Genomic DNA, 60948 nt, shown 5'->3' on the forward strand with positions numbered 1-60948 from the left:
ATCAGAGGGCGTATGCGACGCTCTGTGCAAAAGCCCTTGAGATCACATTAAATAAGAACAACAGCTGTCTGTTTGCATGTCCACAAGGGAGTGTGATTGAGGGCCCTGTGGTACTTTGAGTGAGAAGCTGTGCGGCTGTAAGACTGCCAGTTTGGACAGTAATAATTTTTGCAGTGATCACAGTGATACCTGTAGCCGTACCACGCGCCAGTATTAAACGCTAAGCCCTGAATTAGTCAATTGATCACACTGCAGTGCAGGAAACTTTGTGTAAAATGTTTTGCTTACTCCACACTCTCTCAATGGAAATGCTGATTATTTAAAACCAGCTGTTGTAACCCTGCTGCATTCATGGGTGGTGCTGAGATGAATGAAGAAGACATCAAGTTGGGGTTTTTTTTAAGAAGACATTTTGACATGCAACAGCATAGCAAATAAATAGTAAATAATAAAGTTTAGCCGCTTCAGTTTCAGGGTTCTAGTATTGTGCATGACTTACTAGGATACTTGAATAGAGTGCGCCTGTAGATAAAGGACAACTTAAACCCTGAAACACCCTCATGAGAGCAGTTGCTACTTGCAAAAAAAAAAAAAACAACAACAATGTAAATGTCTATGTAAATTTGACAATCTTCTATTTCAATTCAAAATGTAGCTGGAATTCTTTTGAAATAGATGTGACTTTGCAAAATTATCTGACCACTTACCATTACTTCTCTCTTTGTTTGGTTTATTTTTAACCACATTTTCTCATGAATGCATGACCATAGTCCAATTCAGCTATCCTGTGAGCTCTCTATCATTTTATTGACCATGTCAGCATATTGTAAAATGTAAGACAGTAAGGTAAACATAAGTGGGATAATCTAAAATCTGATATTTAAAATCTAGTGGCACTGGCTAATGCTTTGAGAATTTTGGAATTTTTGTCAAGCTAAAAAGGGCTTAAATCTAATTTTCAACAAGTTAGGACTTGTAGGACTTGTACTTTGTGGTGCTAGTATCAAGAAATCTCATACCCGACTGTCAAATGTTTCTACTTGTTACCAGTGATTTCAACAGATTACAGAGTATTTATCTTGGAAGGGGACTTTTTCTTTTTCAAGTCAGTTTGGAGATACTGGAGTCCACAAAATCCCACATCTTCCTTGTAATTATTTCAGAGAGGTTGACATGAATGGATTTCCCCAGTCAGTAAATTGTAGTTATGATGAATTCAACATGACGTTAGGCGCTTCATTGCACCATAATATGTCACTTCCACTAAATTCAGGGACATTATTCTCAGGAACAAATCTAATAAACCCATTATCTCATTTTTGTACAAACCATTATACTGCTAAGACTGATTTAAAAGTAAAACGCCAGCATAATATTGAGACAATATTTAATCTGGCAGATTAAAAAGATCATTATTACATAATTAATAAGAACTGTCTCCAGTCTGGCAAGATAAAGTAGAAAAGTGGTCATTTGAATGAGAACGCTATCCAGAAACACTTTTTCAGGTTACATGAAGCACGAGAACTATATTTTGTACAAAGTAACACAGAGGCAATCATTCGTAACACATTTAAATTTGATAAAGTGACCTTAATTACATAAAACATTCCCTACTTTAAGCAATACTAATGCACAGCACAGTAAAAAAGTACATTGCTTGTGTACTTTCCTCATAAATGTACAATCAGAACAGACATACTACCTACTTTATGGTGTTTCTATCACACATAGGCAGTCTTTAAACAAGTGTTCCAAAGAAAAAGGAAAATAAGCACAGAATAAAAAAGGTTGCTCGAGAAATTTTATGATGTCCCCTTTATCAGTTCTTTGTTTTGTGTCAGCTGTGTGGCAGGTGTGAGTACAGTTATGGAGGAGTTACGGGCTCTTCTTCAGAAAAACCTGATGTGGGAGCTGTACTGGTTTCATATTGTTCAGCGGCTGGGGGAGTAGCTACGATGACAAAAGTTCTCTAGAATCACATGACCAGGCACTACCAGAGAATTTCTCCTGAGCGTCGCACCAAGCATGCAAGCTTTTAATAGTTCACCACTTAAGGTCAGATTGACTTCAGCTGTCAGTTAGGCCTTAGAGGTGTTTCACATATAAATAGCTTTGAATGCTTTTGAAATGTTCTTGAGAATTCACATTAAATGTCTAATAAAGTTAAATAAAGCCCTGACAGATGTTCCAAACTATTGGAACTGCTTACTTTTATTCAGCAAGATTTACACTTACATAAAATCTGTGTAGAATGCAGACAGTCACATGAAAGACTCATCATACAGTAAACATCTTTTTTTTTTCTGTCCCCATCTAACTGCACTTCTATGCCTTGTGTATTGTGTATACATGAAGCTCAGGCTTAAGGCTTACTGGGAACAGGGACGGTGTGATAATGTTTTTTTTTTTTTTTTTTATGCTCAGCAATTTTGCAGCAGCCAGCCGGTACTTATTTGGTATCATCACACACAAAGGGTGTATTTAATACTCTCGGCCTAATCTTTTACTCACCTCCTTAAAAAGAATTCAACTAGAAAAAATGATTCAGAATGTTGCCCAAATCCTCTGATTACTCAGTTCTCAGTAAAGGCTTTTAGGGTCTTTTTTCCTGGAATATTGTATTTCTTACTGGGAAAGCAAAGACTTTTCCAAAACAGTCTAGTGGCTATAAATACAGATAGAAATAACGTTCATAAAGAGGCATCTGAATGTGCATTTTAACAAAATATGTATCTCATATCAACATATTACTAGAAAAAGAGACATTGTTCTGAACCACTCACAGACTCACAGAGCACAAATAACCTCAGAGACCCTTTATTGTATTGAAACCTCTGCACTGAGCCCCACTGGCTGAGAGGAAACAGTAAAGTGCTGCAGAGGCAGGTAAAGCCGGAGCGCCTTCCCGCAATTATGTTGGATATAAAGGTTATTGCAGATTCCAGTTCATCCATCATTTTAGCAGTTTGCAGTAAATGTGCACGTATTCCTGGCTGTACTCTCTCTTAATATTACTGCACACAGTGCTGGTAATAAAGAAGCCACAGTGCATCTGGGATTAAGAAGCTATTAACTGATTAATAAGTCATTGTAGAAATCATAATCATTAGATTGAGAATTGTTTAACCCTTCGGTTTGTTGACATTATGCTTTACTTATTAAAACCCAGTGTGTAGAAATGTTTTGACCCAGCCTAGACTTTCACCTTGGATGAAGGTGACGCGTTCGAGAAAAGACCATAAAGCATTGTTATTACACCTTAAATATTACACCAACTCAACAGATATGTTTTTTTTCACTCTCACATACAGATGGAAGCCAAACCATCACCAGGAAAGACAGTCATGGAGCACAGGATGCGTTGTTCTAAAAATAATCCTAACAATAATTCACACTGCAGGAGAAGTTCAATGTAATTCATTGTGCAGCTGGTTGGAGAGGAACTGACATCTTTCCTGACCAGAGGTTTTATCTACTTGCACTTTGTTTTAAATACACTTATAGTATTTTATTGCTGGCTGAAGTCAGACTGTTGTCTCACAGCCCATTGTGCAGCTAGACAGACATCACGTCAGGCGTGTTGTTGTTAAACTTAAGAACACGTTGTTCCAAAGAGTTGGCAGCACTACTCTTGATTGCTGGATAGGTTACACGTCTAAATACCCGTCTTTCCATGTGCTTAAGTACACATGGTGACATATTTTTACCTGAGTATTTACTTGTGTACAGGAAGGTGGGGAGGGCACATTTCTTAGAATCTGCATGCATTTAAGAGTCCAATCATGTCATAAGCAGACTGCTGCATCATTATGTATCTGCATGTGAGAGCATGTTAGGTCACGGTAACACCCACAGAGAATTCAGTGTGTCACACCAGAACAAAAGAGTCACTACTTCTCTAGAAGACTGGATTGTTATTTCACAGTTCTCGTATATTTTGTCTGAAGCAGCTGCTCAACTTCTTTGTAAGAGGAAGAAGTTGCCATCTCAGAAAATAAGACTGAGACACTGTTTTGCTCTGCTTGAAGGAGAAACTAAGCTTGTAGCATTTTCTAAGAAACCAATCTTTAATAGAGAAACTTCAAAGCTCTTGATAAATGATATAGTGATAACATATTGAAATGTGTTTGTGATCAGTGTATCTATAAAAATGCCTCAATAAGTAGAGCAGATGGTTCCTGCCTTGAACCCAGATGGTTCAAGGCAGGAGCTTGTGCTTAGTAAACTTTAAGAGAAGATTATTAAAAAAAAGAAAAAAATGAACTCCTGACCTCAGGACCCCCCCACCACACACACACACACACACACACACACACACACACACACACACACACACACAAAAAAAAAAAACACTGTACTAGTCAGTTTTCTCTACCTGTGGAAACAAAGTTTTAGTCATCACAAAGCAAATCAAACAATGAGATCTCATTTCATAGAAAAATAGTGCTCTTTATTATAAATTAATGAAATGTTCTTACGAATATAAATAAGTGCAAAGTTGTATCAGTCTGCTTGCTTCGTCAAACATCTTCAAGCATCCACAGCCACAGTGGTTTGGCTGGCAAAGTTACATCTTTACAAAAGACAGCACAATAACAGATTTACCATTTCATTTTCACTCATGTAAACATCATTTTTAAGGAAAAGATACATCTTTACTCTTCTCCTTGTTTGGAAAAGAGTGATAACATATTTAATACATTCATTTGCAAGCAGTAACAATCCTGTTTGTGCCACAGATACTACCACATCTTTTGGTAGGCATTTCCTCACTGACATCGTACAAAATATTGACTCTGAGGCTTAATAACTGTAGGATTCAGTCATGTTGGTCTTCCAACAAGCTGTTGTCTAGTTCAGGCAAGTTTGGCATAAACACTTCCTCTAAACAGAATTTCAGAAACATATCCTTCTTTCCACTTTTTATGGTCTTAAACTATCTTACAAGATTCAGTTCAAAAGTTAAGCCCTTTCCCATCGTTGCTGGCACAAATATGCACCCAGACGGAGACCAGGGTCCACTCATTAGTACAATAAGTTTCCACTGTCTGTTAACTTCCAGCGTACACTTGGTCAGAGATCCCAGGTTGCTGGATGGACATGTCTAATACATTGAAGAGGGTTAGCATCCAATGTCAGCACAAAAGCCACTCTGATCATCAAAGCCAATCCAGCTTTAATGGATGGATGATTTTCTGAGGCTGATGTGTGTGAGCTTGACAGCCTTCACGGCACATTGGTTAGCAGCAGCAGCAGAAGGAACCTGTGTTTCATCAGACTGTAGACAGCTGACTGTGAACCTCACTTCAGTTTTCAGTAAGTTGTACGTCATCAGTGAGGCAGAGGAGGACGACAGGGTTATCTCTCTTTCATACCACGAGATTACAGCAGAGCTTTCTCTCTTCCCTTTGTGGATTAGTCCTCATCAATCCAGTGTCTCTTCCTGAAATGTGGACCTTAAAAGGCTGATGTCCACTTTTCTCTGAGAACTACACAAATCTCGCCAGATATTCTGCTCCTTTTCACAAGCTCAGTCCTGGGGCTTGACTCTCTTGTCTCTGCTTAATCCTCACTCCTCTGACACAGCACATGTCGTCAACTGAAACCATCCAGTTTCGTTGTTACACTCTTAAGTGTTTGCTCCTTCGAGAGCATCAGTTCAACACCTCTAGATAGGAGAGTCATAATCATTGAGGAACTTCTGAAGAGTAGGAGGAAGTTTGTCTGTTTTAGAAGAAATGTCCAAATGCCCATTGACGGTTTTCCTGCACAAATGCTGCAAGGTGGACAAGCTGCAGGAGAGAGGTTTGATGAGCTCCAGAGGGATCTTCTCTTTTCCACAGTGAATGTAGTATATATTCCCACCACGAGTGTTCCCCTTGCTCTGAGGCATGTAGTAATAGATTAGCTTCAGGACACAGTCAAAGTGGGGAACAGAGCTAATGTTCTTAGGGTCTGTCTGAAGGTAAAAAGAACTTGCGTCATACTGGATGCGCAGATTCTTGGTGCCTAACTCTGTCTTGACGCAGAGGGTGAACAAGTGTCGGTTGTCGGAGCTGTCCCGAATGAGGAAGGTGCCGGTGGTCTCGGCTGCCAGCATGGCGTTGGCCTCCTTCCCGGTGACAGGGCCCAAGTAGAAGCCACTCTCCTGGAGCTTTTGGAGTGTGGCAACTACCATCGGGAACTGAGTCTTGGTGAAAGTCTTGTAACGCTGAGGCAGCCGCATGTTGGAGTCCAAGAGGCTGCTGCTCATTGCGGAGTCAAACTTGCTGTAAGTTACCATGGCGCTGTGCCCACTCTCTAGGTAGCCTGGGTAGCACCGGGCGCCACACAGACAAGAGAAGAAGAGGTGGAGTCAAGCAGAGGTTCAGAGGGTTGTCTGTGAGGGCATGAAGAGGTCAGCTCTCAGTTCGTCTGGAAATGAAACACCTGATGAGAAAAAAGAGGTGAGTGAGTTAGAGCTCAGTGTGGAAAAGATAAATCTCAACTTTAAAATTTGGCTTTAACGTTTAACCCACACATTGACATAATATCCCACATCTGTTTTATTCATGTTGAGCTTTACTAATACTCTTCTACTCCTGCAGCTCTACTGGAAACTATCTTTCCAGATGTGGAAGGTCTGTACATCATGCCTTTAAACATCCCTGGTGATGAGTGGGAAGTTGCCAAGTTTTGTTTTTTTTTTTTTTTTTCAGTTTTTTTCTCATGTAAAAACCAAAAACCGCTCGAATGACTCTTATTCTCCTCTGTTGGAGATGAACTGTGGTTTTCACAATGTGTTTAACTAAAATGCTTCCATTTAAGTTCTAGCCATTTCGGGGAAACTTTTGTGTGTAATCTGCCCTCGGGACTCATGCACCATGGTCAATTCCTGTAAAACAGCGTAATCCTGATTGCGCAATTTACTTGCCACGACCGGCATCGCTTAACAAACTACCCCGCTTAGACAAATGCCCAAGACATTTTTAAGCACTTTTAAATCCTGGCAATATAGAGATTTAAAAAAATATGAAAAAAAACTGTTCTTACCTTCAATGTTTCTCCAGACTCGCTCTAATAAAATAAATCCAAATGCTCAGTCGCTGGATAGGTGACTGTTCACAGTTGTCTTGAGTGTGTCAGGAGGGTGAAAACGCTTTAAAGTTCTTTGGCAGCAAACTTCAGACTCGTAGAGTAGATTTCTCCCTGCTGCCGTGGTGAGCTGAGAGTTATAAGTGGAGAGGGAGGTGGAGAATAGTCCTCCTTAATGTGAGGAGACTCCGCCTCCTCTTTCCAGTAAAGCCTCTCTCTCCTGGCAGATTGACAGGAAGCTTTATTTATTTATTTGTTTTAAAGGATTCCTGCTATGAGACGCGCCTCACCCTACAGTTCCTTCGTTTAGAAGGAACAGTAGGGTGAGGCGTGTTAGGAAGGAAGGATTCCAAGCAATACATGTTTACCTTTGGTAACATAGTGTTTGTCTCGTTATTGTTTTATAAACACTAATCACATTTATTATTATTATTATTATTATTAGTTTTTTAAGATTTTTAAGAACAAGCTGAAAAAGTCAAAAATCATACATCATACATAGTGTGCTTTTCTTTTTTGGTTAAAAAAAAAAAAATTCCGCTTTAGTTTCATGTGTGAGGTAATGATTCAGTCTTAGGTGAGGCACTTTGTGTAATCGGTTTCTGAGAAATTCACCAGCAGTGGCTTGCAAATACCAGTTACCCATAGAGGGCGCCAGATTTTGGGGAACTTCATTGAGACTTTATTTCCCAATAGCCGCAGCTGGTATCCAGGGGCAACAAGTTATTATTTGTTTGTTTCCCATGCAGTATTTATGACCATGATTTTAATGATCGTTTGAGTTCCCAATATTTAGGCTTGTATTAACCTCTCCAAATACACATCATTAAATATTAAAGTGCATACTTTAACATTTTACTATTTTACTTAGATAATAAGTTATTTTGTCTTGCACATACAGCTACAGAGCCCACATGAACTAGATTAGACACGTTGTAACGTGGAAACATCTGTCAGACAAGAGTACAGCTTCTCACATATAACCTTGCAATGCAAACAAATCATTTGTTTATCTCCAGTCCTGTGCTCGCTAATAAAATTTGCCACAACACAACTCAAGTGTTTTTTACATTGAAAAAGTAGCATTTGTAACCAGTATATTTAAACACTTTATGAAACGCACATTATATAGCTGTAAGCAGACATGAGCGTTTGTAAATGTATTTATCAACAGTAACACAAGTGGAGGCTGGTGTAGAAACTGATTATGTATGACAACATAATAAAACACAGCTGTGACAATTTCAAATATGTCTCTACATGAGAAATTAAATTTGCTGATAAGTACTGTTTGAATAAAACAGCTAAAAATGTCCTTATATCTGCTTAAAACTATGCTATAGTGTGTTTTATACCATTTATTTATCATACAGGCTTAAGATCTAAAAGGAAAACTAAAAAGTATTATTGACTGTCCAAACAATCTTATTGGCCCTAAGCCTTGTCGAAGATCTTTTAACACTTAATTTGGATAGTCCAGTGTTGAGTCTTAACATTATGGTGACAAAAAGTGGATTTTTTTTATTTTTTTATTTTGATCTCCCCACCCATTGTGGTGACCCTCCCCCTACCATAAGACTTTCTTTATCATCACTTTAATAATTTTTATATCAGCTTAGGGCTGTCTAAAGGAAGTGTGACTCCAGATCCTCACGTAAAGACTGTCTAATCTTTGGCAACATGTGTGTGACTGATAGAGTGCTCATACTATCCACATCAGTGCCCTCCCTGCTGACTCAGCTATGACCACCACAAGCTTCAGGTGGTGATAACATTTATTGTAGATTAACTCCAGGCTACAGTGTCATGTCTTCCTTTTGTCTTCCTTCAACCAACTTACTCATTTTACTCAGTACTTACAGTAAAAGGCAGTGTTTTACGATGCTGCAACCTGTAAGTAAAATCAGACAAATCAGGAACCTAAAAAAAAAAAAAAAAAAAAAACAGCACTGAAACTTCTCAGCACAGACCGGTTCAGTCCTTTAAAAGATACACCGCATCTGTTTTGGTGTTAGTTTTAACAAAACTTGACAGGGGGCGGGGACTTGTGGGCAACAGATTGACTCCACAAAGCCGGATGGTATTTGGTAAAAGCCAGCTGTGTCCACAGAGGTGAGTCAGGTGTTGTCTGATTCAGACCATCATTAGGATAGGAGGGGGAAGGGAAATCGCTAGGATAGCCTCGTAACAGTACACATCAGTTGTTTCCAGAAAATCTATTGTGTCATCATTGTGAGACATGTATTTAGCATTCAAAGCCTCCCCTGGGATCCTAATGGGAGTCAATGGAAGGAAAAGGAGCAGTGCGTTGGCTCGAGCTGGGAAGGAGAAACCCCCATGCTATGTTTTATCTCACTGCGTTTTCATGGAAATCGCTATGCACATTATTATGGCATGCTGACTTGGCTTTTTAGCATGTCTACTGTAATTTCCCAGATCAATTCTTCTTTAGAGTGTAGAAGGACCTTTAAGTGTAGTGAGGAGGAGGACTTTAAAGAAGACTTGCAAGTGTCCCTGGGGACAATAAAATAAGATAAAGGAAAATAAACAAACCAAAAACAGTGTGTACTTAACCAGAGGTCACTCCTCAAGTGATCAGCAGAGGTGAACCAAGTGACCTGGAGCTGAGAAGGCTTTCTACTGTGCTGCTGTAGCGCACTGTGGGACCCTGGCCAAACATCTGAGGCTCAGGGTGTTAGGCTTGGCAGTGACAGATTTGGCCCCTTTAGGCTGTGCATGTATAGGCATTTCTATGTCTCTCAATTCTAGTAGCTTTACATAATCTAAACAGTAAAGCAGAAACACTATATTGTCCATGTTTTTATGTATCTCTACGAATGTCATTAAAAATGAATAAGTTTAAATTCAAGTGCAAAGTCTGTGAATTGGTCCTTGGTTTAGCGTATGAGACAAGGCCTTGCACGATAGCTTGTTGGTCTAAACCACTGTTTAGTGGAAAAGGCAGCTGTTTAGGTTTTCCCACACTGACTCAGAAATTTACCCTAACCTACCTCATGGTTCCCGTAAAACCCGCTGGGTACGAGGGGGGAAAGAGCAGGCCTTTCGACTGGAAGGAGAGAAAAGCAGAAAAATGTTATTCAACAAAATATTTTGGATCTGCTCGGTCTTGCAGAATTTCACTGAACAGGGAGATCTTTTAAAAGCTTTGCGTTATTTGTGGTTTTGGCATTTACAAAGGCGCCTCTTATTGTTTGTACAGCTGAATTTAGTGACCTCTGAATTCAGGTTGAGTCAACAACATTGGCAGTGTCTTTTTTAATTTTTTCTTTTAAAACATCCTCTGCCATCCTGGAGAGTTTAATTTAGAATAAAGTCTGGGTTTTTTTTCTACAATTCAATTTAACCGAAACTTGATGAAAAATGATACTACATGAAAGAAAGGGTTGGAAGAGGAAGCAGTGTCGTTGCTGTGGCATGTAAACTATAGTGTGTGATTCAAATCAGGTGAACTACTGTGGAACTCTCTGTCACTGAGATATGCAGGGTGGTTCCTGGTATAGGTATAGTCAGTCTAATTCCTGTTAGCTCTGTATCAGGTTGTGTAGAGTAGCTGCACTTTGTGCCTCAACCTGCATGTCTCCCCAGTTTCAGTGTCACTGTTGGTCTGCTATAGCATTGTCATTTACAGCTGTATTACTATAAAACATCCTTGTTGGTTGGGCAAGACCAATTCTGTGTGATTAACAATCATCCAGTAATAATTTCCTGGTAACTCTCTCTCTTTCTCGCTTTCTCACTGTGTTGCTGTCAATGTCGTTCTTTGTGTGTTTCTGTGAATTATGGGAAGTGTCAAGTGTGACCACCACGGCTGAGAATGAACAACACACCACAAAACCCTGAGTGGCAACACTGTTTTTCACAATTCATGTTTCAAAAAATATTCGTGAACTCAAACTACGTCCTTATGGTGTCGGTTTGACATATATGTATGTATTCTGTGATGACTACAAACATCTCATCAGTAGACTTCCATGGTATGTGGAATGATGCCAGGAACAGAACATTTTGTTCATGAGTGTCAGACATGCTTGTCTTCACGCTGATTGCGCAACTGCACAGAGCATTACTGTAAACTCACAGGGAAGAAAACTTTATTATTGTGTATTTTGCATTTACCCCTTGGTGGGAAGTGACAGCACTATGTGAGCAATGCCGTCAAGTGTAAAAAGTTCAAAACTAAAAAAAAAAAACATTAGATCAGACTTTGCAGTTAAATCCTATGCATATATTAACATGCAGAAAAAGTGAGATCCTATTTGTGCACCCAATTTTTTTTTATTTTATATATCTTGCAGAGTATGAACTATGAACTCTGCTGTATCTTTGTCTGCATGGCCATTTAAATCAATCTCCACTGTTCTGAACAAGACATGAGTGTTTGTTTTTATTTAAATTAGCCAGTGAACTTATAAATGAAAGATTGGCACTTGATCTGAAAAGGGGTGAAAGCTGAAAGTGAAATCTGGCACAACATGCTGGGCACATGCAGCTTTTTGCATTCCCCCCCACCCCCCACCCCACCCCACCCCACCCCCTGCATATCACATGGAGTCTATTTACGGCCATGAGTATCATCACTGTCACAGCTGCCTTCTGGGAAGAGCTAAAAGCAGAACACAGAGCCATTAACTTGTACCTTTCACAAACAGAAATTATCCACAATGATACTTGACAATCACAACTATTCCATGTCATGCCTTGCACTTCATCTGTTTAACAGTAACCTATTACACTGCCAAGTATGCTTTTTGAATAAATGACCTTATTCCTTGCTGTATGACGTTCTTTTCTGGCATTGTTTGACGTTGGCCTTGCCAGAAAATGACCAGCAGCCCTTTCAGCTCCAGACATTGCTCCAATATTTACATTACACCACACTGACTGGGTCAGTGCCAGTTCTGCTCTTCTCAAGGGTAAGATGAAGACAGGGAAAGAAAAGCTCTTGATGTGACAACAGGAAAGATGTTGTCATTCACTGTTGGCTTAATGGGTGGTTATCTAGATCCTGATTTCTTCTCTTAGCCTTTATTTTCCTGGCATTGGCCAATGAGAGAGTAACAGGAATGTCTAGTGCTGTTGTGATAAGTTGCAACTGGTAGAGCACGTGGGTCAGTTACCAACATTTTAGTCATGTGACCATGAACGGGCAGCTTCAGTGGGGGCTATTATTGAGACCAGCCTCACAGGGTCGACTCCTGAGAGACCTGTACTGGGATTTCAAAACCCTTTCTTTCCAAATCACAAATAGCTGACACAATGTGGCAATGACTATTTAGACATTCAGTGCTAACTTGTGAAAATGGATACAGGAAATGCACACTGTGATTCGGTCAGTTTGACGGTACAGTCAGGGTGTTGAGGAAGCAGCTAAAGAAAGAAGCAAATGTCACAAACGTCATCAGACCCCAGATTCCAGTGTGTCATTATTTTCCACAGTAAGCAACATTGTGTTAGTTCTGGTTACTAAACTCTTGGCACCTCAACACTTACTGGAAAGATGAAGCTCAAATATTTGACATTATAGAGTATAAGTCAGCTGATGAACAGTGAACCACATCTCACTCTTTATTTTTAGAGGATTACCGACATGAGGAAGACAGAAAAGCCAGCTGTAAGCACGAAATTATCTTATTAATTGTGGAGATACTAATGTGTACAAATACAATTTACTTTTGAAGTAATAGTCTGACGTTTTGGTAAAAAGACTTCACTTTCATGCCAAGAGTTAGATGAAAAGACTGATACCACTCTCATGTCTGTATAGTAAATATGAACCGACTGTCTGCGAGACTGTCCTGTAAAATCAAGCCAGTAGGTCATCTGTGCTAGCAGCTTATTACAACCCATAGTTGTGTTTTATTGTTTGATTACCTCTAGTGGCTGTAGTAATTATGACAGGAGCAAAGGAGGTAGTCAGGTGATGTTGTTGTGTGGCAACAAAGTCAGCGTTAGGAGGAGGCTGGGGGTGAAGGGGTGGGCCAACAAAACACAGATGTTTACTTAGGAAAGCGCTCTTCATTTCCCATGACTGTCCCATTAACCTTAACTGTGTTTAACATTGTGATCATGATCACAAAGGTCCTCTAACCTTAAGGTTTTACTTATTTAACCCAAACCACAAGTTTTTCCTCAACCTAATCAAGTAGTTTTTGTGCCTAAACCAAACCAAACTGGGACCTTTCCACGACCTTAACAGTGTGTTTATTTTTGTAACCATGACAACAAAGATGTCGTACACCTTTCCCTGGTATATTCCTACGAGCCACATCCAAGGGCAGGGACAGACAAACTGGGGGCGTATAAGTTGGAGGACTTCTTGCGTTAGCAGCCAGCCAGCTTAGTTTAGCATAAAGATGGTAAACAAGGGGAAACAGCTAGCCTGGCTCTGTTCACAAAATAAGGTAACAAAATCTGCCCTCCAGCACCTCTGAAGCTCACTAATTGAAATTGCCAAAAAAAAATTCAAAAGTGTAACACTGACAGTTTGTCATTTTACAGGAGGGGTTAGTATAGTCTGCAACATAACCCCCGATAAAACAACAAATTACCAATTTTACATTTCAGTTTTTGTACTTGAGCTTTACAAGTTCCTGGAGTGTGGATTTTGGGGAAAGCCAAGCCTGAGTCATGTGCAAACCAGTGAAAACTGGTGGAAAAACACCCTGAAGGAATCCTTCTTATCTAGGATGAGAATCAGCACCTCTTTGATCTCTGCACTTTTCATCTAAAATAACAGTGTGAGGTCATACCACTATGATGGTGCGACTTGCTTCTGAAGAATGCACACGTGCCATGTTCCCCCGAAGCAACCGCTGTCCAGATCATGATCAACTGCTGCCCCAAACTTTCAGACTGCATCAGGGCAAATAATATCATTGATCTGACGCTGCCTGCCTATCTTAGCTCGCTCGCCACTGCCGCCACCATCAGTTTATCAGTATCAAATGTTTGGAGACGAAGGGAGCCAGTGACATAATCGAGATCTTCAGAATGGACTTTGATTCCCACAAACCTCAGAAATAGCTTGCTGATGTCATTGGGCAGATGGTGATAAATCTGTCTACACTGTAATAGCAGGTTAGCTAAGAGATGCTGTTAACTGAGAACACCTTGTTGAATGCTCTCAAGTGAGGGAGCGTGCAGCCAAAACATACGCATGAGCTGAGTCTGTGCATGCAAATAGAATAATGTTCTGGCTATCCATGTGCATCTACACACATGAACACATGCAAACACAGACACACGCACTTCCTCTGTTGTAGTAACTTGATCCTGAGATGTGCCAGTAAGTCTGACAGTTCCGGATAGATATAGTGTGTATGTGCAACGTTCACACACCAGTTTTGTGGTTGCTGTTCAGATAAGAGTGCTGATAGCAGCCTGTGATATGTGTCAGGCAGAGGAAAGGACATTTTGGTGGATTGGGGGGGGTTTACCCGGGTTTCACTCTACAGCCAATGGACCTTTATTGCTCATTTCCCCCTCACTGACAAGTCGCCTTTTCCTTCATACTGCACAATGGTCTAAAGGGCCTGACTCAGTCACAGATGTTTGAGGATAATACCCAAAATGCATCAGTCATCCAGAGGAAAGCTTTGATCCCAGCTATTCCCTAAATCGGTAAATGAGTCCATATGTGTGTTTGACAAGGCCTTCGATGACCTTGCACGAAATCTTTTCATGGCACACACAATGAGGTCATATCTGGGGACTATGAACTGACTACGCCATTGATTGTGTTGAATGGAGCCTACTGTTACTGGTGCAGGTGTGTTCCTGTTCTGCTAGAGTGAGTTACGGGAGCACACCTGCACCAGTAATCATCAGTGAGCGTTTGTTTCTGTGTTTAAGCTTCTTACAAAATTGAAACCGCATCATGGATCATTATCTATGCATTTTTTTTTCTTCTTTTACAGCCCTGGTGTCCTTGATTTACAGACAGACGGCTGATATAATTCCATTTTTTTTCCCTCTCTTGGCTCTGCATTATGGATGTGCAGCTCCTACACTTTGAGGCTTGTGAAAAGAGCAACTCAGTGTGCCTGAGAGGCCTAACAGAGGGAACTCCTGTCTGCAAGGCCTCCTGCGCATATTTCAGATGTGTGTTCTGATTACATGCTTCACACAGAAGACCTCAATGGGCCTTTTCACTTTGACTCTAACCCTCAAATGCTGCAAGTTTTCATTATTTTCCATGAGTAACAAAGGCGTCATCATCAGAATGTCTGATTCTGATCACAAATAAGAGTACTGCAGCAAACTGGTTCTGCATTAGAGATCAGGAAGGAGCTCTACAGGCCCCTCTCTCTCTCTCTCTCTTTTCAAGGCATTTCCTTTTGTCCCCTTCTCACTGGGCACTCCCTGTAGACAGGAAATTCTACTGGAGCTGCTCCAAACCACGGCCTCCTTTTGCCTCTTTTTCCCGTTCTTCGCTAGAAATCTTGGAAGGAGGGTACACTTTGTCCCAACCTTCGACCTGCATGTAAACAAACAATCTGCCTGTTCCAGAAATTGCTAGAGCTTATCCAACAGTTCTCATCTGAGATTTCTGCAATGCTATGCGCCTGTGATTACTGAACTGCATAATAAGCTGCAATCAGCATGAGATACATAATATACAGGATGCTCCATTAAGACATGAGAGAAATCACAAAAATCCCACAGTAAAAAAAATGTGCTTCTTCTCACACCGCATTAAAAAAAAGTTTCCTAGAATTAGAGCCACCCACAGTTCAATGAATGTGCAGAAAAATCCCACATTACCATTTTCCCACTGGGACAAACAAGACTCTGTCCTATTCACACAGTTTTTCTGCAGCAGCAAGATCACTAACACAAAAAAAATGTATACAAGAAAAAAAGTTGATTCCTCTTTCCAGTAAATCTAATCAATGTGGCACACAGACAGCGTCTATCTCTCAACTCAGTTCTGTTCAAATTCAATTCCTTGAACTGATTACATTCAGGAACAAATACTTAGATTTAGACTTAAGGTGGCTGCATCATTTCTCGGTTGTAATCCAAGAATGCCCGTAACTGCTGTTAGTATACTGCCTTTTGGTTGAATCATTTAGAGATCGTTTTATTAGCTACATGTGACCATATATTGCTTACAACTGAGTCACAAATTCAAGCATGTCTCAGTTTCAGCCAGGTGGATTGTAGCAGTAGACGTGATAAAACCTGATTAGAATTTCCTTAACACTCTCATATGTAGGTCACTATGTCACCGGTGAACAACACCTCCTGGCAATAAGTGTAGCTTCCAGGACAATTCCATTCACTAAGAATATATTTTAAGGGCATCTGATTTCAAACACAGGCCTAAGACGATCAATTCACTCAAACAACAGCTAGCAGGTTTTCACCATTTTAAAGTTTAGCTGTAAGGTTCAGTTACTTAAGCTCAACTCAAAATGAGGGCCATAGAGCTTTGTTTTATTTTTCTGCTCCAGCTAGTTGTAATAAGATGTTTTGTAAGATTTTGTACCCTGGCAATTTTCAAACTTACACAACGGCATGTTTTTGGAAAAACACTTTGAACTAAATCAGTACATCATCCCCCCTCTGTATTTTACTCTCTACACTGAACACAGGCCAAAGTTTTACTGATTTTCACTATCACAGATATGACCTTCACTATCAACAGCTGGCTTACGCACAACACTGAGATGCTGTGATATACTGTAAACGGTTTGAACGGTTATATAAATGCGTGTAAAGCAGAGAGCACGAGAGAGAGAGAGAGAGAGAGAGAGAGAGAGAGAGAGAGAGAGAGAGAGAGAGAGAGAGAGAGAGAGAGAGAGAGATAGTGGATGAGGGCAAGGGGAGGGAGAGACTTTGTTGTGGCTGCTTTTTAACTCCCTTTCTCAGAAATCCTGCCCCGAGGATGAATTCAGTGTCTCTCAGCAGAGCAGGAGATTCCTAAAGTGATTTGAGCAGGATTTATCCTTCCAGTAAAGCAACAATGCATCTGTCAGCAGAGCACCTTAAGTATACATGCGCCTAAATCACTGCAATATGTAGTCTCTAAAAACATTTCTGAGTATGAGCTGCAAAGGGCTCCAGTCTGTCTCTGTGTAATTTTTTTTTTCCTTGTATTTGCATAAACATAACAGGAGTGTTACGGGAGATCTGATGAAGTACTGTTTTCTGAATTGGCCTTGACAGCTCATTTTCTTGTTATTGTTCAACAAAAATGATTCACATGATTTATAGCTTTTAATAAAAATTTTGTTAAAATACCAACTTCACAGCAACACCCCTGTTACATTAACTTAGTGATTGTATGCAAAGCTGAAAACCGAGAGACCTGTTAAAGCAAATTCTACACTGCTGTGAACTGGTTTGCGTGAAAACGTCCACCAGGCTGTGTTGAATTTATGTTTGCGTGACAGTGTTTGTGTGTGCATGCCTGTCTGTGTGTAACATTCTTTGCCTGCATGAGCCCATACAAGAAAGAGCCCTTCTCATGCCAGCTGAGGTCAGGTCCGGACACCATGGGGTGCACCCTTCTCTCGCCACGGTGGGCCGAGAGGCAGGGGGAGGCCTCCAGCGCTTCTGGGAAACAGTCTGGGCCTAATTGGAGCCTGACTGGTCTCACATGTCTCCACTTACCGGAGGAGACGGAGGATCCCACTGCCTGGCCTATGAGAGCCGCAACAGGCCCAGGCCTTTCCCCCTTCATCAGCATAACCACAGAGAAGCGAATTCTCCAGGCAGACCTGACATGGCAGCATGACTGAGTGGTGTGGTCGAGTGTGTTTCAGTGCAGTGAGGTCAGGTATGCTTTACTGAGCTGTACCATTCTTTACTTTGTTTTTAAAAGGATATCTAACTCTGGGTACATTTTGTTCCAAGGATCTCCTTTCTGTATACTATGTGGGCCCTCCTCCTATTGTTCCCTCTTAACTCATTCCGGGGAAGGACTGATGAAACCTCACCTCCTACTGTACAGTATATCATGTTCCATTTCTCACGCACAGAAACCTCAAGCTCACAAAAAAAGATGTACAAGCACACTGTCTTTTCATGTGCCTGCTTATCCACACTGCAGTGAGAAATACGAGAAGTGAATAACAGCGCAGATGGTAAAAAAAACAGACTTCTCTGCTGCTGCTGTTGCTGCTGCTTCCCCACCAGAACCACACATTCTCTAACTTTTTTTTTCTCACTTTTTTTTTCTTGCCGTGGCAACATGCCTCTCATTTCCCATCAGTCACGGTCACCTCGTTGGCCCCGTCTGTAATTCTCAAAATTATCTCTATCATCACGTTTTACAACATTGGTGCAAAAATATTGCTTGACTGCAGTTGAGAAAAAAAACAGAGGCAAATTCTTATCCACTTTGTTTTTTCAGTAAAAAGCCATTCATTTAATATCTAAAAGCACAGATGCAAAGCAGGAAAATCGTTTTGAAAACATCTCGCTATTATGTCTTTTAAATGCACACCTGGAACAAATTGTTTCAGAATTTGTTACCATGTGCTCCCAAAGCACCGCAGGCAATTGCTCGGAGGACAATATCATACAAATAAGCACCTTCATTCATTTTGCCCTGATTTTGGAAATAATTTGGTTTTGCTGGGGGAAAAAAAAATAGATTTAATCTTTCACAGATAAAGGGGCTTTTGAAAGCAATTCCCTATTTTTCTTGCCTTTTACTGCTCAGATAAACATGTGTCAACTCAAACAAACTCAGGCATTCAGAAACATTTAAATCCCATAACTGTTGTAAGTTTTATCACTGTGCAACAACTTGCTGAACACATACGGGTTGCTGCAACTCTATGCCTGCAATATATGTGTCTGTACAATATAGCCTATTCTGTGAATGTTCAACTAGGACAGAAGCTTTGTTTTTAAGGTTAACCGGAAATGCTGAAAAGCAGATTTGTGTTTGTCAGTAAATTTGTGCACTATTGAACTTTTGATAGAAAATATTCAGTTCAGTGTAGAAAATGAAAACTCTTGAGTCACACGAAAGGGCAGCTGCTGCAGCCTGGTAGGCAATCCATCAGGTATTTTTGTAACGTTACAACAATGTGAATGCTCGCTCCATTCAGAAAAAAGTCATTTCTATTGATTGCTTTTCCAGGCATCTTTTAATATGATACATATTCACTTGTAAATATCGACCTTTCCTTCTCATGGCCCAACATTTGCTCCATAAATATTTTAATAGCAAGCTTGTGAAAAGATATGAAAAGTTAAGAAGTTGTAAATAAAGGGTAGATATAAACCATAAAAGAAGCTTGGGGGTTTTTTAATAGAAGCTACAGTAAATGTGGTTGGAAGAATGCTTTGGAAGTTGTGCAGTCAAAACAGAGAAGGAATGATTCAATGTAAAAGTCGCCTTCAAGAGGAATGAGCATTCAGTGTTCATGAAAATACAGAAGGTTGATTTCAATTAACCCTTGATTTAATTAGTTTTTGATTTGCAGACCTGACTATAATTCAGCTGTAATTAGTACTTAGTGTAAAAATCCATGTAAAACCTCGTTTGCTGCAATACTGTTAGACTTGTCTTTTGCAGAGGAGTACCTCTACAGTGCTTGTCACATACTGCCACCTGCTGGAGCAAGCTATAACATGAGTTCTTTGACTTTCGGTGCTGCAAAAGCCATTCACAGCCAGTATTTGTGACAAATCTTTATTTCAGCTTGATTAAATGGCAATGATAGAAACCTCAAATCAAACATTACTGAACTGAAAAAGAAAAGAAAATGGCACAACTAAGAAACAAAATGAAGACAAAATACCCACTATACATATAAGTATGTACAACTTTGATAAATAAACCAATACTGTCTAGAATTATGATTGTTTAGCAGTTTTCCTTATTTCTCTAGGATTAGTGCGCTGAAAGGAGCCGAGAAGAAGAGAACCGGAAAACGGAACAGGTGAGGACAAAGGATAATGACCAGCAGGCACAGACGAGAGAGGAGACAACTGTAGACAAAAGTAGAAAAGACAACTGCTTGACGCACAACTCAGACTGTATTTGCAAAATTGTACCTCAACGCAGTTTTTGCTATTGGACAAGATGACATGTCACTGCCGTGGCATGACCAATCACACATCCTGCCCTCCATCTTTTGGTTCACCACAGTACATTCCTGATACAAGCAGTAGTTTTGTATTGTTTCACATCACGCTTCCTGAGACGGGGATAACCCATTCCTTTACAGGCATAGCTTCACCACACATTTATCTGTGCTGCTTTAAAGCTTCTGCAACAATACGTCATTTATAATGTCTTATACATAAACAACCTGAAGCACATAATATTGTACAACGATCGTGAGGTTGGGCTGAGGGCTAAAATGTAATGTGATTCATTTTACCATTAAATAGGTAACCCTCCACAAAGAAAAAGTATGATAAAGGTAGGAAACAAAGATTAAATGTTGTTCGAGTGGGAAAAGAAAACTGTGAATTACTGTCGCTAACCAGCAGCATTTCTCATCACGTTTCGTCTAGAGCGCCAGGCACTGTGCAGCAGTAACGTAACTTTTCTAACAAATAAATTGCTTTTTCTATTTTTTAATGATACAGAAACAGAAAGTGGTCTTGCGTTTGAGACGAGAGGTGATGGCAAGAAAAAAAAAATGTACGTGGAGCAAAAGCAAAACGGGGTCGACATGTCTGTTTTCCAGACAACCTAAGACCTCAAAAAGAGGCAAAGGGTGATGGACAATCGTCCCTTTAAAAGACTCTAATCCCCAGGATGAATCTCCAGGACCTTCAGGAAATGAACAGTGAGAGCCAGATCCAACACTGAGACCCTGTCCAGACAAGCAGACACCCTCACCTGCAGTGGTACCTCCCCACACTACAGCTTCACATTTACAAAAACAGTTCAGTCTGGGACACAGACGAGGTTTTCAGTTCCTTGCATGGTTGTCGTGTCGTGAACAGGATCCACGTTAGCGCTGACACAGAAAGTTTCAGAACATCGCAACAATCTCCTGAGTGGCAACTTTTTTTTTTTAAACAGACATGTTTTTGTTTTCCATTTTTTTCTATAAAATCACTAACAGCAAATTATACACCCCACCCTCCCACATCTGCCCCCCACCCCCCACCCCCCACCGCAGTTTCTCTTGCAAGACCATTTTATTTTACAAAAGCAAACAAACAAAAAAGACTCAAGAGGAATTGACAGTAAAAGCTGTAAAAATAGACACATATTACCCAAATATTAAAGCACATTAGAAAAGGTCTTCACTTTTCTTTCATAAAGCGAGGAATATTTTGGTTGGGGCGCCACACTCGGTCAGACCTGCTGAGTTAAAACGACGTGTGCTACAGGGAACTGCATGAGTGTATGCATGTCGCGTACATTTGCAATGTATATGGGAACTGTGTTCTTATTTTAAAGCATCTTCGAGAAGGATTTTGCTGCAGCAAGATTCCCTTTCGGCTTCCTAGACAGAGAGCACACACAAAGCTGAGAGAGAAAGAGAGACATTCAGACAGGAGGTTAGAGGAGGCTTTGGCCCTGACTCTTATCTAGAAACCCCAGCATGCTTCCTGCTTTTCAGGCCAGTAGAGTCCCAAAGCCAGAGCTATTATGTATCCTAGTAAAAATCCCCTGGAGAGGTCTGAGGTAGACCTCAACCGTGGCCTCTGCACTAGCCCTGACAGGGTGAAGAGAAACCTGGACCCAGTGCTCTGTCAAGTGCAATATCGGGAACGCTGAGTGGCTCTAGTGCCTCTTCATGGATGACACCTTCTTTTTCCTGGCTGCCAGCATCTCGTAAAAAGGGTCCCTGCTGATGGCAGCTCTGTGGGCACAGACGCAGAGGAAAATGTCAGAGAGAAGCATAAAGGCGTAAGTGTGCAAATTGCTGCACTCTTCCGGTCCTGTAATGGTACATTTACAAGTAGTGCTCATTTTATTCATGCTTTGTTTTAAAATTTCTTCGAATTTAACTCTGGATCTGTGTTAAAGTCAACACTGAAATAAAATTGTTAAAATAGTATTTGAACGGCCAGTGCTGCTCAGCATAATCAGCATTTGTATTGTTTTCTTTATATTCTGTCATATTACATTCTCAACTGTGATGATCACATGAAGACCTTATTGTCTATACACTACACTGATCAGCTTCTAAGTCAAAAGCAGTATAAAACAATCTGCTCCAACTGAAAACAGGCAGACATTTCTGGGTGGGAATCAGTAAAACCCTACAGCAGAGGTTTTCAAAGCGTAGGCGTGGAGGGAGAAATGTCAAACTGCGCACGCACGCATACACACACACACACACACTTCTAGATTCAGTGTGACTTGCACTTTCTGAACATCTCAAATAAATGCCCATAAATCTGTTTCAGGGTCATAGAAAAAGGATGGTCATTATAACTCAGGAACTTGCTTGAAAATCTTGACATTTTTTGGTGTTCTCTTGTATTAAAATAATCCACTGATAGTTGTCTGTACATCCATGGACACATTGCAAACAGGAGCTGCTTATAGCTAATTCTGCATACCTTCAATGGTTCCAAAATGCCAAAATGAAAACAAACACAGGCTAAAATATGTTAAGTTGTAGCCATAGCTAATTAACTGACTCAGTGGCATTACACTTACTCCACCAAAGCCCCCAAATTATATGAGCTGTATTTCGAAAATTTAGAACACAATTACTCTCCAAAACAAAATAAGACAAAGAATTATAATAGGAGTGACAAAACCCATTAATATTAGCTTTTTGTATGTTTGATTTTGTCTGAGGTGCTGCCCACACTTTCAAACCTACAGTGAAAATAAATAAATAGGAAACATAAATCATCTACTTGATGCTGTTCATCCATTCTTCTTTTTCCTCAGCAGTGGGCGCAGAGATACGGTAGAAGGTGTGGTTGCCCTCCACGACGCGTCCGTCAGCCTCGGTTTTGCACGCTTTTATCACTTGGTCTTTGTTGTCAGGAATGAAAAGCTCAAAACAGTTCTACAGAGGTAAAGTGGATGGAAGTTAGAAATTATAGAAAGTAAGATGCCTCAAAGACATATTTAAAAGATAATTATACTTCATATGCTATGCAACCCCATGTCAGTCATTTTGAATATCAAAGCAATGGGCAGCACTGGAGCGAGTCCTTCTTTATTGACAATTAGATATTAGTATTAGTAAATTAGGTAAAATGTGTGACCACAGAATAAACCAGTAGAGGGAGCTGCACATACTGGCTTCTTATCCTCCACCTCCTTGATGCTCAAGTTCTCCAGCGGGATGATTCCTCTGGGCTCTTTGTCCTGCACAAATTTAAAATATGTAAATGCACACAGGGAACAGCAGGGACATTGCAGGCAGCTTTTTCACTGTGACTGAGAAACTCAGCTGTACTCACTGTGGTGTACTCAAAGTAGTACAGACAGTTGTCTGTGAGGATGAACCACCTCCTCTTCCAGGTTTTTACTCGTCCCCCTGTGGAGCAAACAGCCAGCATAAGAAAGGCTTAACAAGAAAACAGAGAGAGAGAGAGAGAGAGAGAGAGAGAGAGAGAGAGAGAGAGAGAGAGAGAGAGAGAGAGAGAAACGAGCACCGAAGCACCGGGTCGAGCAGCAGACAGGCAGACAGATGTATGGGCAGACAGACAGATGACGGTTCCAGAGGACTCCTTTTACCCAGAACACCCTGCTATGCACCCTGATCCACCACTGTACCACACTGCACCATGCACCCACCATCATCTGGACTGAACAGCCTTAAAAAATGTGAAGGTGCTATATGATAAAGCTACATGTCTCCATAAATGTCGTTTTGTGCCTCTCCTTACTTGGCCCTGTTTCTCTTTCCTTGTTTGCTGACACAGAGGAATAGGTCTGGCAAGGCAGGATCAATAGACAGGATACAGATCTATGTCCTCACTGAATTTAATGAGCTATCATCCAAATTAAGTTACCAGAAGAAATTTGGAAAGCACTCAAATGACTAAATGAGGGCTGAAATGGAAAATAAGGAGTTACTGAGGATTAAGTTCTCGCCTCTTTCACGCTCAGTGGGGGCTCTTTGGTTAACTCTGTGCTCGCTGATCTGAAGCTGACCTCTGACTCCCTTTGTCACCCATACTTCCTGTGAGGGGAAACCTGATCACAGTGCACTGCACAGTAGCAGATGGCAGCCTTGCTGTGGGAGGATGGGATGCCAACAAACTAAGAGGGGAAGGAAGCTCAAAGCCTGGAGCTATGCTCAGCTACTCTACAGGCATCTCAGACTTGAATTTCCTGTCTCTGTTTTGTTAAGTAACTTCTCAGTTATATAGGAGCAGGGCTCAGTGAGTGAGGGGACCAAGGTTCTTTCTAATCATGACATAAAGACCTCAGCTTTAACTAGACTAAGCTATCCCACCACCAGTGTTAGTAAGAAGCTGCATTGTGAAACCCATCTACCAGGATAGGAGGCTTTGAGGATGTTTATATACAGACATATAGAACACACTTTTATTATCATATAACAGCATTACCACTGTATATGATTTTCCATCATTTCACAGACGTCATGATAGGTCAAACACTTCAGTCTACACTTGTTATTATCTACAGGCGTCATCGACACACTTCAGTTGACAGGCAGAGATGGAGAGTCCCTCGCCACATCTCGACTCATCAGCGTTGCAACAAAGAAGCAGACAAACAGAAAACACAGACGTGATGGCAGAATCACACAGCTGACGGCCTGAAAGTTGATTGGGTTGGTCGGAGATTTGCGATCGGTTTGATGGTCATGTCAGTTCCTGTCACACTGAGAAAGAGAGATGACCTCCTCCCGTGCAAGAATGTCTGGGACGAGGCGGGACATCCCAGCAGATTGTTGCTGGGTGTGTGTGGAACGGTGCTGGGCTGGAGTGGAGCTGAGTGGAGGGAGTCACCCATGCCAGACGAAACTGAGGGAGGCTGGGCAAGTGGAGGTTAAGAGGGAACACATCTCCTTGTAAACCATTGTTGTTGTTCATGTTGTTTGGAAATGATTTATCTCAAAAGGATGAAGTTGAAATTGTCTCTCTTCTTGCTTAATGGGTACATTTTGGTTTTAATTTTTTGTACAAAAAAAAACAAACAAAAAAAAACACTACTCAAGTTCACTTACCAATATTTACCAATCTGCACCGATTAAATGACCCTGTATTTTAATTAATACACAAGCTGCACTAATTAAAAATATGCACAGTCAAACTATAAACCATGCACACTTCATCTATGAATCCCCTTTTCAGCACACTCCTCTACCGTCCATGCTTCTCTCCCTCAGTTTGGTCCAGTCCAGTCCAGCACCACACCGGGCCATAGCCACTCTGTTACCCTTTAGATTCATTTACAGCATGAGATAAGGAGAGCAGAGCCACATTACTGAAAAGGTGCAGTATTCCCTTTCCATGCAAACAGAGAGCAAACAACAATAAGCCAATGGGTAAATAGGTTCATGATCAATCTGGAGAGTTAGGCAAAAGTCCTTTGTTGTGCTCGCTTTATGGAAAACGGGTATAATGCAGTTTCCAAAAAAAAACCAAGATCAAAGAGAGTGACCACCACAGCATACAGAGAAAAGAGGGTCAAACTGCTCAGTAGAGTGGTCACAAAGCATCAGCTCCCCGAGCCAAGCCCACAGGGTGGCAAATGCACCCGGTGACCGCTTGGCAACCACCCACAGAGATAAAAGAGTGTGGACAAACCACCAGCTCAATGAGAGACTAAACAAACATCTGAAGTTCAAATGAGTCAGTGAAGAGACAAACAATAAAAATAAAAAATCTACTGACAAAAAAAAAACTGAAAAAAAAAAAAAACCAAAACCTGTGTGTGGAAAAAAAATGAGAAGAACGAAAGCATGGCAGACCACCAAAAGCACCTGAAAGCTGAGAGATGGTTTAGCATTTTGGAAGAGCAGGTGTACATACCTCCTGAGGAAAGACAACAGCCAAAATCATGGGAACAAACGAACAAACGAAGAGGAAAAGGAAACAAAAAAAATCAAATTAAATGATAAAGAATTATAGAACAACAGTCCTGTTAATTTTGGTTCCAAAGAGGCTTTGATGCACTGCTTCACAGCTTTTCACAGCTTTAGTAATGAGGGTCAACAGATTTTTACAAATCTGCTGTTACTATATCACTCCACAAGGGGGAGTTTAACTCAATGTGAACTTGTCAGAGCTACTGCAAAGCACTACATGGAATATCACCTCCACTTGGGCCCATTTCTGCTATATCCAGGAATTTACCTTCCACCCTGATTGTTTTATTGAAATCTGTCAATTTATAGTCATTGGAAAAAGAATAAGTCTTCACTCCCTCAGAGTAGTTGGTTGTAAAGATTCACAGCGATTGGACGATTCAGTTTCACACATTCATGCTTTTTTATCAAAATGTATTGTGAATCTCTACAAGAGAGAGAGATCTCAGAGGAAACGGAGGATGAAAAGTTCAGGGATCCATGGCTGTGCTTTTCTGAGTGTAGAGTGACTGTGACCATTAAAAGTAGCAGGTGACATCCAGTGAAACATTTGTCATTATACAAGCGTCTGTGTCTCCATGGCTGAGAGTCCGAGCGTATGGTTGAGTCAGATGTCAGGAAAAGAGCCAGGACAAACAAGGCCCTTGGAAGTTCACCAGAAACTCATAAACATTTATTCAGGATAAGAAATAATTATAAATACCAAGACACGCCCTTTAATTTTAAAAAGGCCTGCTGTGAGTTTCCACAATGGGACTAAGTATGCTTTTCAAATCCCCAGAAAAAAAAATCCCCTGAGGATCAAAATGTCCCACAGGAAAAAGGGAAAAAAACTCAGATTAAGGGGGAAAAAATTCTAAACTTAGTGTATTTACAGTAAATGCAAGCTTGTGTACGTGCACACACTTGTAACCTTTAACGTCATTATTTGTGCGTGTGAATGTCAGTGTAGGAATATGCCCTGTCTTAAATAACTTAAAAGGCCTCCGCATGTGGTGGTCTGATCTCAAGGCCACATTCATAATACATTAAAGCAGACAGACTTCAGATGTCTTGGGTCAAGAGCAAATGCACCAATTCACACATGCTCACAGGGACCTTCACTCTCACACACTCTCAGGTTATTGACCTCAGGAGTGATACTGGTTATCACTTTATGCAGACTGATTTTCAACCTTGGGATAATCCAACAATATGTGCTGCTATGAAAACACAATGTAAAGTTATCTGTCATAGTAATGAGAACCATCATTTTAGCAGTTTATAATGTGGCCAAATAACTGTGTGCATACATTGCCAGTGTCACTCACCCAGTTTTAGCAGCCAGCCCTCTCTGTCTGGGTTGAAGAAAGTGTGTGTGAGATCGTTGCCGTCGTCCTCTGGGATTTTGAAAGGCTCATTTTTGATGCTGTCATACAGATTCTACAACAAAGAGAGTAGACCATGAATACAGATCACGTTACGATCAGAGAAAGGTACAAGGTCACGGTGGAGAAATCACAGATCAGTTGGGAAGTCCTACTCACCCTGAGCAGGTCTTCAGGTAAGTCTCCTCCATCGTTGATGCCTCTGTTCATGGAGATGAAACGTTCCACAGAAGGTTTGTCCTTCACATTGGGATTATGGAGGCTGGTGTTTAGCATGATGATGGCAAATGACAGGATGTAACAGGTGTCTGTAACACACACACACAAACAGAATGATCACGCTATGAGAGAGAGATGAGCTTTACATGATAGCGAAAGGTTGCTGTTTACCATAAAACTGCTGCCAGTGTTTAATGTGATGTTTAAATATGAATGTAAATTAGCTGAGCTGAAAGGACTGCACTTTGGGGACCGCCGTCAGACAAAGACGAACAGACAGGAGAAGCTTCGTTAGCGAGGGGAGTGGGTGGGAGTGAAAGGCTGCACGTGGGTAGCTTAAGTATGCATGTGTGTATCTGAAAGTGCACGTCAGTGTGTGTGTGTGTGTACGCAAAAAGATAATGTGGCCAGCACATGGCTGACGCAGCGGCGCTTTATCTGGCCTGTTAGGCTGTTGAGAAGTCACATACATTATTCACATCCATCTGCATCCATGTAAGAGGCAGTCGACTGTCTGCTAGGGGCATTATTTCCCAAAAGCTAGACACTCTTCCATCACACAGTTCACCTCAGCAGACTTTGTGCTTGCTAAATAAAGAAGCTCAGATTCAGTTCAGTTCCACTGACATGACATTAGATCTCAGTGCAATAACAAATTAAAATGAATTGTCATCTTTATTCTGGGTGGGGAATTTAACTGTTTTTCTGTAAGATTTTGGACTTGTTCATTCGACAAAAAAGACTACAGTGGTTGATAAAACCCTCATTGAACCCTTAAATGTAGTTCACATCTGCATTTGCCATTATTTTTTCAAGTCACAAGAACTGAAGTTATTGTGTTCTTTGTTTCACTGCTCACACATTTACAGCTCTTCATGAGAGCACTGAAAGCCAGGCTGTAAAGCATGGCGGAGCTACCTGTGGACTGGAAAACGCCAGAGTTGCACTGGCAGTAACGCTGAGCGAAGGCCTCCATCATGCGGTCGATCTTCTGAGCTTCTCCCGGTAGTCGAAAACTCCACAGGAACTGTCTGTCAGGGGACACAGCTCAGTGGTCAGCAACAGATTCACTTCCACTGTGAAAAAGCTGAATTTATTCTGTTTGGGGAATGAGACTGAAACTAACAGCTGCATCTTTACAAAATGCAAATAAAGTGACTCTAATAAAAATGGACTTCATCACAAATTACTGACATAAAATGGTGGGGAAAGCTGCGACTCAGGGAACATGTTGTCTTACCTTAGGGCCTGAACCAGGTTGAGGTCTGTGAACTCATGAAGCTCCACAAAGGCGTGGAGGACTTGGATATTGAATTCATCTCTATAGGAGACAAAACACAATACATTTTCATACTGATAAACATTTCAAAATTGATTTTCTGCATTAGCAAAACAAAATAAATACACAAAATATTAACAATTCTTTTCAACTGACAACTGTCAATTAATTTGACGATCATGTTTAAGGTGTGATTTCATAAACTCTAAAAAGATTTAAACTAAACAGTTTGCTTATTGGAGTGGTTAGCTCAAAGCTCTTTGTAAAAGTGTGACTGCCTGCCTCATTTGAAAAGTAGGTCCCATAAGGAACGTGTCTGAGGACTCAGCTCAGGGTGTGATCTGGCTCACACGAGCTTCGGAGCTCAGAGCTCAGTGATCTATTGCATACTGTAATCAAACCCAATGGAAAAGGAAGAACGCCCTGCACCCTCTTTCATTTATCATCTAATCTTGATCATGACATCATTCCTGACCTTCCTGACCTTCAGAGTAAATGATCTGCCCTGGGATGGCTCTAAGGAGCTCTCGCTGACAAAGTCATATCCACTCACTGCTATTCCCAGGGGACAAGTGACCAATCGTATCTGAGGCCTCCCACGCCTCTCGTGCCCCTCCTTACAGAATCAGAAACCCTCAGAGATCTTGATAACATATCAAACAGGGAGCATCCATCTAAGGCCTGCACTCCATTTCCTGGTTTGACTGCACAGACCACACCCTGACTGTAACACTGCCTGCCCTATAGTCCCAGAGCAGTGTATACATCAGGCCCATCACTATTTCCCGTATTATGTGCTTACTCTAACAAGGAAGCTCTCGAGTGAAAACATGAATTGCCTTCAAACACGCATTCCCAAGTTGTGCTTTCACCGTTACTTATGAATGAGTAAGATAATCAAAGACAGATGGAGGCTATTGAGCAACGGACACCGTCTTGACAGGACGGTCAAAATGTGGGACCAATAAACTGTGTTTGGGAAAGGATGGGTGTGTGCCTGACCAAGAGGAAGCGGAGCAATACGGAAAATATGCACATGCTATTCGATGCTTTTATCAACCACATGGATGAGTGCTTGAGAATGATGATGGAGAGTATAAGAGAGGCAGGGGGTTAGATAGAGGATAAGAAACACTAAGTCAGTCTTAATCCTGACCTCTCTCCGAGGTAATCGCCAATGGCCGTTTTGTTGAGACCCTCGCCCTTGTAGAGGAATTGAGCGATGTCGTCGCTGGTATTCTTCAGCAAGTCATTCTCAATCAGGAACTGGATCCCCTGAAAAGAGACCCCAGGCCCCAGGTTACTTCACGCTTATGAAAACGTGGGACAAATCATATTTCTTCTGAATCACGACAGTTGTTTCCACCTACCTTTTTGGGGTCCATGTTGAATTTTTTACGGCCCATGGCCACCTGTTTATTCCTCTGCATGTTTTTCCTGAAACAACAGAAAGTCGGATGTTAGTTGTTCTTGATGTGAACATAATGTTGCATATGAAAAAACCTAATTCAGTTCAGGGCCACAACTGACAAATATTTGATATTTCATTATCAATTAATTAATTAAGCATCTGGCCTATAAAATATTAGAAAATGGAAACTAAAAACTCTTTTAACAGCTTCACAGAATCTGTGGTAATTTCTTCAAACTGCTTGTTTAATATGACCATCAGTCCAAAACCCAAAGATATGAAATTTAATATCATCAAAGACTAAGAAAACCAAAAAAATATTGTCATTTGAGAAGCTGGAACCTGTGATTTTTGGACTTTTTGCTTGATAAATGACTCAATCACTGTTTATTGTGCATACATTTAGATTTTTTCTCCTTTTCAATATCACTCACACAAATCAAACTGCATGTAAATTCAGCAAATTGGTGCTCCATCATCATGCTTATTTCGTCATGGCTTAGAACATTACAATAAATGTATTCACTTCATTTCCTGAAAGTGTCTTTCCCATTAACATTTTTCATGTGTTTGGCAGGGAGCAGCTTTTCTTCCCCCTCGACCGCGATGACAAAGCGTTGATAAAGCGTTCAACATCATGCATATGGGAAAGTCTCAATTCTCAACCCTTGAGTTATTCAGGGGTCAAAGTGCGCTCCAAGAGTCCGCCGTCTCCATGGTTACATCTCCATCCCCAGCTGGTGAGAGGTCACCACATCTTCCCACTGATTCACTCACAGCAGCATTCCTTTGGCTTTTGTCTGCCAAAGTCCAACACTCATCTAAACAGTTGTTGAACAAAGGTGCCAGCACAGGCTGACTATCATGTACTGTACTTTAAGTGAATCATAGGAAACTTCGATCACGAGAACGGGCTGTAACCCTTAATGGGTTTTAGATCCAAGTGAGAGTGCTTCAGGAATATTTGGTAGCTGATGGGATCTCTATCCACTTGAGTAGGCCAAACCCAAGCACTCCCTCCCCTGAGACCATCCATTGTGTGCTTCTGCCCGTACACCCACTGCATTATTCAATGAGGCCTCCCATCATGGGGGTGTGCCTGATGAAACATTTAAACTGCCTTAAAAGCATGGCCAATTTGGGGAAGGTATTTGGCGTGATGGGGTGGCCCGACTGGGCCATCAAACATGAATAATTGACACCTTCATTTGCTAAGTTAATAGAAGGCAAACAACAAGCTAATTTAGGCATAACAGAGATGGAAATGTGTGTGGAGGGAAGTAAGGCCCCCAGTTTCTTACCTCTCCTCAGTGGAACCCAGGTTCTCAATCTCACTCGTCACTTCTGCTATCTCATCCTTCAGCCGCTACAGAAAAAAATAACAGGAGGGTTAAATGTGATGAGTATGACAAGAGAATTAATTCATCATTTGTCCACCAAGGAGGCCTGGAAGGGTGTGACCAACACAAATTACATGAAAACTATATGTAGAAAAAAAAACATGAGGGCTCCATTAAACAGGGTTGAGAGGCTATCATCTCTGAATCACCTTTTGTTTGTCTCTAAGCCAGGTGCCCTTTTATCACATAAATAATCCCATCAGAGCGATCAGCTACACAAAGAGAGTAGAGTCAGTTTTCAGCCTGCTGATCAGCTGAAACATCACACACAGCTGCACATTCAGCTGTCATCGGTTCTCTTAAACTAAAAACTGATAGTAACTATATATGTGTCAAATCAGAGAGCGTGTGTTTGCTTGTGTCTGCTCTCCCAAACAATCCTCTCATGCTGAATTTGATTAGGTGGAGAACATTCGGGGATAACCTCAATACAAATGGAGTAAGAAAGCATAAAAGTGGATTATAGTTTGTGTGGTGTTTTGGTAATTAATGGCCTTAGAGGCAGATTTAGTCGATCAAGCCAGGCCTGCTGGTGCCAGACTGGCTCGGTAAGGCCATTGCAGAGGGTAGAAGGATGGAGAGGGTGACGTAAGGTTGATGCAAGTCAGGATTAATAGACTGTAGCATAAGAGAAGTCCTGTATGCAGTCAGAGCTTAGTTACTATTGATCGTAAGAGGCTTCAACGCTCCAAGTAAAGGTTACAATCATAGAGGTTCTCCATACATATGATATACTAACACCAGTGTTAGTATATCATTTCTCATGCATAATACCAACTCACTATAGGCCAAACCACAAAGGGAACATCTGTGTTTAAGGCCTGCGCAATCACAACACATTCCTCAGATGCTTGGCTCCACAAACAAAGGCAGTGCTCATACAGGAAAGCGTCTGGTTGTGGTGGGGGGTTCTGGCATGGTGGACCTGCGTGTGGGAGTTGGGGGGAGGAGAGGGGTCAGTGTGAAGACCACGGAGAAGGAGAGGATGGGGGCAGCAGTGGCAACCAGAAAGGGGGGGAAGGGCAGCAATGGTGGCCCAGGCTCATAAAAGAGGGGGGGGGGGATTGTGCCTCCAATATTTGTCTGTCAGGGTCAGCGGAAGTCGAGTCACCCACTGGGACATCTGGAGTCCAACACTCTGCCAGGGCATGACAGCCTGTGTGTCATTTGCTTGTGGAGCTGGTTACTGAGTGACTGACCTGAACGAGAATAATCAGCTGTGCTGGGTTAAGGCAACAGCCAAAAAATCACCATGGGCCATGGACAGAAATCAAACAAACCACTTCAGGGAAATTCAGCTGAGCTGATTTGAATCATGGATCTCTCTGGAAATCAGTGAGTGCATGAGATTATTCTACAGGCTGCATGAGCTCATTCCTCTTAAGAGCATAATGCTATTTTATCTGCAAAATCATTTGCTTATCTCATTTTTTTACTCACATTATATCCAAACCCACATTTCAATAAAAACACCCAAAAGATGACAAAAAAGAAACGACTAAACAAGAACCAGAAACAGTTTGTTGAGGATATGAGAACTTAGAAGGAAATATCTCGCATTCCACTTGAGGTGAAATGTTCGAAGGGCTCCTTGGAAAAGAGGAATTTGTATGAAGGCAGTAAAAACTGGATATGAGGTAAATGTTTAATCAAAGCAGTTGAGGTGTCTAGACCTTGTAGGTTAAAAAGGGGTAGAAAGTGAACTTAAATAATTTATTATGGTAACGTCTGTGATATACAGTATAAGTATCAATATATTTTGAATTAGACATAGAAGCTCAAGTTAAAACACCCTCACATGTGTTTCAGATGGGTAAAATACTTACTACTACTGTTGAAGTATGACATTTTTTTACACCTTTATCAAATTACTGACATTTTTGCATTACAAACTTCTAAAACAGGTCAAATTATATTTCAAAAATGTGATTGTCTCACTTTTTATACTAGTACACATGAAAATACATGTTTGTCTTTTGAACCTATCTACTGTTTATGAGTTTTAAGATCTGTACATGCAAATTTATGTCAACCCGCATATCCTGTTCCAGATTTACCTGAATGTCCTCCAGCAGCTCCTGCTTGCGCCGGCGGATATTCTCCAGCTCCTGCTTCTCCTCTGGGGTGAGGTCGTCCGGCACTGTGGAGAGATGAGAAAGAAGATGAAGGGTTAGGACAGTGATGCCCAAAATATAGGCAACTTTTATCCTTTTCTATGCACACCTATCCCTTGAGGCATATCCTTGAGGGTACATTATTACTCTCTAATATTTCTTGATAAGACAAGGTGACTGAATGCCCACAGCAAGAGGTGTGGAGCCACAGAGAAGACACAATGACAGTCATATAAGACACATGGTCAGAAAACGGGAGAGAAGAGGAGTTTTCATGCATTGTTCCAGCATCAGTGTTGAATCAGACGAGTCTCTACAATCAGAAAAAATACTACAAGCGTACAAAACACCTACACCAACACTGCAGCAACCAGGTGCACTTTGAAGGGGCTATAACTTTTGTGCGACTAAATGAACCAGCTCAAGTCAGGCAGGCAGCGCCGAGCATCAGTGCCAGAGTAGCACAAACGTGACAGGTCTCAAAGCAATGCCAGTCCTCCTGTCACTCACACTATAGGCTGCTATAATTAGCTTTGTCTGCACCAAGGACCGAGGGCCGAGCAATGTGTCCTGATTGATGGAGAATGTGTTTGTGTGTCTGTCTGAGCGCAAACCCCACCTGCACTCAAAGCATAAAAGGGACAAAACTAGTATCAGCACTCCACTCATAACAGCAGTCCAAGCACAAGCTCGAGCTAAAGCACTGCAATGGAAGCATTTCCTCTTTCCTCTTTATATTTCAGAATTAAATTAAAAAACAGGTGATTCTTGTACCAGATGTCCTTGGTAAACAAGTGTCTTAAGACCACATATAATCTTAAAATAAGGCAATAATTGTTTGGTTGCATGTAATCTTTTTTATCAACAAACAACACTGAAATAATCTAGTAAATATGCAACTTTCTGTGCATATCTAAAAAACCCCTGTGATGCCTGGAGGGAACAGATCATTTTGATGCCTACAACGTGTTTTCACTTGCTGAACAACACTTGCAATAACACTGATCTCATTTAATGAAGAGACCTCATTAGATGTCTGCATTTAAACAAGGCAACATATGATAGTGGGTCCACTGTTTGAAACATGGTGATACTGAAATAAAAATTCAAATAATACAGTTCTGATATTGGTGTTTCTAGCCATAGACATTTTTTTGCATAATTGTAGTTATTAGCTGAACTTCCTGTGAAATGAAACAAAAGCCTGTGTCCTCTGAGGTGTGAGACACCAACCGTTTGGCCACTGCTGCAAAATAACTCCTGCAAAGACATTTTCACTGCAAGACTCCTGCAGTATCACAAGACTAGAGATATTTAGCATGTGTGAGCTAAGTGGATGTGGTTAGGCCCCCTAAACCTCAACAGTGTCATGAGCTGTTCAAGTCACAGCGACTGTTATGTTAGAACATCATCTCTGTCACTCAGAGACTCTTTCTCTGATTCCCCCAGTGGCCAAGCACAAGCCCCTTCCTGTGACCTCTCCTCCTCCCCTCATTACCTCAGAAGCAAGGTTTAAAGGTTAAAGGGGTCGAGGCTGGGGCAGATTCTGTGAGTGTCTGCAAACGGTTAACAAGGTAATGGTTATAGAGTGATGGAAGCTGAGGACAGAGGAATCTTCAACACAAGGTCTTATATTACTCATTCCACAACTTTACATGACCCAAAAAACCCCCAAGATCCTTTCTTCTCAAACTTTTTCTTTAGTCTCCAACATGAAAACGTTAATTCAACTCTGGTCCCACAAAATCCACATAAAACCATATACCTGCAGCCAAGGGTCAGCATGAAATGAAGGTTACTAAAGCAAAAAAAAAAATGTAGCACAGCAATCAAAACAAGGACACAACCAGTCATCCAGAAATTATGAGCTTCACGGTACTTTGAAAAACATACACAAACACACTATCATAATTATAAAATGCAAAGATCAGCTAATTTTAATTTACTAACAAGGAAGATTTAATCCAGTATTTAAGGCATATCACAAAGATAAAATACATATTGCAAAATGGAGACCACTTATTTTAATAACAAAAGGCATGCTAGCCTAAACATCTTGAGGCAAATACCCACGACATTCACTGGAATGTCTGCTAATATTTAACACAGGGATAACCGACAATGGACGTATAAAACAGGAGCATTATAGCCGGCTATTAAGGAGCTCCATAACAAAGCAATGTTGTCCTCCCGTCTTGTTTTCAGACAGCTGGGGGAGCAAAGCAGTCCATTCAAGATTGACCTTTCACACATCATACCTCACTGCCTACAGTATCCCTGGCGAACCAGCCGCATCCATCTCAAATGTTCTGGGTATCCATGGAAACCACGCTTAATTCTGTTCTCATGAGGGTGAGCTGACAGTATGGTGCACAGCAAAGACAGACACCAAAATAAACAGTTGTACAACCTTTTTCTTTTTTACACATGGTCAGACAGGTCCTTCGAGAGCATCTCATTTCAAGAAAGACATGAAACAGACTGGGAAGCACAAAAAGGCACAACCGCATTCACACACACAAAAGTGCTGATAGGCCTGAAAATGCATGGCTCTTCTTTCATTTACTGACCCTGTCTCCCAATTGACTGGTCGAGTTAATGTCACGCTGAGGAAACCCAGGGCTGGGCCGTGTGCTCAGCAGCACAAACGAGAGCAAAAGATAAAATGAGCTTAAAGCAATAAGTTCCTTTCCTCTTTCTGGAAGCATGATGTCAGGTTGGGCGGCTGGCAGGTGATGAAGGAAGCCACACCACACAGTGCAGGACACCAGGAACACAACAGAACCACAGCATTCTTGGCATAGATGAGGCTATAATTTGACACAGCGGAGGAGACAGAATGAAACTGAGCAGAGAAACCTAATCATTTGAGGATGGAAACTGTCTATTTACTTTGCTCCTTCAAAAGCACAAACAAGGAGCTTGTAGAAAATCAGTATCTTACCCTGTCAGAGGGCCAGATGCATGATGACACTCAGGCCCTGCAATTAAAGGGCAGGTTTCCTACTCAACGGGATACCCTGCCACTTCACACATCATTTGACATCACCCACACAATCAGAGTTATTCATGGAGCCAATCAGGTAGATCCGACACTGCCTTCTTGACTCCACCCAAAATAATCAAAACCACATCAGGGGAAGGGAAAGGCCCCTCCTACGTTTTTGCCAGAGGTGGGTACCAAGTGGGTGTCATTTCCTAGAACAGAGCAGACAGGGGAGGGGGGGGGGCATCCACTTAAGTAAATCCTGAGAGCTGCTTGTTTCCCTTCTCTCTAGGATCGCCACTTGGCTATTATTCAGCAAACCTCTGCATTGGCAGGGCCAATGAAAAGAGGCCGTCATCAGAAAAAGACGGGAAGTGAGAAAGACAGAAGACAGAGAGGGCAAACGAAGTAAAGACAGAGTGATGACAGAGCATCTGTTTCTGTATAGACAGATTTCCTGATACCCTAATACCATCCATCTCATGTCGATGCAGTGATACGACTAAAAAGCTTGAAGAGTAAATGCTTTCTGGTCCCAAGACTCTTAGAAGCAGAGGGACTCTACAGCAATGTGACTGGGACAAGCCTTTTTTTCTTGTGATTTCCACAGGCTGAAAGAGAAACATGGGCCGCCCACATCTTCACTCCTTCGGGGACTCACGCTGCCTGGAAAACAGGTCATTCAGGGGAATCACATACACAAGCACACGGTGGCGTGCACTCGAATACACACGCACATGCGTAACACTCACAACACTGAAGCCCAGGGCTGACACAATGAGTTCCCCGCTGTGCCTGGCGTCGTGTCAGTTCTCCACAACTTGCTTTTTGTTTCAGATTTCAACACAAACACCATCTGACCGGAATGTCCCGACTGTAACATTCACACCAAATCCATTATATCACTGTAAAAAATGTCTTAAAGTCACTTAGACTGTTCACTTTCAGTTAAAGAGATTCAGTCAGTATAGGAAGGAGGCAGGACATCAGAAAATAACATTTGATTTAAGAAAGGGAAGAAACTAAAATTAATGAAAGATTTTTTAATTCTCTCTTGGTCTAATGATGTTTTAATTTTTTTTTAATGAGACTGAAGTGGTGCAAAGTGATTTGAAAATGTGTGACCAGAGAGTAGATAATGACAATACCCCTACAGTAAGGTATGACAGAAGTGCTCCTTTGCCAAATCCGGGCCAGTATAATCTGAGCTTTGTCCTGCCGTGCCCTGGCCCTCATTACTGCTGAGTGCTGTTTAATCTAAATTTATCATTGGAAACACTCAATACGCTCCCTTTGAGTATAATCATGGTGCCCACTACTGAGCTGGTGCATCCCTAACCCCTACAACAGCTAAATGTTCCTTTATATGAACTTATCTTGAGAAACTTTAGTGCCTTTAAAATGTTTAACTCACCACAATTCTTCATTGGAGCCTTAAATCTGGTTTAATATTGGTATTTTGACTATGTATGACCTTATCTTGTGCTTCTAAAAGTGTCTGCGGAGCTCAGTGATGGGCAAAGCAGTTTTTAGCGAGGGCTGGGTCAGCGGATCATGCGCTGGGGAGGTGACATCAAGGGAGATACCAATTATAGCGGCCTCTCCCATAGCGGCAGAGCCCACTAATACGCATCGTGATTGCCATCCTGGTAGAAGAGGCAGATGTCTCATTTCCACCCAGATCACTAAAGAACTCTCCTTGGAAAATAAGGAAATTAGAATTCTGAGTGCTCGTAGGGTCTCTTAACCCCCTCCTCCCTGCAAATGTGACCCAATTTAGGGAGCTCCTCTCAGCATACAAAAAAAAACTTATTAACTAAATAAGCTCCTCACCTAGGCCACCCCCGGTGACACAGCTACTGAGCAGGGTCACAAGATACACATATAGGGGTATGTAAAAAACATCTCTATGATCAACACAGATCTGAATGGTGAAATGACAGTTTACACAGCGTGATATAGGATGTGTTCTCTGTACTGTATATCCTCACGTGTTACAGCATAGAAGCTTTGTGGACAAAATGTGGAACCGTGGTGCTTCACAGCAGCGGACGGAGATGTCAGTGAATATATTTACACCAGTAAACTGCCTATGATCTGCTGACTGACGGAATATGCAAAGAGATGCACATCAATTTCTGTAGCCACGTGTTTCTGTGCCTGTACGTGATTACATTTTGATGAAGTGCACAAACTGATCGGGGCAGATGGATGACCCTGGTAGCAGCGATAGCTCTCTGCACGAGGTTCTTCGTGTGTTTTGTGACAACTTGTTTTTCGATATCTTTGTGGTAGAAACAGCTTCCATTTGGTCTTCACACACTTTCCAGTAGATTTGATGACCCTCCTCCTCTTGTTCCTCCATCATCTCTGCTCTCATCTACGCTTTCTGACTAATCTCTAAAAACGCAATCAAGAAACAGAATCAGTTTTCTCCACCTACTCCCCTCCCCCATGTTCCTTGAGGCTGTTGTTGTTGCTGTAGAGCCTTTGTCCTTATAGTCACATGGATGGTTCCCTTTAAAGTTGCTAAAACGCAACCTCTAACCCCAACGTCTCTGCAGTCTCCAATCAATCGACCTCTAGCCCGAGCGTCAGCTGTAATAAGAAGCAGTCTACTTCATGATAGGGTTTAATACATTCAGCACAAAACACACGCATACAAACAATCGATTATGTGAGTAAGGATGGGTGAACGCATATGCGCACACACACACAGACAGACGCACCAGGGTCTATTAAATAGCTCTAAGGTTTCTGATCTTTTCTCCTGGTTTCTCCTGTTCTTGTTCTTGAACAAGAAAAGGTGATTTAAAACGCGACTGTTTGATCTACTGATATCTGATATGAGACTGAATTTCACTACACCAAAGGGACTCCCCCTCATATATACTTGAAACCACAAACACACACTCTCACACACCTTCTGCTTTTGACCCAGACAGCCTGTAACAAAGCAGAGCAGGGGCTGTGAAGGAATGCCAGTTGGTAACGTGGGCATGGGCCCAAAAGAACTTGCTCACCTCTGACCTTCCAATTCGTAGCTGCCACACACAAAAACAAAACCCAAACCAGACCGAAAAGGACCGCCATTTATGGATCAAAAAGCCATAAAGTGTCAAACCTGACCTGGCCCGAGGGTAGGAGGAGGTGAAGGGGGACAGAGGGGAGACAGCAGGAGAAGGAACACTGTGTTTGGCTGCGGAGGCGTGGGACTGTGAATGGCAGGAGAACACAGAGACAGTGGGAAGAGCAGTGGGATGATCACAGCTCTCCCTTTGTGTCTGCATACAGCCTCTCAGGACATTCCTCAACAAGGCCCAGGCACAGGGAGTGACAGCTTAAGCATCCTTGGCTTTACTTTCAAATTTAGGCTCAATATTTATTTGTTGGTCGAAGGCACCTGAGGAAGTGAAATCTCAAATCTCATTTCTACAGTCATGGACATAAAGCCCCCGCCGCCACAAACTTCTGCACTATTTCTCAGATATATGATCCTAGAGAGTCAAAGAAATACACACATTTTGAACAACCCCCCCCCCCCCATACACAAAGAAATCCTCTCTCCCACTGACAGCACCATACTGCCCTGTCACTGGCCTGCTGCACGAGTACTCAGTCATCTCAAGTGTCAGTCTGCGGAGTTACATTCATTGGCTTTAAAGGCAACAAGGCACAGGCCTGGACAGGCTGTAGAATGACAGGACACCCTAGCAGGGAGTGCACTTCATGGGACAAAACGTCAAACCACTCCTGGATGGATTTATATGATTTGATTTATACATTAAATGATTCTCATCCTAGCTCTTTTTAATCTCTGTAACACACATCATCTTTAGCTTCACTGATTTAATCTTAAAAATACTGTCAGTGTGTGGAGGAGGTGGATAAAGAGTAAGCGAAAACTGACCAAAGTCCCACATTTTAGAAGCAACCTACACAAACAGCCTTGTGGAGAATAACACAAGATCACTTAGACAAATAAGCACATCAGAAATGTCACAATTAATTGCTAACCTGACTGAGAAATCCTCCGTAGTGTCACTTTTCTGTCTTTCCAGAAAGTTCCTTCTCTTTTTCTACTCCACCTTCATGTAAATGTAAAAAAAAAAAAAGGCCCAGCAGTCCCTTCTTCTGTCAGCTCCTGTTTAATGCAGGCAAGCCGGACGTCAACATGTCAAGTGGCAGAGAGAAGGAGCCTGCTCCTCCAGTCACTCAGAGAGATACTGCCGGGTTTTTCCTGATATTCAGCACAAATATGAGCTCCAAGCCTGCTCACAGCGCACAGACACTGACACAGTCCAATTGGGGAAGAAGCCTTACTCACTACCTCACTCTCTCTACTCTCACTCTCTCTCGCTCTATTTTGCTGTCACTACCATTAACATGGAGGCTCCACCCAGTGGTCATTCCCTTCTCTGCCTCCTCCTCCTCCTCCTCTCTCTCACACACACACACACACTATAGGCCAACCAATATTTTTGGGAGAAACCCAATTGATTTATATGGAAATTTATGAAACTGACACAAATCTGGTACTCAAGAAATACTGATTCTGACACAGAGCTCTAATGATTGGATTACAATGATAAACAAATGCTGACTGACCCTAATGCCTACATTTAAAAAAAACATACACAATACAGGATTTTAGAGGGCAAGATGCTATATCATGTGACCCAGAGCCACAGGCCCCCAAAAAAAAGAGATCATAAAGACTGAATTATTTAAAAACTGGGCCATTTTCAAAAAGGGTTTTTTTTCAAAGTCACATGTAGACCTCAGAGCTAACGTAAAGAAAAAAAAGACATTAAAGATAAAAGAACAGTTCAGAATCTGATGGTAAACTATATGTATTTATTATTCTTTGGAAACATCTGGTCAGCTCCCAAAGAGACAGAGAGGAAGTGATAAGCTCTAGTATGAGCTATTGTTATGAATCAGCACTTCAAGCCAGGTCTTCTCTCTCCTGACCAGTCATATGACGAGTCATACTACCATCATGACCACCTCTAAAATCCAGTTTAACAATGGAGTCTGTGCTGAAGACAATTGCGTATTTTTATGTCAAGGATAGTGCATGAGAATTATCCCAATGCTAATGATGAATGCCCAAAACATTGTGCAAGATTCCCAGCATTCCTCACTGTCGTGTCCATGTTTTTACAGCATGAGTGTTCAATGCCTCAGGTACGTCTGCAGCGCAGAGCAGACATGAGCACTTGCCTAATGTCTGCATGGAGCTGGATGAGTCAACCTGGAGCCCTCTGCTGTGCTGGCTGCACTCTGCAGTCCCTCAGTGACAGAGCTTCCTCTGACTAGTCTGAATATTGAACTCGTGTGTTTATGGAGTTAAAGTTGACAAGTTGGGGTTTGTATCCTGCTTTAGATAGGATATTTGTATGAAAATACACCTATCTACAGATGGTCCCCAAAATGAAACTGTAACAGTAAAGACATAAAGCTCAGAATGACCAAAAAAAAATCTGTATTGGGTCACATTGGGTCATGTTTTCTGTGTGTTGTTATGGGAAATGCAGGAAATTACAGGGTGAAGAACGGCTAGATATGTCAGGATGAAAAAGTCATTAAATATGCACAGAGCCACTATTCAGCACACCAGTGGCTGCCAAACTTTTTCATCTGTTACACCTTTAAAATGAAGTAGCGTCTCTGCTGAAGTAGGCTCATCTTCTGCTGGAACACAATATGTCATCTGGCAAGGCACTGCATAGGCCAATCAAATACATGCAAGGGCACATTCCTTATTCCTTATACAATTTTGGCATCTGATAAACTTTTAAACACAATAATCTGGAACTCCAGCTGGACTTTCTGTGTCGGATTCCACTGTCTCAAAGGTACCTGACACAACACGTCCTCTCCAACGCAGCTACCACGTTTTTAACACAGGGCTGCTTAGAGGAGGAAGTAACCAGTATTTCATAAAAAGGCAAAATCAGAAAGAATAAACCAGGAATGAACCTGTTTGCAAAAGTAAGGACTTTTAGTAGTTTTTTTTTATATATATATATAAAGTAGCACCAGTGCGCAGTCTTTACCTTTTAACTATTTAGTCTTGCTGTATTAACGTGGGGGGAGGTAAGTCATACTATAGAGTCGCTGGGGACAGAAACGAAGGCTACTCGAACAGCAACGACCCTGTCACACCCCCAAGACCACATTAACATTCTCCGCCAGAGTTCACAGTCAGTCTGCTAGCAGTGTTAAAGCTGCTGTGCAGGAATGCTGGGACTAGAGGATGTGACTGGGTGGGAACTAGGGCTGAAGAACGTATAGCTGGGCCTAGCATCGTACACACTGCTTCAGTGTAAAGCAAACATAAAGACAACTCCACAGCACAAACATCCCGCAGCTCCACACACACACACATGCAATCCATCATTATATACACAAAAGCTCAGCTTTCTTTAATAATCTCCATCCTATTTTAATGGAATTATCAACATTGATTGTTTTGAAAAGCCTATGTGAAGGCTTCTCGTTGTTTTTCCTCAAAAGCGGAAGTGCTATTTCTACCCACAATGCATGCTTTTGTCCTCTGATGCTGTTGGCCTTGATTCTTATCGGGGCTGTCCTACTGTCAACATCCTCTCTCGCCAGTAAAAAGCACGAACACACACACACACACACATCCAGAAAACACATGATGGGAAAGATGGAGGAGCCTCAAAACTTTTTTCTTTCTTTTTGGGTTTTCAGCTCCACTTCTCTCAGCGTCTTTATTTTTGTCAAATGTTCACTTTTTCTGTGGCGCAGCAGTGTGGAAACTTTAACCCACACACAAACCGTGGGATGTCACTTCCTGTCAAGCATATTGTCAAGTTCTCGGCTTCCTGTTTGTGAACAGTTAGAAAGATCAGGGGAGGAGTGAAAGCTGTGGCTAAACCCACCCATCCTGTGGGAAAGGCAAGAAAATAGCCATTCTTCCCAAATGTAATCCTTCAAGTCAATCACAACATGATCTGAGTAGTGCACAAAAACCAGGGTTTGCAAAATGGCTCCAACAAAGCAGCTATACAACTCAGCATGAATTGTTTACTTCACTGACAAAGTTTCAATGGCACCAGAACTTTCTCACAATTCAGTGCATTCATTCCTTTTTTTTTTTAGGAAAGAAACAACTATGTTAACTATCCCCTATCATTTGTAAAAAATCAACCAAAGAGCTAATAAATGTCTGCTACTCCATGTCATACCCAGAAAAGTATGCAAGCACTACTAGAGCATAACCAACCCCTGACTGGCACCTGAGCTCCATTTGATAGGCAAATCAGCACACTCGTTAATAATGCTTTCACTATCGAGTTCCTGCCAGCTGCCATTTTGAATTTTGAATTTCAGGTCCCTATCAACAGGACTGATCACAAGGTTTTGGCCCGTGTGAAGACCGCTACTCCAGGTGTGTCGACACCTGCTGCGCCTGGAGAGAAGAGAGGAAAATAAACTGCACCCTAAACTGCAAAACAGAAAGGAAACAACACAACTAGAGCTGAAACAGTCTGCAGCTATTTTGATTACTAGAGAAAGAAAAGTTGTATGTGTGACATGTTTCTGACAGGGTGGCTGGCAAACCTCTGCCACACTCTTATCTAGAGCATCCTCTCGTGCACTTAGACATTTATGACCAGCAAATCTATTTGTGGAACACAAAGGATATGGCTTAGCACAGGCCTGTGTGATGAGGGGTTTATGAGAGCAGTTATTACTGTCAACTGTGTTAACAGTCAATGCAATAACATTAAGAGCTCCTGTTTGCCTGACAGGCAGCACCGCAAGAAACAGCAAGAAGTTTAGGCAAGAGCGGCAACTAAAAGTTGTGTTCATTAATGTTTAATGTGTCAAGAATTTCTTTGATTAATCAACTAATAATTCGGTTTATAAGATGTCAGAAAATAGTAAGAAAATCCTAGATTTCCTCAAGCCCAAGGTGATATTAAGAAATTGATTGTTTTCTCTGACAAAAATTTCACTTTTCAAACATTTCAACAAAGATATTCAACTTGTTATTTATCCATTAGTTTACTTTCTGTCAATTGACTTAGTTTCAAGTTTAGACTTGGAGAGATTGTGGACAAGAAAACTTACTTTGTTTGATATAACGACCATCTGTCTCCATGATTTGATCACAAAAAATATTTTTCTATATTTGTTTGTGGCTTAGGCCTTGACATGAATAATTAATTAACTAACTCACCTTGATTATAATAAACAACTAACTTTTAAAATTAACTAAAAACCCTCATATTTGCTGATCATCCCAAATATTAAAATACATGTTGTGCTTTAATATATTGTTAATAAATGCATACATTTATTTGGCTGCTAATAAAACTAAGGCTTACTTAAGAAAAATTTTTTGACCCTGGCAAAGTATAATGGGAAATTATTATTTTTGACTTTTTGTAGTCTGAGATATAAAAAAGTGATTTAAAAAAAAAAAGTAAATTGAAGGTGAAAAAAATATTTAGCTTAACGTTACTGTGACAGGTCACATTGGTTAAATGGCTGAACACCATTGTTTTTGTGTCCTTTTCATTGACTAGTGATATGATACTCAAAAAATGTCAGCAATGCAGCCTCCTGAATGTTGCTCAGCTACCAAACATGAAACTTGCAACAACAGCCCGACGCATTAAACAGTAAATACAATTTGTCTGCTTACATTATAGCAGCAACTATAAAGAATGAACAATGGCCTGAGATGAAAGGAGAGCTGCAACCAATGCAGAAAGAAGGCTAAAATATGATTAGGGGGAGAGGATGACGATTATCAAACCACTGGGGCATTAGTGCCAGGCAGGGCACATTGTTCTGGAGGGCCCATTAGAGCTCTCAGCGCCGCTCATTAGGGAACCATTAGTGACAACTACTTTAACTTCCCAGACCACCCACTTCTAAGTGGCAGAGACAAATGGACCCGAAGAGAATCGACTGTTCCTCTCTCTCATCTCTGTGCCTGTTCAAACAATGCAGCTGTGTGCCAGCCAGGCTCAGCCTGGGCCGTGTGAGTAAAGTTCTCCCTATCCATCAGCAGGACAAAGGAGCAGCAGCGTATAACAGGATCAGTCAGTCAGACCTTTACTGTTCTCTAAAACGATTAACAGTGACGCAAGTTAAGGGTGCTAATTAATGCTGCAAGGCTAACCCAGCCAATGAGATGAAAGCGCCATGCTCAGAAACAAAGGCTCTCTGTCTGACTTCAAAGACATTTACGCCAATACAACAGTACACTCAATACTAATCTTATATAAGAGAATTACAACCATCTTTTAATACAGGTTACAACAAATATTACAGCTGTTGGAATGGTCTTCTATGGGGATAATCTCTTCAAAGGCAGGAATAATAAAGAAAATCAAAACTTATCATGGGAAATAGTGTGTTACCTCCATGCTGACATTGGAGGAGTTAACTGCTCTCACACCTGTTGCTGCTGATAGTTGTGCGCTCACTGAAAAATGACACTCAGGATGTTCTCTCTGAGGAAAAAGCTATTAAACTGTGATGGACCCCTGGATGAAAGGATAAGCTATATGTGTCTATACACGTGGTCAAAACTAATACCCAAAGCACTGAAAATTTAATTGAATCTGCAAATATAGACATTCGAGCAGACTCACAAATATTAAACTGTGGCAATTTATTGACAGCAACAGAGGAATAAAAGTTAATGAAATACGCATAATACAAAGAGAAATGACACAGCTACCACACAGGGTCTTTTTAAATGTCTTAATATTCAATGGTTATTTACACTGGTTTCATTTCAATCTTTGGATTCTGTTATTGTGGACAGATAATACAAATGACAATATATATTTTATATTATCCCGTTGTTCTTTTTCAGGCATGGAAAGTTTAGTCTTTTTTTGAAAAAAAAAAAAAAAAAAAAACACGTGTTGATAAAATATGCAGAAAGTTGACACAGGAGACACAACAGTGACGGTACAAATGGCAGAGTAGTAAACAAGGCCAGACACAGACGAGCGAGCATTCACGACACACAACTAGTCTCTGAGATTTACTTTTTTTTTTTTTTTAATTTCACCCACGAGTAGCACCTCATAGTTTCACGCTGACGAATAATCGTCTCACAAACATGTTTTTACGACCACACACAGTCCTGTAATGACATTTAACGATTTTTCAGACGGAGCAAAATGTCTTTCCTCGACTGTTTCACTCACCTATCCCGTCTTCCGATTTTAACACCATGCTGTCTACGCCTCTCAGGTCGCAGTCCAGAAAGTTTCCAGAGGTTTCCGCGCGTCAAAACTTTGGCAATTACAACAACACTTACAATTATCAACAAATGTGTTGACCGGTTTTTAGTTTTTGTTGCCGAATTTAACAAATACACTGGGGGAAACGATTTCTTTGGCAAACGAAGGGTGGCTCTGTCGACAGCTCAAAGGAGTGGTCTGAACAGACGAAGGACTTTAACCAACCAATCTTTCCTGCGCGCGATTCTCTGTCAAGACGTGGGGTTCATACGCATGGAGCTTCCGGTCAGCACTTTCATAATAAAATCCCCGAGAACGAATGCGTTGCAAAACTCGGCAGTGAGGATGGGTGATTTAAAAATAGACAAAAAGCTATAAAATCCAACTGAGATGCACTGCATAGGTTGCACAGCTATTAAATCAAGTCACTGAGGACCTCGTGTCCCATGACTCTCCCCTGGAAAACAGGACATCTGTAATAAAATGAAACCCTTGCAGAAAAATGTCAGTAGAGTACAGAATTTTTTCCTGCAGACATTTCCTGCACGGTGACTTGAATTGTGATCTTCGCATTACTGCGAGTGCTGCTCAATGCTGTTTAGATTATACATACTAAGATAAGGATTAAAATAAAATACTTGAGTGGGAATGGATTTGCATTTAAATGCATTACATTTCAACAAAGATTACAGCAGATACATTGCAGCAACAGCTGCCTCCTCGGAAAATTGGAAATAAAAGCAAATAACTAAATGCATTCTGTTGATTCATTTAATATTTTATAACTATCTAAAAGATTAAGGCCTATTTTGAAGAAAAACTTGCTCTACATCCGGTAACAGTCTCCTGTCTCTGCGGAATTGACGCTGCTCAGGCTGAAGGTGCAGCAAATGGGCCAGATGACGCGTCTGCTGCCTGCGTTGCACCCTGTTGCCTTGGACTCTCTCTCACACTCACACACACACTACACTGTTGTTGGGACAGGGCTGAGTGGGGGCAGGGAGTGTGATTGACACACGCAGATACAGCAGTTCACTGCAGCTGACTTTGCACCTCTTGCGTTTGACTCACCACATCCGTGGAAAGCAGAGGTATGTGTTTGCAGTCTGACTTTTACCTCGGAAACAAACTTTTCTTTTTTTTTTTTTAGAAAACAGCACCAACACCTGTCTGTGGCAGAGATATAACACATAATATTCTCACACCTGTTGAATTCGTAATCAAAGTCCACTGTTCCAATAAATCTGACATCAATGCAGACACACATATGTCTCACACATTTTTTAACTAGCTTTACCACACTAAATGGTATTTTGTACAAGTTTTTTTTCTTTTTTTTTTTTTTTATTTCCACTTTAAATTACAAATGGAAAATCTGAAAGCTACCATCCTTTAATGGAAATACTGCAGCTCTATTTTTTTATCATAAGGGATATTTCAGTGTTTTGCCTAAAAATTGTCTTGTCACCACAGGGTCATTATGACACAACCTAAAGTGTCAGATCAGTCCAACAAGACTGAAGCCACATTAATTTGGATGTGTCACGAATGGTGAAACTGGCTCTGCCAAATACTGGCTAGACTGAGCAACATGTTTTATGTCTGACGCAACTTTCAATCTTCTCCAAAATGAAAGCCTATCTTTGAAAGCCATCTTTCTGGATTTATTACTTTCATGTTTCAGCCTGGCCCATCAACACACAGTATATTCACATTTTATGCTGCCTATGATCAAAGGTGCATCCCATGGGGGTCTCTTTGTTCTAGCACAGAGACTTTTCTTGGCTGCATAGCAAAAAACTGAGGGCAGACAGAAGAGCTGCTCAGCTTCCCATCCCTTTGTTAAAAGGGAATAAATCAGCCTGCTGTTTGAATAACACCTGCAGAACTGTGCTGCTGTCAGATAGGAGAGGGCCGAGTCTGTACCTGCCTGTTGGTGAGAGCCAAGAGGAATGTTGCGCTCACAGCCAATGAAGGAGGCCAGGTAGAGGGAAAAAAACAGCTCCTCTGTTTTTCTTTCTCTCTCTCCAACCCTATCTGATGCACAAGGACAAAATGTGCAAAACACTGTCTGGATATATGTTGTGTTGAGTAACAATGAGCACAGGAATCAAGACAAAATACTGAGATCCATGCCTTGTTTGAAGACCACACTGGCCATGAGACTGAACTCATTGAGACTCCTCTGAAAAGTCCTACAGTCTGCATGGCTACTTCATTTAAGGGGCTCATCTTCAAGCTGTGGGACTTGAATGGCTCGGTTGTGCGGTTCAAACTCAACAACTGACAATGAAGCCTTTGTGAAGTGAACCCTGTGCACACAAAGTTTCAATTCATTGTTATGAGTTCACCCATTCCCCTGAGCACCGCTGTAAATCTGTGCTAAACAACCTGGAACTAGTGCATCCAGATATCTGCTTGACCTTTAAATGATCAGCAATGCTTACGATGATATCAACACATGAAGCTATTGTTGTTGCAACTTCCCAATCTGCACAAAGACATGTAGAACTAATCCGCAAATAAAATGTGATGTTAATGGAGTGTTTATGCAAACATCAAATCAGCAGGTTTTTGGTTCACGCATGTTAAAAGATGCAGCTGATTATTGGTTTCAGTGATGTGGCATTGGAGAAATTCTTGCATCGTCATGCAACACCTAACAATGTAGTAATGCAATACAACATCATAATTTCACGACCTCAAATGCTAAAAAACTATGCTTCAATACCTTTCTTTCCTTATCCAAGGTCTGGGCTGAGTTTATCGTTATCATTGCTATTACTCCCTGTATTGTTTCTTAAAGACATACAGAGTTTGCTTTATCTGCAAGGAAGGAATGGTAATTCAGTAAAAAAAAAAAAAAAAACAAAAAAAAAACAAGACAGAACTTCTTTCCAGCAGCAATGGGATTTAAACAGTTAAAGCTGCATGAGCTGAAAGTAGCTCACTAACACCCGAGAACATTTTGAATAGCTGTTGTTCTGTCTTAGCGTACTATGTTAAGCTTTTGGATTACAGCGTTTGCAAGCGACAGAGCCAACCCTCGGGGAAAGATGCTTTCCGCCAATTAAAGTAAAACAACAGGCCCGTACCTCTGTCTGTAGACCTCCTGACTTTGAACAGCAAATTAACATGAGAAACTAGTAAATAATTTAACATATACAATGTGTGACTGCATAAGCGCCATACAGTTCAATGATGTGTACCCAGAGAGACAATTCTAGTGTTAGTGTTAGCCAAGCACCAAAAGCACCAGATCCTACACTTCCCAAAATGCCACTCAATAATGTCTCTGTTAAATCCTGTGTTTTATAAACATCTTTTAAACAGCTTGCATTTATAATGCAAACTTTTTGTTAAAATAGCATAATTTGCTAATTCAAGCTGAGATAACCCTGATTATATCATCAGGGTTCTTTTCTCAAACTTTAGAAAACATCCTCTGGACAGAGAAGGCAGTAAACATGGTAATCATGATCTGTAAAATCACTGGAAATATTAAGGGGATGCTTTCCTAAGGAGACTCTTGACTGGTTCAAGAAGTGTGTGCATGGAGCAATACAGTGGTCAACTCAGATCACTGAAACTGCACAACATTGTTGTTTCCAAAACCACAAGGATCTGTTCTTATCTATTCAGCAATAACAATGTCAGTGACAGATCCTAAGGATCGCATGGTAAAGCCAGGTGCTTAAAGATCTGAGTTCTTCTTCTGTGTGAGAAAATAACCTGTAACCATCCGATGAGGAGAGATGCCAAGAGTGACACCTGCTGATCATTTGCAATAATTACAGTTCTGCCTGCAGGAAAAAAAAATTAAAAAACAGAAATTTAAATTACAACATCTGGACCCACATCACTACAACATAGATGATCTCTAAGGACCAGACACTGCCACACAGTTATCTACAGATTTGCCACACATTTTGAAACATTTAGTGGTTAGTTTGCTGCAGGATATTGGGTAATTTCACATGACAGCATGCCTGTTTTTCTCTGCCTCTTTGACATACAAACAAAATTCAGCCCCAGAAAAGAGGCTCATTGAGAAACAGGAAGCTAGTATCCAAACAACAGTTTGGAACGTGTAATCATCAGGCTTGAAAAACGACTCTGTTACCATTAAGATTACAACATGCATGGCAGACATTCTTTGGCATAAGCTGTGGCTGGAGTTTTGTTGCTCCATGCGTGACTAATTTGCATGGCTGATTTTGAAACCACTGCTCTCCTTTTACAGGTGCAGTCGGAGGTAATGAGACCTTTGGATTGATCCATCTTATAATTATCTGGTTGAGAGGGGGTGCACACCTGAGCAATTACTTGCATGAGTCATATAATAAAAACAGGGAAACCTCTATCTATCATGTCACTTTTCTCGTGTGAGAGAGAAAAAATATGCTCGGCAAATTATTTTGCAATTACAAAAATAAAGCTCTGTTTTAAATATAGCATGCTCTCTACCTATCGTCATAATGGCAGTTGTCCTTCCTCCATTTACATTCATATACATACAGATATACTTTCAGAAGCCATGACTTTGAAAATCAGTTTTAGGAAAAGGCTGTGAAATGCAGAGAGGACCTGATATAGTAGGACAGCTGAAAGCCTGTCGGTCCAGAACAAGTCACTCCTCCTCAGGCTAGGCTCATAGCATTTTGCATTTCTGCACTTGACATGGTCACTCCACCAATAGCTATCACTGCCTTGGGAGACTACAGGCTGACGAAGCAATTGTTCATCTGTAGTTAATTATGCATAAGTCTGACTAACAAGCAGTCCTGAAGAATGCCAAAATAAAACCCCTGCTGTTCATAGATGGAGCTTGTCTGCAGGCATGAAAGCTGATGAGCTGGACGTCAGCATGTCTACACATTTACAGCACAACAGAGCTTACAGTAACATGTCCGAGATAGCCTTAGAAACACAACCCAGAAAAATTATGTTCCACTTCACCAACAGCCGTGTCTGTTCATCTAATGCCATTTTATCAAGATAAAACCAAAAAAAAAAAAGAAAAAAACAAATCCTCCCATGCTACCATAAAGCTTGGCTTTCACGGTTGTATGGATTTCATCTGCCTATCTTTAGATTCCCACACACTTCTCTTTGAAGCAGTCTGTCTGGTCTGGTTCAGCGTCCAAAACACATCAAACCGTGAGTTACCAGAGGGAAAAGTGTGCACACAAACCTTCTGATAACCAGTGCGTCATTCCCAATTTGGGATGTAATGAAAATCAAGATGGGAAGAAGATGAAAAAACATATTTCTAAAAATTATTTTGGAGTAGAATTGCTACATTCAACATAAATTACTGGTATGGAGCATATGGACATCCCTTGTATTTAGCCATAGATGGCTTCTCTGAGAAGCCAAACAGAGGTAATGTGCAGTCTTTTGTCACAGACTTGTGATGTTTTCAGCTCAAAATCATGTTCATAAGCATAAACTTAGCAAAAGTCATTACATATTGAGCTTTTTTTTGAACTATCAAAGAGGAATCCTTTCCGGCATCATCGCCAACTGTAACTGCACCATACTCTCTTTCACAACAAGCTGCTTTGGTAAATATTCTCAAAACACTCGCTGCTGCTGACGGACTTGTTTGTGTTCCCAAACAGATCAGTGTGTCCTCGGCTACTCCTGGAGCCCCACATGACTAATTTCCATGTCAGAGAGCCCCGGAAAATCCCAAGCACACCTGCCTGACTGTGCAGTGACTGATGACCTGCAACTGCCCTGATATCAATCAGATAAATTACTGTTGTGTCTGCTTCAAGTGATGCACTGCCCACCATCAGTCTCAGAGTGTGGGAAAGAATAATTTGGCATATTGAGTGACACTCAACAGTAGTTGTGAATGTTAGATTCAGAGTTACATTTAAAGTTAGGAAGGGCAGTGACCTAACACTGGACACGCAAATGATTAATTTTAGATGAAAAAAAAAATCAGTTTGTATCTCCTGAGAAACATGACGACTTTGGGAAATAAGATGTCACCACATGAGGTCAGCCAATGAGGGAGCCAAGTGACTTTTTTTTTAACTCCTCACTCATGTTTGCTTGATTTTTTTTTTTTTTTTTTAAGCATCTCATGTTAAACAGCATTTGGCTATATTTTAGGAGTGATGTAATACTGCTGCTGATACAATGGGAACTTGCTGGACAACCATTAGATGAGTCACACATGAATCACTTGTATGATTCATGATTAAAAACAGAAACACCAACACTTACAGTACACCGCCCAATTTCTTCCCACCACTAGGGGCACAGAATGTAATGGCTGCCATCACAACATGAATGCTATTACAGTTTAACCAAAAAAAAAAAAAAAACTGACACGTGCAGGTGGGTGAAAGCTTAAGTGAAGCCTTTGGGAATGTATCGCTCCATGTTCAGCCCACAAGCTGGACTGGAGGCTGAATATTCAAATGACAAACCAGGATTTAACTGGAACTCATCGTGCTTTTTCTTCAGTTCCACCCAATGTGCCATTCATTTTGTTTGCTTGACAAAAAGCTGTGAAATTCTGCTGTCACCAGAACAATCCAGATTACTTCCCCTCTTGAATATGTATAACAAAACTAAAGTTTCACACACGTCCCTGGTGCTGATTCAGGTGTTTTGAAATCACTGAGACAGCAATGCTTCCCCTTGCTACACACTCAGTCAGCTGATCCACTACAACCCAATGAAGCCGTTTTAGTCATGTCAACACTCCAAATGGGAACCTGTACACTATCCTGCAGTGTAGTGGAATACAGTTGCAACACTTAACAACCAACCCAAAACAATGAACTACACACACATCATCATCATCTTGTTATTATTACAGAACAAATCTGGACATATGCGGACAGATGGTGAGTATAAGCACACTCCTAAAGAGACCAACGCCTAAGCCAGCTCCACTCCTGCCTGCTCCTCCATCTGTAATTAAACTGGGAAGCACTAAAAGCTGTTTATTCAGGTTTAGGAGGTGATCTCCAGTAAATACAACACTGCCATCCCCTTTACCAAAGGACACAGCAACTAGCAACTGGGAAAAAAGGGGATTTTCTCATATCCACAGCCAAGCAGGGCAGGAACAGAAACAGGAGGTTTCAGATTGGCCATGCAATTTGTGGATCTGCTATAGCCTGTGTGTGAACAAGGTTCAAATGAGTTTGGCTGTGGATGTGTGCGAGACCTGCTGAAGATTAGAACTGCTCAGAATGATAACATTACCTAACATTAGCTCGCCCTCCCTCGGTGTGTGTGCACAGGGCAGAGGTTTAAGTCGTGCTAAATGAGAGAGCCTCCCTAAGCCGCAAGACGCTCCCGCTATTTCTGTCCAACTGTTTGTTTTCATCTCTGGTGGAGCCGTGTGTTTGTGCCAGTGGTCACACAAGCACGTACAAGCACAATGACCCTGTCAGTCAACAGGTTATCCTAAAGAGAGAAGTCGGTCAAAACTAATATCAATAATGGTTTAAAACAGATCAATTTTAGCCCGAGAGTTCAGTCTTATAGGATGACAGTTCTGCTAAAACACATGCCAACAACCAAAATCAACAAAAAACTTTCTTACTGAAAAGAACCATGAGCTACAAGGCCCACAGTTCTAACTTTACCTGGAGCTTGCTGGGGCGCCTTCACAGCAGGACACAAAAATGTCTGAAGGCTGGACACGCAAAGTTCACTCACTGTCCCCATAGTTCCAGTGCGCAATATGTGTGCTGTGTGTGAAGGTCTATCTCTGTTAGTGGCTGTGTCAACAGAGTCCCTCTTGGCGAGTCAGACTGAGATGGAGGACAAGGGAAGTTGTGAAGGCCCAGACTCCCCGCTGTCACTCTGAGGTCCCAGCTGTTCTGTCCACGGAGAGACTCCAACTGTAAGGTCCAGCTTTGTGTCACTCTGATTCACCTAATCTCCCAGTCAGATGAATTCTCCGCTCCCGCAGGCCAATCTCTCAGCCTCACCTACTTTCTCTTCCTCCTTGATTAGAATGTGCAACTTGCTAGGACGCTGAAATCACTTCTGCTTTCTCCCTGTTCCCCTTTTGCACTGGTGTCTCAGCGTCCCTCTATCCTCCTCTGCTCTTTCTCTCTCTCTCTCTCTCTCTCTCTCTCTCTCTTTCTCTCTCTTCCTCTCTCTCTCTCTCTTTCTCTCCCACTTGCACTCTCTTGCTACTTTCCATACTAATTCAAGCAGATATTCTTAGACCTAACAGACTGCATATACAAATACAAAAGCCAGGTTGTATTTGAAATCATTTATCAATGTACCGCCAGGACAAATCTCAGTTTTCTGGGACCTCCGCTGCATCCAACTGTGCCTGACAAAATGTATACCAATGTAACCCAATCACAGGGAAAATTATTAAAAGAAGCACACCTAAGGAGAAATTCAAAGTTTGTGAGATTGATGGTGAACTGTGAGCAGCACGTCGCTCTGTTTTGTGCGGTGCAGTTTTTGAGTTCCATCTCTACCCTCTGTTGCTTTTAGCTTCTACTCACTCATCATTTTTGGCTTCAAAAGCCTTGTACATAAAATCAAGATTTCATTGTTGCTTGGCAACAGGGTAGAAGAAATGATTTGCTCCTGGGCAAAACACTGTGAGCCATTTGTTTTGATTAGATTATTTTCACACCTATTGAGGGTTATTCACCATGACAAAATCACATTTCGGGGTCTTGGAGCCACATCATACACAAAGACACACACACAAACACACACAACAGAATTAATTGGTCTGGTTCTGCCACAGATGTGTTCATAATCAACGACAATTGATCACTTCCTCTTGTGGAGCAAAGCAGAAATGTTTACCTCGACTCCTGAACCAGCACCACTCCACCTGCCACTCTGAATTAGCTCACATGTTAATCACACAAAGTGTCTCTCACTCCTCAACAACAGCCTCACTCATTCAGTGTGAAGTCATTAATAAACTCTTCAACTCTGACCTCTCTATCAATCACGCCATGAAGGACAGCGTGTTAGCAACAGGCTAGGTGGCTAGGTAGCAATTGAATTACTGAATGCGACAAGGTAGATCTGAGACTCACTGCATTTGCAGGTTTTGCCTGGCTGTTACATCGCTTTTGATGTAGCCACCATTGCCCATTTCATTGCTGGAGGGAGAGGGAGAGAGTGCCTCAGAGTGACCCCTGCATGAACTGCAAAGTCAGTCCTGGTTACTTTAAAATGCTGCAGCTGCACATCACCCAGAGGAGCAGCCCTGTCACAGGAGGAACAGCAGCAGAGGACACAGTGAAGTCAGCACAAATGTTTCTCTTCTCTTTTTTTTTTTAGTATGCATATTCCTGCACCTCTGCTCGACTCCACCTTACAGTACCTCTCTGAATGAGTGTGTTGTCAACAACTCACAGAGCACCTGCAGAAAGTAATAACAGGTGGGTGGAAGATAGACGGACAGACAGACAGATAGATAGATAGTTGGTGAGTAGGTGTGTAGAGTGCACTCTGCAGCCTAGTACCTGCTCCTCCCTGCAAGCAAGGTTGAAAAAATACATGCTGTAAATGAAAGAATTACAGTCTATTGTACTGAACTGCCAAGTGGCCATGCCTGAGTCCACACAGCAAACTGTAAGTGTCCTAATGAAAGCCATAAAGGCAAATTAGCCATAGCAATAACAGTAACTTTCAATTCATTATGCTTAATATTGCCTCATATAGACTTCTGGGTTATTTTAAGTGCAAAAAACTATTAGAGACTTACAGCACCAGATGTACTCAATGACAGCTTGGAACAGCCTGAAGAGCCCTTAAGGATAGGGCCCATGGGTGCCAAAGCTGCCTATTCACAATGGTCAGTTAGACAATAGGTCTGCTATTGGACCTCTGAATCATTATTAGATCACACAGAGCTCATGTTGCTCTGGAGCTCCAGAACTGTCCAAAAAACATGTTAAGCTGACTGTTTGGTTTGGATTTAACCGTTAGTATTGATTTATAACTTCTGAAGTTAAAGACAAATGATTGTTTGACACATTCACACACAAGCTCAGCTAAATGAACTGTAAGTAGTCAACAGCCTTCAGATGGAACAAAGAAACAAGAGGGGAAATATGCTTGTGTCACTAGAACTGCATAATTGCTATAAAAGCCTCTCGTATCCACAATAAGATATTACAAATACAGCAGTAATCTTGTATAAGCTTAATTTTTAGCAGTTGCTGCTCTATAGCTGATTCTGCAGTCTGTGCTTCCAGGTGGAGGGTGGGAGGAGTAAAAATAATCTTCCTATAGAAATCAATACAGTTTCACATTACAGAAATAATTTGGTGCAGCCACACCTACATGATTGAATGTGCGTGTTGCAAACGTCGTCATTTAGCAGGAACAGTGGCTGTTGAATTGTGATTTCCTCTGCGTGGTGCTGTGTACAGCATGTAGGCCTGGTCTTGAACTGGATCCAAATGAACAGTTTCCTACAGCAGTTATGCAGACATGCCACCAGGTGGACAGAGCACGCAACAACACCTTTATTCTTAGTTCACTAAACAGGCCAGAAGGTTTCTGGAGTTTACCAAATAGCAGACTTAGGTTTAATTCAGCTGTGAGATATATGTTAGTTGAACAGCTATGTGGAATACCCACACACAATTATTGCAATCAGAAAACCTTCAGCTGCCAGAGGAGACAGTCTTCAAGGAGGTTTTGTTGAAAATCAGTCAGGTAGACAGACACGTCTTCTGTGATGTTTCCCCAGCTGGAGTTAAACCTACAGAGAGCTTTCTGATCTGTGTTGGTGGAACTCCTACATAGCAGCCTAATGTTAGCACCAGCTCCAGTGACTAACAACTGGCTTGGGTGGGAGCAGAACAAGCACCTCTGCTGGTACAGCTCAATTGAATATGCTCACCACAAAAGAATAAGCCTTATCGACCTAAATATAGACTGACTGTGCTTAGTAACGTTTTTGTGATAAAGTCGCAGGACTCATTGCCCAGTGTTCCTTTCAGCTGCTTTAAAGTTTTAATATCCTTTTTATGCAGACTCTGGTATAGATTTAATAAGACAAAAAAAGGGATAAGCTTGTTATCCCTGTTATAAGAATGTTTATTTCTAGATTGGTATCTTACACGGTTGAGTAAGGAGACGAACTGCAGATTCGCACTGACTTTGAAGTGACAGATCTGAACTTTCCTTTTTTTATCTTTTGATTTTCATGTCACACTTCTTTTTTTTGTATCTTAAAAAAAAGACGTCTGCATAAGTCCACTGAGATTTTGCTGCTGCTGCTTTGACATTCTTTCTGTGAGTGTGGTTTTAACGTGAGAGCAGCTTAGCGCTGGAGTAAACCTGTCTCATCATCACAAGGTTCAGCAGGAAAACAACATATTACAGGCCAGCAGAAGCAAACGTCAATCACTCAGCTGTAGAGGAGGGGTCAGACTGAAAGGAGAGATGACACCCACAACCACAGCAACCACATGCACCTGCCACTGTAGTGCACCACGCCTATGAACAGGCACACTATTTCCTTTGTGTGTACACTTTTCACTATGCAAAGAGAAACTGAGCTGCATTGACGTGGTGCAGGTAGATGGCAAAAGTGCAGGAGCACAAGAGTATAAGATAACAACAACATTTTGACACCGTGCAGCTCAAAGTCTTTGAAGTGAGTCTTGAAACAAAGCTACACCCAATGAATCCCTAGATAGCTGGTTTCGGGCACCAGCACCTAGCAACATCACAGGAACTGAGAGCAAAAACACAGTCTGCTAATCTTGATTTAAGTTTTAGAAGATTACTGCACATATATCATAGAAAGGTTATAAAATTTACAGATTATCCCCAGACACACTGTCAGTTTTCTTGTTGCATAAGTCTAGTCTACATTAATAATAACATTAAGGAGAAAGAAAAATAGGGCTGTACCAAAATGAAATGAAATATGTCAGAGTCTAGTCTTGACAGCAGATGAATTAATCTTCTCCGCTCCTTCTCAGACTTCTATTTTGCTGAATGGACATGCTGCTCAGGGAAAGGAGAGATGATACGTCTTGTACTAACACGTTCAGATCCATAAGCAGCTGATTTGACTAAGTAAGTGTCAGGGACAGTGAGAGTGTTGAATGTGCTGGGAGCATCAGCATGTCCCTTCTCTTATGCCACGCACTTTAGCAGATAATTACATAATTGTCGACTGATTCTTCAGCTGAACTGAAAATAGCAAAGTACTGACAAGGGAAGATGACAGCATATAAATATGATTATCCAGCTGCGGGACTGAGTGAAAATATGATGTATGACCCTTACAGACTGGTGGAAATCATCACTGCACTCTGTGGACCCTACACTATGTCTGATATGTCAAAAACTCATTGATAAGGGAAGCATTAACACTTCTCTTTTGCCATAAGTGGAGACACAAAAAAATGCAGATCGATAATCTCAAGGGTGTATTTGCACTTAGATTAGACTAAAACTTTTTTTTAAAACTCTCTTGTATGTGACTCACAGAAAGCCCTCCCTTCTTTTAAGAGAGCATCAGTTCTTGCAATGAGGCCATTGCTGATGGTTCTATTTTGAGATGCATTAAGATCACAGAAAACCTAAACTGCTAAATAATTGAGATGAAGCCTCTATCATAGCCTAAGCTAGTCATCAGCTTGCTCATTGTGGCCTCACAACATGGAGGGTGTGTGTGTGTGTGTGGGGGGGGGGGGGGGGGGGGGGGCACATGATGTCAGGACACTGAATTTCCTGTAAAGATGGTTCATTTTAACAAGGGGCAGTTTCAAAGGAAGGCATTTTGTAAAACTGTGTCACCTAAAGAGCCTATGTGCTTCTTATTAGATGCCAACATGGTATAAATAAAACAGTTTGGATCCTATCCATTCCCAGTAGAGCAGGAACTTTTCTTGTTTCTCACTGCATTATACTGTGTAAATATGTGGATTTGTACAGTGTCCACCGTGCTGTCATTGCTGCAGTGTGACGCTTAATAATTCATCACATAGATCTTTTTATATCCTTTCGGTTGTGAGAGGCCACCTGTTTTTAAGCTGGTTTATAAAAACCCTACAGAACTCATCCTTTCCTGTGCATGCATTTAGATTGGATAAACACATGGTAAAATATGACATAATGTAGAGTGGGACTTAGTCTGCAATATGTCATGCTGTCCTTCTAACACTCCCCCAAAGAAATCAGGTTGGCAGAAGTATGAACATCTATGTTCAGTAGACTAGTCTGTAATTTCTGTTCACTTGCACAGCAGAGCACGAACACGGTAGACATCAATGCTTAAAAAAAAGCAGTCATGGTACTATCAGGTGCTCAAAACATCCACAGTAAGGGTTGGATGAAGACAAACCGTAATTCTCCCCCTCCATCCTGGTGGTCCTGATGCTGCTGCAGGCGTCACTGCCCGGGGATGTCTCTCGCCAAGCGCCCGCAGTAAACCGGATCCCTTCCTCCTTCCTCCCTTTCTCGTCTGTTCTCCGCTCTACACTCGCTCTCCTCCCAGGATTCAACTTGACATGGGCTGGCAGGCTCCCCCAGACACAAGCTCACTCTGAGGTGCTACTTTTCAGCTTGTTGCCGGTTCGTTCGTCCCCGCCGCGGCCGTTCAGGACGTGCTGTGAGTGTGTGTGCGTGTGTGTGCTGCCGTCGGTGGTCGGCCGCTGATATGCACCCAGAGAAGCCGGTGCACATGTTGGCCCCTCCCACCCCAGATGTGATGTCACGCTCTAACTTATCTTTAACAACTTTGCTGAACACTGACGTGATTTATGTAATTTACTGTGTAAGATACAGACATTGCTCAGAAAACCTATTTAAGCAAACATGCAGACTATTACAACTATATAAAAAAATAAAAATAAAGAATAAAGAATAAAAATAAA

General features: G+C 41.4%; 2 protein-coding genes across 5 annotated transcripts; both read right to left on the reverse strand.

Moving 5' to 3' along the window:
* Window positions 1–4431: 4431 nt before the first annotated feature.
* socs3a (suppressor of cytokine signaling 3a) lies at window positions 4432–7217 on the reverse strand. The gene is made up of 2 exons (XM_041063097.1): window positions 7036–7217; window positions 4432–6432 (listed from the first exon to the last, which is right to left on the reverse strand). The coding sequence occupies exon 2, from the start codon at window positions 6284–6286 to the stop codon at window positions 5672–5674; it is 615 nt and encodes a 204-aa protein (XP_040919031.1). The 5' UTR covers window positions 6287–6432; window positions 7036–7217; the 3' UTR covers window positions 4432–5671.
* A 12130-nt stretch (window positions 7218–19347) lies between these two features.
* Window positions 19348–60668, reverse strand: cyth1a (cytohesin 1a). Of its 4 annotated transcripts, none has more exons than XM_041063586.1 (13): window positions 60417–60668; window positions 33791–33873; window positions 31635–31699; window positions 30293–30359; window positions 30079–30197; window positions 28884–28964; window positions 28562–28674; window positions 27584–27732; window positions 27367–27479; window positions 23455–23533; window positions 23291–23359; window positions 22900–23054; window positions 19348–21887 (listed from the first exon to the last, which is right to left on the reverse strand). In XM_041063586.1, the coding sequence occupies exons 1-13, from the start codon at window positions 60433–60435 to the stop codon at window positions 21809–21811; spliced, it is 1191 nt and encodes a 396-aa protein (XP_040919520.1). In that variant the 5' UTR covers window positions 60436–60668; the 3' UTR covers window positions 19348–21808. The 4 variants fall into 4 exon arrangements, with proteins under 4 accessions (XP_040919520.1, XP_040919518.1, XP_040919519.1 ...); XM_041063584.1 differs by lacking the exon at window positions 60417–60668 and adding an exon at window positions 54700–55056 and having other exon boundaries at window positions 23455–23531; window positions 27368–27479; XM_041063585.1 differs by lacking the exon at window positions 60417–60668 and adding an exon at window positions 47045–47310.
* Window positions 60669–60948: the final 280 nt, after the last annotated feature.

This window comes from Toxotes jaculatrix, chromosome 18, assembly GCF_017976425.1.
Source record: "Toxotes jaculatrix isolate fToxJac2 chromosome 18, fToxJac2.pri, whole genome shotgun sequence".
In the NCBI taxonomy this organism is placed as follows: Eukaryota; Metazoa; Chordata; class Actinopteri; family Toxotidae; genus Toxotes; species Toxotes jaculatrix.

Coding starts and splice junctions, on each gene's coding strand:
- socs3a (XM_041063097.1), bottom strand. CDS start 6,286: ATGGTAACTTACAGCAAGTTTGACTCCGCAATGAGCAGCAGCCTCTTG.
- cyth1a (XM_041063584.1), bottom strand. CDS start 54,781: ATGGGGACAGTGAGTGAACTTTGCGTGTCCAGCCTTCAGACATTTTTG. Junction 31,700..33,790: donor AGCTGCTGGAGGACATTCAG/GTAAATCTGGAA, acceptor TTTTTTCTGTAG/CGGCTGAAGGATGAGATAGC. Junction 28,965..30,078: donor GGCGATTACCTCGGAGAGAG/GTCAGGATTAAG, acceptor TGTCTCCTATAG/AGATGAATTCAATATCCAAG.